General features: G+C 40.1%; 4 protein-coding genes across 5 annotated transcripts; all 4 read left to right on the forward strand.

Annotated features, from left to right (window-relative positions):
* The first annotated feature begins 15,492 nt into the window (after window positions 1-15,492).
* LOC126597296 (glycine-rich cell wall structural protein 1) lies at window positions 15,493-16,851 on the forward strand. Its single transcript, XM_050264077.1, has one exon. The coding sequence runs from the start codon at window positions 15,625-15,627 to the stop codon at window positions 16,684-16,686; it is 1,062 nt and encodes a 353-aa protein (XP_050120034.1). The 5' UTR covers window positions 15,493-15,624; the 3' UTR covers window positions 16,687-16,851.
* Window positions 16,852-24,004: 7,153 nt separating this feature from the next.
* On the forward strand, window positions 24,005-28,883 carry LOC126596834 (protein NPGR2-like). The gene is made up of 6 exons (XM_050263490.1): window positions 24,005-24,293; window positions 24,795-25,078; window positions 25,801-26,053; window positions 26,410-27,626; window positions 27,952-28,105; window positions 28,376-28,883. Exons 2-6 carry the CDS (start codon window positions 24,815-24,817, stop codon window positions 28,690-28,692), a joined length of 2,205 nt encoding a protein of 734 aa, XP_050119447.1. The 5' UTR covers window positions 24,005-24,293; window positions 24,795-24,814; the 3' UTR covers window positions 28,693-28,883.
* Window positions 28,884-44,453: 15,570 nt separating this feature from the next.
* On the forward strand, window positions 44,454-48,120 carry LOC126597063 (uncharacterized). Of its 2 annotated transcripts, none has more exons than XM_050263823.1 (5): window positions 44,454-44,825; window positions 45,602-46,834; window positions 47,048-47,197; window positions 47,292-47,472; window positions 47,803-48,120. In XM_050263823.1, the coding sequence occupies exons 1-5, from the start codon at window positions 44,583-44,585 to the stop codon at window positions 47,979-47,981; spliced, it is 1,986 nt and encodes a 661-aa protein (XP_050119780.1). In that variant the 5' UTR covers window positions 44,454-44,582; the 3' UTR covers window positions 47,982-48,120. The 2 variants fall into 2 exon arrangements, with proteins under 2 accessions (XP_050119780.1, XP_050119782.1); XM_050263825.1 differs by having other exon boundaries at window positions 44,685-44,825; window positions 45,588-46,834.
* A 5,248-nt stretch (window positions 48,121-53,368) lies between these two features.
* Window positions 53,369-55,439, forward strand: LOC126597060 (60S ribosomal protein L14-1-like). The gene is made up of 5 exons (XM_050263821.1): window positions 53,369-53,542; window positions 53,677-53,778; window positions 54,723-54,852; window positions 54,958-55,070; window positions 55,244-55,439. Exons 1-5 carry the CDS (start codon window positions 53,540-53,542, stop codon window positions 55,298-55,300), a joined length of 405 nt encoding a protein of 134 aa, XP_050119778.1. The 5' UTR covers window positions 53,369-53,539; the 3' UTR covers window positions 55,301-55,439.
* The last annotated feature ends 16,650 nt before the right edge of the window (window positions 55,440-72,089 follow it).

Below are 72,089 nucleotides of genomic sequence, written 5' to 3' on the forward strand. Positions count from 1 at the left end.
GAATCTTGGTAGACACTGAGGCTTCGGTGAATATCATGTTTACCGAAGCTTTCAGGGCACTTAATGTAGCTGAACACTTGCTCGATCGCTCGATTTCCCTTCTGATAAGCTTCTCCGGTGATATCGTGCAACCTTTGGGGAGCATACATTTACCTTTCACCATTGGTACAGGCCCTTACATAGCTATCATTACCACTAACTTCCTGGCAGTTGATTGCCCAACGACATACAATGTCATTTTGGGACGCACATGCATCAATGATCTCAAGGCCATGGTATCCCCACATATGTTGTTGATGAAATTTCCAACCTCCTATGGCAATGGTTACATCAGAGGAGATCAACTTAGTGCACGATCATGTTACAACACTTTGGTCAAGCAACATCACCTGCTTGTGCCCAAGGAAACCTTTTCTATACATGACCAAGTCATAAAGATCAGCTCAGACGAAGCCAACTTGGATCTTTACAGTGGCAACAGTCAACCTGACGATCCTCGAGATGACTATTTCACCTAGCAAGCACAACCTGCTAAAGAGTTGAAGAATGTCTCTATCTCAAAAGATTATCTGGATCGCATGGTGAAGATTGGCACCACCTATTCGGTTGACATTGATCTCTTTTTTGCAAGAGAACACTAAGGTCTTCGCCTGGTCATACGAGGACATGCCAGGCATCTCTCCCGATATCATCTGTCATCGCTTAAGTATTGACCCCAAGACCAAGCCAGTGAGACAGAAGTGAAGATCCTATGACGATGAACAGTACGAGGCAATGAAGGCAGAAGTTGAAAAACTCAAAGGCATAGGCTTCGTCCGCGAAGTCAATTATCCAACGTAGGTAGCAAATGTTGTCCTTGTTAAAAAGAATCCGACCAAGGAAAGTCTCCTGCTCCAAAAGGTCTTATGGAGAATATGTGTCGATTACACTAACCTAAACAAATGATGCCCGAAGGATAGTTTTCCTCTTCCTTTCATAGACAGACTTATAGACTATACAGCAGGGTGTAAACTCCTGAGCTTCATGGATGCTTACTCAGGATACAACCAAATCCTCATGAACCCTCCAGACCAAGAACACACAACCTTCATTACTGATAGGGGACTATATTGCTATAAAGTCATGCCCTTCGGCCTGAAGAATGCAAGAGTGACTTATCAGAGACTGGTCAATTTAATGTTCGCCGAACAGATTGGGAAGAGTATGGAAGTTTACGTTGATGATATGCTAGTTAAGAGCAAACATGCTGACCAACACATCACCAACCTATCTAAAACTTTCACCATTCTGAAGAGGTATTGAATGAGGTTGAACCTCAACAAATGTGCCTTCGACGTAGGCTATGGCAAATTCTTAGGCTTCATGATAAGCCAATGAAGCATTGAGGCTAATCTCGAGAAGATCAAAGCAATCCTCGACATGAAAGAACTGGTAACTTTAAAAGACATCCAAAGCCTTACTAGCAAGGTGGCAGCCTTAACTAGGTTCATCTCTAAGGCCACAGACAGATGTGCTATTTTCTTTAAAGCACTTAAGGGAAGTAAGAAGTACATTACATGGACTGATGAATATGCTGAGGCATTCAAGAACCTCAAAGACTACATGAGTAAAGCCCCTCTGCTCTCCAAACTTGAGGTTGGTGACACTCTCATTATCTATATGTCAGTATCGGCTTCAGCAGTAAGTTCCGTTCTCATTCGAAATGATGGTAATGTCGAATGGCCTGTCTACTACACTAGTAAGGCCTTACAAGATGCGGAGATACGAAACTCCAACATTGAGAAATTGGCTCTAGCATTGTTCATGTCTGCTCGAAAACTTCGCCCTTACTTCCAAGCACACTCCATCATCGTGCTTACCAATCATCATCTTCGACAGATACTTCAAAGTCCTGACACTTCCGAGCGAATGATCAAATGGGCGATAACATTGGGTGAGTTTGACATCTCCTACCAACCAAAGCCAGCTGAGAAGGGCCAAGCAGTGGTAAACTTTATCGCCGACTTCACATATCCTGTTGACATTGTTTCTACGCCTAAAGAAGTGGTTTCATTACCCTCGGAAGCTCGGAAAACAGAATCAACAGCCCCAGCATGGAGCCTATATGTTGATGGCTCGTCCAACCAACAGGGTTGTGGAGTAGGGCTAGTCCTTACGACCCTTGACAAAGTGGCAATGGAGTATGCTCTTAGTTTCAAATTTAAAGCGTCGAACAATAAGGCCGAATATGAAGCCCTCCTAGCAGGCTTACGTTTGGCCAAACACCTTGAGGTTAAACGAATTAATATCTTCAATGACTCCCAATTGGTGGTTAACCAGGTCACCAACAACTTTGACGCTAAGGATAGCTTCATGGCAACATATCTGGCACAAACACAATTGTTGCTCAAGCACTTCCACTACTAGATCACCCAAATTCCTCGAGCAGCAAACAGTCATGCAGATGTTTTGGCTCGCCTCGCCTCAGCAGTGGAAGACAAGATTGGGAGAAAATTCAGGTCGAATTGTTGGCAGCACCAAACACCATGGCAGCAGAAGTGTGCAACTTACAACAGGGGATAGTTGGATTACCCCGATTTATAGATTCCTTACTTATGGCACCCTTCCAAATGACAAAGTCCAAGCTAAGCAAATTCGATACAAGGCTACCTGTTACTTGATCATTAATGACCAACTCTACAAGTGGGGTTTTAACCTACCATACCTAGGATGCCTCATGTCACCTTTCCAAATGACAAAGTCCAAGCTAAGCAAATTCGATACAAGGCTACCTGTTACTTGATCATTAATGACCAACTCTACAAGCGGGGTTTTAACCTACCATACCTAGGATGCCTTACGCCCGCAGAGGCGGAAACTATCATTCGGGAAATACATGAAAGAGTTTGCGAAGATTATGCTGGATCTCGATCCCTAGCACACAAGGCTTTTCACCAAGGATATTACTGGCCAACATTCCACCAAGATGCCATTAGAATATCCTGCTCATGTGATAAGTGTCAACGCTACGCAACTATTCCTCACTCCCCTTCCAAGCCGCTCATTCCTATGATCAGCCCTTGGCCCTTGGCCCAATGGGGACTTGATTTGATTGGCCCAATGCCTGCAGGGAAGGGTAAAGTTTGCTATGCAATCGTTGCAGTTGACTACTTCACAAAGTGGACCGAAGTAAAACCCTTGGCAACCATTACTGAGGCACAAATAGAAGACTTCGTATGGAAGAACATCATTTGCAGATTTGGCATTCCCAATGCGATAGTCACTGACAACGGGCGACAGTTTGACACCAATAAGTTCAGGATGTTCTGCTCTAAGTTCAACATCAACTTATATTTTGCTTCCCCAGCTCATCCCCAGTCTAATGAACAAGTTGAAGCTATCAACAAAATAATCAAGCGAACTTTGAAAACCAGCTTGGATAAGGCTAAAGGTTGTTGGCCAGAATTTGTACCCCAAGTTATTTGGTTATACCGCACTTCGTATTGGACATCAACAAGAGAAACCCCATTCTCACTTGCCTTTGGTACAGAGGCAATTGTCCTAGTTGAGCTTAAGCAAGCAACGTTCCAAGTCCAGAACTACGTGTAAAGTGAAAATGACAAACAACTTACCCTCAACTTAGATCTAGTCAAAGAACACAGAAACCAGGCTCACTTGAGGAATGTCGCTTACAAGCAGCGCATCTCCAACTACTATGACTCAAGGGTCAAACCTCGTTCTTTCAAAGTAGGGAATTGGGTATTGAAGAAAAGATTACTCTGCGACAGAGTCCCGAGTGAAGGAACACTTATTCCAAACTGGGATGGACCGTTTGAAGTTGTTGGCATCAGTCGCCTTGGCTTCTATAAGCTTAGAAGCTCTGATGGCAAGACCCTTGGCCATCCATGGAACGCTGATCACTTGAAGTACTATTACAAGTAAACTCACATTGTACAAGTGTTAAGCTTCAGCCGTTCGGCATCCTATGTAATGAAGACTATTTGGCATGAATTCAATAAAGAGGTGATTTAGACAACTCGGTCTTAATCTTCTTACATTCCTAGCAATGAACCACTCGGGTTCAAAGCTTCAACATGAATGCTTCCAACATGAAACAAAGTCTAAGTATATGTCAACAAGACTATACAAATAAACGAACAGCTTCACAGTATATTCGTTCAATCATACATTCCAACACATTCATACATAAGCCAACTGTGCTTTGAAAGGGTTCAACATACTTTGTGTCATTCGACACTTGCTATAATGTGCTTAGACACTTTGCTCTTATTCTCACCAACCAGGTGATGAAATGTACAACCCGTACTCTCTTTCATGCCACCAACCAGGTAATGAAATGTATAACCCATACTCTAATATTATTTGGCAACTTGCCACTCATGCCACCAACCAGGTGAAGAAGGAACTCATCTTCATGCCACTAACCAGGTGATGAAATGTACAACCCGTACTCTTCTTCATGCCACCAACTAGGTGATGAAATGTACAACCCGTACTCTAATATCATTTGGCAACTTTCCACTCATGCCACCAACCAGGTGAAGAAGGAACTCATCTTTGTGCCACCAACCAGGTGATGAAATGTACAACCCGTACTCTCTTTCATATCACCAACCAAGTGATGAAATGTACAACCTGTACTCTAATATCATTTGGCAACTTGCCATTCATGCCACCAACTAGGTGATGAAATGTACAATCCATACTCTTCTTCATGCCACCAACCAGGTGATGAAATGTACAACCCGTACTCTAATATCATTTGGCAACTTGCCACTTATGCCACCAACCAGGTGAAGAAGGAACTCATCTTCATGCCACCAACCAGGTGATGAAATGTACAACCCGTACTCTAATATCATTTGGCAACTTGCCATTCATGCCACGCACCAGGGGAAGAAGGAACTCATCCTTGTGCCACCAACCAAGTGATGAAATGTGATGAAAGGTGATGAAGGAACTCATATTCGTACCACCAACCAAGTGATGAAAGTAACTCACCATTCATTCCACCTATCAGAAGATGAGTGATACAACTTGTACATATGAACTCCTAGCATTCACAAATAATAAAAAACCCTCAAGCTTAACAACTCAACGAGGGGAGCACTTATGCCCAACAAGAGTTATAGTCACCAACAAAGTCTTATTGCAAGCCAACAATAACTTCAGTGCATGGCATACGAAGATCAAGCTATTCATCCCTCTTGTATATGATTCAAACATTTCCCCTCTGTAACAATGCAAACACTACAACTCGTAGAAAGCTTCACACACTCTTGATCAAGACAGTGTGAAGCAAAACCAATTTATGGTGCCAACAAGATCTTCATCAAAAGAGTTCAACCACAATTCTCAAAAGTTTCACACACTATTGATCAAGACAGTGTGAAGCAAAACCAATTTATGGTGCCAACAAGAGCTTTATCAATGGAGGGCAACCACAATTCTCAAAAGCTTCACACACTCTTGATCAAGACAGTGTGAAGCAAAACCAATTTATGGTGCCAACAAGAGCTTCATCAATGGAGGGCAACCACAATTCTCAAAAGCTTCACACACTCTTGATCAAGACAATGTGAAGCAAAACCAATTTATGATGCCAATAAGAGCTTCATCAAAAGAGTTCAACCACAATTCTCAAAAGCTTCACACACTCTTGATCAAGAGAGTGTGAAGCAAAATCAATTTATGGTGCCAACAAGAGCTTCATCAATGGAGGGCAACCACAATTCTCAAAAGCTTCACACTATCTTGATCAAGATAGTGTGAAGCAAAATCAATTCATGGTACCCAACAAAAGCTTCAACTCCAAAGCTTCACCAACAAAAGCTTCATCAATGGAGGACAACTACAAATTCTCAAAAGCTTCAAACTATCTTGATCAAGATAGTGTGAAGCAAAATCAATTCATGGTACCCAACAAAAGCTTCAACTCCAAAGCTTCAACTCTAAAGGTTCACCTACAAAAGCTTCAATACAAAAGCTTCAACACAAAAGCTTCACCAACAAAAGCTTCATCAATGGAGGACAACTAAAAATTCTAAAAAGCTTCACACTATCTTGATCAAGATAGTGTGAAGCAAAATCAATTCATGGTACCCAACAAAAGTTTCAACTCCAAAGCTTCACCTACAAAGCTTCAACTCCAAAACTTCATCTACAAAAGCTTCAACACAAAAGCTTCACCCACAAAAGCTACAACACAAAAGCTTGACCCACAAAAGCTTGACCCACAAAAGCTTGACCCACAAAAGCTTCATCCACAAAAGCTTGACCCATAAAAGCTTCACCTACAAAAGCTTGACCCACAAAAACTTGACCCACAAAAGCTTGACCCACAAAAGCTTCACCTACAAAAGCTTCACCCACAAAAGCTTGACCCATAAAAGCTTCACCCATAAAAGCTTCACCCACAAAAGCTTCACCTACAAAGCTTCAACACAAAAGCTTCACCTACAAAAGCTTCACACTATCTTGATCAAGATAGTGTGAAGCAAAATCAATTCATGGTGCCCAACAAAGCTTCACCTACAAAGCTTAAAAAAAATATATATATATTTTTTTTTTCGGAAATTCGAAAATTCAAAAATTCGAAAATTCTAAAAAAAAAAATCTAAAATTCGAAAATTGAAAAAAAAAATTGCCTAGGCCTCATCTTCTTTGGGTCTAACAACTTTTATAATAAATATATATATGAAAGAGGAGTTTTGGGCTACTACTTAGAAAGGAAATGCCTCATTCGTCAACTCCCTCGACCGGAGACTTGGGGGACACCTACCATATGTTACTGCACCTTGATACTCAGAAGTCTCACGACCACTCAGTGACTTGGATTTTTCAAGTCTCCAACCGAGAAGTTTTCCTCACTTGGGAAATTAAGGGAACACTACCTCAACATACATGCTTCACTCTCAAAGCTTCAACATACAAGCTTCAACAAAAGAAAAAATTCAAAGAACTTCGTGAAGAAGGCCTTGGTGTATTTAACACAATACGTTGAAATGAAGCAAAGCTTGTTTATTGATATCTCCGATAAGTTACAAATATGTACATATACATGAATCAAAATAAACAAACAAGAGGGAGCCTTCACAAAGGTTGCTCATGAGAAGTCTCAGCAGTCGGCAGAGCCCCAGAAAGAGTAAGCACCGGAGGGTGATCATTCGGAGCCCCAGTACTAGGCAGAAACCCAGAAGGAGGAGGCACCGAAGGTTGATCATTCAGAGCTTCATTATTCGGTACAGCCCTAGAAGACGAAGGCAATAAATGCCTTTGGAACGAACCCACAAACTTCTGACGATCAAGCAAAATCTGACCATCAGATTCTTACAGCTGGTCAAGCTTTCTCTTCATGTTTGTAGTATAGTCATATGTGAGCCTGTGCAACTGTTTATTCTTATGCTTGAGCCCTCTGATCTCCTGTTTGAAACTTATTACTTCAGCCACCAATGATTCAACTTGACGGGTTCGAGCAAATAGGCGTTAAGCCATATTAGACACAAAACCTGCACACTGAACACTAAGAGCCAGAGAATCCTTAACAGCCAACTCATCAGACCGTTTGGAAAGTAGTTTGTTATCTTTGGAAGTGAGAAGGTTCCTGGCCACCACCGCAGCGGTCATATCATTCTTCATCACAGAGTCCCAAACGGTAAGAGGACCAGTAGGGGATAAGAAGGATGGGCGCCATATGTTGTCTTGAGAAGGCATGGCTGCCCCTTCACCAAAGTTCAAGTCAAAACGAAGGTCGGATGGGCCAGACATTCTCAGAAATGATGAAGGAGAAATGAGGTGCAATAAATCTCTGAAGTAAGGGGAAAATTCCTACAAGCAATAACTCTCTGAATGTACTTCTTGCACACAACTGGTGCCCTTATAAAAGAAAAGGCAACATGGTCGTTGGTTCAAAAATCGAAAAGGCAACACTTTCCAGATTACGAAGAGGCACCACTTTCCATACGCAACATCAACTCCTCGAGTACCACAGATAACTTTGTCAAAGATCTCTGACAAAGTTTAGACACATAAATTTTGTAGGTCCAGCTACCCTACTATTAACCACAAAGGTAAGGGAACAACACCATTGCTTGATAACTAGAAAGTCCTAATGTATGTCAACCTCCTTGCTCTGTGGCAAGGTAGACTGGCAAAAATGCCCAACCTTTACTCATATTCGAGAGCCAGACTCCCAACAGGATTACTTTCTCAAAAATCGAAGAGACACTGCTATCCAAATCTCGAGAGTTAGACTCCAAACAGGACTGTTTTCTCAAACATTGAAGAGGCATCGCTCTCCCCATCTCGAGAGCCAGACTCCTAACAGGATTACGTGCTAAAAATTTGAAAAGGCACCGCCCTCCGAATCTCTAGAGCCAAACTCCCAACAGGATTACTTTCTAAAAAATCGAAGAGACACTGCTCTCAGAATCTCAAGAGTCAGACTCCCAACATGATTACTTTCTCAAAAATTGAAGAGACACTACTTTCTGAATCTCGAGAGTCAGACTCCAAACATGATTGCTTTCTCAAAAATAAAAAAGGCACCGCCCTCTCCATCTCGAGAGCCAGACTTCCAACAGGATTACGTGCTCAAAAATCGAAGAGGCACCGCCCTCCGAATCTCGAGAGCCAGACTCCCAACATGATTACTTTCTCACAAATCAAAGAGACATTGCTCTCCGAATCTCAAGAGTCAGACTCCTAACAGGATTGCTTTCTCAAAAATCGAAGAGGCACCGTTCTCTAAATCTCGAGAGCCAGATCCCCGACAGGATTGCTTGTTCGAAAACCGAAGAGGCACCGCTCTCTGAACTTTGAGAGCTAGATTTCCTTGGATAAAGCTTGTCTGCAATCTTCACACGCAACATCAGCTTTCCAGATAACACAGACCACTTTTTCAAAGTGCTCTGACAAAGTTAAAACACGTGAAGCTTGCCGTTCCCACTACATTGCTATGACCAAGAAGGGTAAAGGAATAGCACTACTACTTGTTGTTAGGGAGACTCCTATTTATGTCGACCTCCATCCTCCATAGCCAGGCAGACCTGCAAATAAAAAAAAAATGCTCAACTTTTCTTCACATCCGAAAGGTCATTCTCAGCAGAGTCTCTCGAAATACTCAGCTTCTTTTCCTCCCGATAATACCTCTGCAAACAAGCCACACCAGAGTAAGAGTATCTCATATCATCAGGGTTAAAAGCAAAAGTATCTCATATCATGCTTTTTCCCTGTCTTTTCCTTTGGCTTTGTTCTTACTTGCAAGACAAGGAGAAAGAGAGCAATCAGTCAGCACTTGGAATCAAGCTTCTAGTCAGGAACTGACTGCCTGGAACCCCTTTCCTGATTACTTACCTGGGATTGCTCTCGAGTACTCATTTTCAACATCTTATGCTTCCAGAAAAGATACCACATATGCCTGAGGAACAGATAGGGCAAGTGAGAAGAATACAAGAAAGCATGTGGAGACAAGCGCAACAGAACACGTGCCGATTCATATATTACTTCGTCAACGGAAAAAGTATCCCATATCATCAAGGTCAAATGCACTCTTGATTTGATGGACTTGTTTTGACCATCAAATTCTTGAGTCGGCTTTATACTCTAGAGGAAACCAGAAAACCCTCCAGCCAGTTCAAGAATAAGCCTGTGGAAAGTTACTTCTTCAAAAGCAAAAGTATCTTTTATCATCTCTTCTCCATTTGCTTCTCTATATCCTTGTTGCTGTTTACGACACAAGGAGAACGAGAACAATCAACTGGAAGCCGAAGTTGAACCTCCGATCCAGGTTGCTTGCTTGGAAGTCTGATTGCTTACCTTGTTTGTTACCTCTTTCGGCAAATCTCCTAGCTCGGTGACTTGGGGGACTCCTACTATAGGGTTTTGTATCGCACTTGACCAAGCCCGAAACTACAAGTCAGCTTCAAGTGAAATTGATACATTACCTTGTGCATCTTCATCAGTTAAAGATACCACCCTTGGATGAAGGAAAAGTACTTCTAGAGAAGATGCTACATCTACGTATGAGACTGATAAGGCAAGTGAAGACGAAACCACACTTCGGTACTTAGAAGTATCGTGATTACTCAGCGGCTTGGATCTTGCAAGTCCCCAACCGAGGAGCTTCCCTTACTCGGGAACTTAAGGGAGCACTGTTTGTACCAGACTTGACCAATCCCGAAACTACTGAGTACCGGTCAACGTTATACCATCAAGGACCCAGAAGAGTTTCCCTCAAACCAGGAGGCCAATCACAGTGCAACACATGTCGACATCAGAAGTCAATCATAGCGCGACACGTGTCAACATCAGAAGCCAATCACAACACGACACATGTCAATGTTAGAATGAAACTAGAAACTCTCTTCTATAAATAGAGATTCATTCTCGCATAATATTTCCTAATGTCATTTGTACTAAATCATTCATTTGTACTCACTAAAGGAGAGCTTGAACCTATATACTTGTGTAAACCCTTCATAATTAATAAGAACTCATCTACTCCGTGGATGTAGCCAATCTGGGTGAACCACGTACATCTTGTGTTTGCTTCCCTATCTCTATCCATTTACATACTTATCCATACTAATGACCAGAGCAATTTAGCGAAGGTCATAAACTTAATACTTTCTGTTGTACCAAAGTCCTCACTGATTTTATGCATCAACATATATAATATTTAAAAGTAAAGACTCACTCACATATAATGTCGTCAAGTCAAACCCGTTCGAACTAGAATAGCCGAAGTCACCAATAATAATTGCACCTAGCATAATATTAGGGCCCATTAGTAAAACTGCACTAAAACAATTAAATTTGGGAAAACGGAGTGCGGATTTAGAATCAGGGCGTCGAAATGTGCTAAGAGGGGTCCCGGACCAATTTTATAAAAAGTCAACGGTCAACACTAAAAGTCAACCGAGACACGTCGGCGGTCAACTACGTTAAAACTTTAGAATTTCACTAAATAGATGTCAAAAACAGATCGGGGTGTCGAAATTAGCCTATGAGGGTTTCCAATTTTTTTTTTGAAAATGCCTACATAAGGAATATTCCAAACCCAACTCAGAAATAGGTCTGGGCAGGATCTGGCCCACGAATCTAGGCTTGGGTCATGGGCCAACAACCTAAAGGTTTGGGCCGGGTTTTAGGCTTAAGGCCTTTTTTTTTTTATTCTTTTCTTATCTTCTTCTTCTCCGGTAGGTCACCAGTTTCTGGGAAGAAATTCCTGAGCTCCATACAAGCTCAAAACTCAACCATTTTTCACCATTTTCCTACCAAAATGAAGATAAACGAGTGTAGTTTAGGATTATACATTCCCCCCGAGTCACCCGTGGGCGGAGTTGGCCTGAAAATGTTTGCAACTCACGGCATATATCATCGGAAAACTGGGAAGACTCCCCGAGGTAGCTCTGCATTCAAATGTCACCGAAAATCCTTAAAAACACTAGAAATGTAAAGTAAAACACGATCCATGAAGATTTGGGTGTTTTTTTGGAACTTACCATTGTCGGAAGTCGAGATCTCGTCGGAGAAAGTATAAACAATGATGGTGTAACTGTACAAAATGAGGAAGAAGGAGAAAAAGGTTTCTACCGGTAGGAGATCGCAGCTATGGGAGTCTGGGGGTTGCGATGCTTGCCAGAGACGACATCAAAAGATGGTGGTCCGGTGTCGACATTGTTGCAGAGATGGAACACATAACAGAAACGAGGGGGAGATATGTAGGACGAGAGACAGAGATGGGTGGTCTGGTAAAGAAATGATGGTTCCATGGCCTAAGGGCTCACGGGAGTTGGGTGTGGTTCTCGGCATAGCTACTGCAGAGGGAGGAGAGAGTTAGAGAGAGACACGGAGAAGACTGAGAAAAGATGGAGCGAGTTCGAGAGTGTGAGGTAGGGGAGAAGGGACACGTGGCTAGAAAATGGTGGAAAGCTTGCGTGGGTGTGAGGCCCACGGCCAAAAAAATTACAAAATATTCAAAATATCCACTCAGAAAATATTAAAATAAGAAAATACTCAATATTCAAATTTCATAAAACACCCTTAAGTTTCGTAGTTCGTAAAATCTTCATCGTAGCTCCAAATTCATTTCCACTTGTGCCTATGTGTTCGTAGTGACGAGCACTACGAGGATATGCTAAAATAATGTTTCATACATCTCCTAATACGTTGGTCAATGAAAGTCAACACCCTTGCATCTAGGGACATTTTCGTCAATTCACTCATTTAAAATTTATAAAATTGTACAATTAGAGACGGGTTGTCACATAAGAGGCATGTGGTGCTAATTATAAAAAAGGTCTTTCGCACGCACATAATAATGTGATTCAATTAGTTGTCAAATGATTATTTTTTTCTTCAAACAAATGATGTTTTCTACACTGAAGAAGAGTGGGTGGGCTTAGCCACATGCGCTTAATGTGATTCAATTAGTTGTCAAATGATCATTTTTTTTCTGAACAAACAATGTTTTCTAAAGAGGAGGTGGGTGGGCTTAGCCTTACAATGGGCTAGCAATAATATAATTCAATCAGTTGTTTATTAAATATTATTTTCTCTATTCTTGATGTAAATTCAATAGAGGTAGATGGAGATTAAAAGACCGATTTTATTATGTGGATTCAACTGCTTTGATTGGTTTATGAGGGGTTTCTTCTAGCATGATCAAATATTATTCATTTACTTCAGATATTTGACTTTCTTTTTGTCATAAAAAGAAAATGTTGAAGCAATTCACGCATATAAATATATTTAAAATGTCTTCTGCATGCACGCAAGCCCATACATGAAGGCTAATATTAATTATATTAGGTGGTGTAGGTAGAAAAACTAAAAAAATCTAGCGTATACAGATATGTAGAGGTTCCAAAATATTTCTAACTTTTTGTTCATTAAAATAACAAATTCTAATTGAAAACAAAAACAAATATAAAATTATCAAAATTTATTGAAAACTCTAAAAACCTGGATGTGTGTATACAACTGAGATTGTACCAAAATGGTTCGCCCTGTTTTTTTTTTTTTTTTTTTTTTACTAGAGGCCCAGAATTGGCACACAAATTAAATAACTAAAGTTACGTTAATCTGAATACTCGAATGTCTAACTTTACATTTACTTTTGAGATATTGCATAAACAAATAACCTATTAACCTGTAAAGTACCAATTCTCCTTAGTCACTTTTCTTGATTGAACGTCACGTAATTGTTTTATTTTATTTCATCTCAAATAACTCAATTTCTACCTATTTCTTCTATCTCAAACTCTAGTGCGCCGCTCCAGCTCTCCCAAATCCAGAACCTCCAAATCAATCTCACCTTTAGCTACCGGCCCTTCCTCTTGGGTGGGGTCGGTAGCAACCCCATCTCCTCCTTCGTTTTTCCCTTCTCCTTCTTCCCTAAACCCCATCTTTTTCCTTTGCTTTTTCTTTGGCCCTTGTTTCTGGTTGTTTTGCTTTGAGCTTGTCCCATTTTCCTTGAGCTTGTCTCAAAGTGTAGCAATCTTGTTGCATATTTGAGTTTCGTGCTTTTTCCTTCCTAAATTGCTATTCCTAGCCACAAGCTTATGCCCACTTGGTTCAGCTATTTGGCTCATTGAGTTCTTCCTCCTTGGACTTCAGTTGGAGGTGTGCTCTGGGTTTCGGTGGCTGCTAAAATGCAATTCGCCCTATTTGGTAGGATTATGGGAGCGTTTTTTACGCGGGAGGCTTGCCCACCCCCATTTTCCATTCATCCTTTTAGTTCGGTGGTTCTTCTTACTGGTGGCGGCGGTTGGCAATGGTGGTGCAGCTATTTTGGCAGAAGCAATTGATTCTGGTTTTCAGATCTAGGGTTTTCGGTTTAAGCTTTATTTTTGGGGTCTTGTTTCCTTTAGTTTTGTAATGGGTAGGGCTGCACTTTTATTGTGTTGTGGATTGTCTTCATACTAGCCTCACTTTGTATTAGTGTGTTTTATCTTGTAAGAAATTAGTTGTGTGGCAAAAAAATAAAAAATAAAAAATAAAAAAATAAAAACTCAATTTTTACCTATATCAAAATTTGTATAACATTATGTCGATGAATCTGTGTATTTGAATAATAAAATATGTTGAATATCTGGTGACGATTAGCTAACCGGTCGTTGGTTTGATGAGAATTTAAGTGCGAGCACAGTACATGAAGAGTAATTTTTCAACAGGCAATAACTTCTTCATCTACCAAGAGCACATGGTATAATTAACCTAGTGTCGTTTACAACCATGCATCTCTTCAGAAGTTGATCAACCAAAACGAAAAAAAATATCCAAGTGCATGGATCTATAACTGCGATGCAAAATGCGCAAGGCTTCAATCAAACAATATGCTATTTTTGCTTCAAAGAAGAAACACGGTATTCAAACTTTGAACCTCTTTCAACATTCATAAATGAAACTAAAATTTTAAGGTTTCGAACTTATCTACACATACATTTGAGTTCTTTTTACGTATTTAAAATTGTTATATTGTCAAAATTCTCGAAAGCATACGAGTGCTTCATACTATTATGGCTAGTCTCTCAATGGTTAAAAAGAGTTGTGGATTTGGAGCTTATTAATTTACTATATAAGCCTCTAAATAGATTAAATTCTGGATAATACTAGAGAGACCAAACTTTTAACCAAATAATGTGTTACCAATAGGAAATAAGCATGTTAATCAACACTTAAGTAATAATCCAATCATCTGCCATCACATGATTTTGTTTACAAATTTAGTTTAAAAATTTAATCTCCCTAACATTAATACCCTTAAATTCTATCATACTCAAAAACTTGGTGACCCAACTAACTTAATTAATTTTGTTACTTAATATTGCATGTGAAGGTGCAAATTCTTTCACGTTGGTTTACTGGTAACAATCTGGTGCCCTTTTTGTATATTTAAATAGAAAGGCTAGCTAGCTAGCTCGTTTACAGTTTGATATGCATAAATTTTTCAATGTGACCGGTATACGAGGTAGTACACAACGTATTACTATACAAATGGTAGGATATGTGTATTAAAAAATAAAATTTTCCACCACTTACATAAAAATACGTGATGTACCATCCGTATTCCCATCACAATGAAAATTTTCTCTTTGATATGATGCATGACCAAATTAAAATCCAAGTTTCATGGGAAAGAAGAAGATCATGTGAAGCAAAACTTATCCATGTGGGTGCAATAACTGATTTGTGGGTGCATTTAGAGCTGCCCTACTACTTATCTATCTATCTGCCTAATTAGGGTTTTGTTTGTTCGAAACCACAAGTAGTCTTACGCGTACCGACAATTGAATTGAGGGTTTGCATTAATAATTAAATGTGGCGATCAGTTAGCTGTTGAGGCTGATTTATTAGGAAAGAGATCCTCATCAAGGTCACCATCCGGATCTTCTAAATTTCATCTAATGGTTAAAAATTATCATAACTTTTAAGAGGTTAAAACAGGTGGACCGTTAGATAAAATTTAGAAGGCCTGATCACTGGTTTTGATGAAAGAGATCCGGAGAGGATCTCTTTCCGATTATTTATTGCTCAAGCAAAGCTCAAGTATAAATAAGAAGCCAATGATCTCTTTAGCTCTTAGCAAGCAGCTCAGAGTTGTAAGAGAATATTTTGAGAATGGGACGCGGTAGTAGGAGATCGCAGCGGCTTGCTTTGTTTTCTTTGTTTTGTATTCAAATTCTTGCAGTGAGTGTGGTTGCAAGGAACGTAGTGAGTGTGAGGCGTGATGAGGAGGGGAAGAACTTAGCTGGTGGTGGAGGATTTGGCGCTGGAGGTGGAGTAGGCGGAGGTGGTGGTGGGGCTGGAGGCGGTGCTGGTGGTGGTTTTGGAGGTGGTGGTGGGGGTGGAGCTGGAGGCGGTGGAGGATTTGGAGCTGGAGTTGGTGGAGGAGTAGGTGGTGGGCATGGGGTTGGAGGTGGCGTTGGTGGTGGGTTTGGTAAAGGTGGTGGCATTGGTGGTGGGATTGGTAAGGGTGGAGGAGTAGGTGGTGGTGCTGGTGGTGGATTTGGCAAGGGTGGTGGTGTCGGTGGTGGAATTGGAAAGGGTGGAGGAATAGGAAAAGGTGGTGGAGCAGGTGGTGGTTTTGGAAAAGGAGGAGGCATTGGCAAGGGTGGTGGAGTTGGAGGAGGAGCCGGTGGTGGGTTTGGAAAAGGTGGTGGTGGTGGTGGCGGAGCCGGTGGTGGCTTTGGAAAAGGTGGTGGAGCAGGTGGTGGATTTGGTAAAGGTGGCGGTGTTGGTGGGGGAATAGGAAAAGGGGGAGGTGTTGGTGGTGGAGCTGGTGGTGGCCTTGGAAAAGGTGGAGGTGTCGGTGGCAGTGGTGGCTTTGGAAAAGGTGGCGGTATTGGCGGGGGAGCAGGAGGAGGGTTTGGTAAAGGTGGTGGAGTAGGTGGAGGCATTGGAAAGGGTGGTGGAATTGGTGGTGGTGGTGGTTTTGGTAAAGGTGGTGGTATTGGAGGAGGAATTGGCAAAGGTGGGGGAGTTGGCGGTGGCGTTGGAGGCGGCTCTGGCGGTGGGATTGGGGGCGGATTTGGCAACGGTGGTGGTGTCGGAGGAGGAATAGGGGGAGGTTCTGGTGGTGGATTTGGAGGCGGTGGCGGATTTGGTGGAGGAGCAGGCAATGGTGGTGGATTTGGTGGGGGTGGTGGTGCTGGTCGAGGTGGTGGTATTGGACACCACTGAGCTTCATGTTATGCATGCACACACACACTTGCATGTTTATGAACGATGGTGGTATTAGACACCACTGAGCTTCATGTTATGCATGCACACACGCATGTATATGAACGAAGGATCTATCAACTAGTACTTTGTCTAATAATTAATGAACAATTTTTATTACTACTACTTTTTGATTAATTTTGTCAAATAGATTATATCCCATCAGAAGTCTACTTCTGGGATGACAAAAGACCCCCTACTCTGCTTCTCAGTTCATTATTTTTATAACCGAAAGAGTACGTTAAAGGTACTAGGATAATACGTGTATTCTCAATGAGAATAATGTATATTTATGTATAAATTTTATAATTAAAATGATTGAAAACTTAATTTTTATTTGAAGATTATTTGTATAAAAAAAAATTATATTCATATATGGAGATCATCTAGTCATCCAAATATATGGAATAAATAGAAATAAATAGACTATTAATCATGAATATATTATTTTGTACTCTCACTATTGATGTGTTTCATACATTTGAATGAAGAAACAATTTCTAATTGGAGTGATTTTTTTTTTGTAGGATTGATTAGTGGGCGGATTACATAATTGTGTCCATTTATATGGGAACTTACATGTTCAACATATTAATGTTGTACAAACATCATAACCGGAACTGTTTGTCTTCTTTACTTTTATCTAAAGTTTTTCCTAAAAAGATAAAAAAATCATATAATTTAAATATCGTATAGTTATCTATACTTCTCAAATAAATTAACAGTTTAATCAACAAGTAGCATCGATAAACCTTCTCTCCGATTACTTTAGCCAAATACCAAAAACACCAGGAACTAAACTTTTTAAAAAAATGTTGAAAAGGACTGAACTTAAATTTTGGTAGATTGCTGACAGCAGAATTTAAGATGGCACCAACCAATTACTTATGGCCGTCCACGTTTTTATTTTCTTTATTTTTGTTAACCAATTACTTATGGAATTTGGTCCCTGCATGTTCAATTCTAGCATTTTCTTTTATATTTTGGGTTCATGCCCTTGGGTATATTAGCCTTTACTCACTGCTATCGGAAATGATTTTTTTTTCGATTGTACTGAAAACGGTTATACTATATGTTTGTTTCTTAAGTTTTTTTTCTTCATAAAAAAAATACCCCAACCAGAAGTTCTGTAATGGCCGGCTATTTGAGAAGAAGCAACATAGTATTGTTGAAATGAAATGATTACAAGTCATGGCGTCAAATTGAGAGAAAAAATTACAGTGACTAATTCCAACTAATATGATCGGAAGAGAATATCGCACAACCAATCATATATAAAACTTTCAATTTTGTGAGAAACCTGATAGATAATATCTTATAATGACGAGCTTAAATTGTAAATATTATCGATGCATGATCTGTTTACCTATGTTGACACAACACAACACACCAGTGCCAAGGTTCCTCCGGCTGGTTTTGCAGGTTATTGGAAGAGAATAACGCAGAATCAATCATATATAAAACTCTCAATTTTATGAGAAACATGAGAGACATTATTTTATATTGGCGAGCTTAAATTGTCAAATATTATCCATGCATGATCTATTTACCTATGTTGTCACAACACAACACACGGTGCCAAGGTTCCTCCATGATGGTTTTGCAGGTTCTTCGGTGGTTATACCGAACCGGTCAACATTTACCCTCTAGTTGCACCAAATTTTCACATCAACAAATAATTTTTGCTGATAATTTGCTAGAAACAACACCGCAAAATTGATCTTTGATAAGTAAATTACCTAACATTATCACTGTTAATATTTCAGATTCATCTAAAGTTAGGTTCGTTTGGTACACATAATTATATTGGAATTGATAACCTAGTAAATAAAAATTATATTGAAGGAAGAAATTATTAAATTATGACAACCTTAAAGATAGAAGATGGATTACTCGTGAATAAAAACTTATGCATTCCAATTTTACTTAAAATAGTAGGATTAGCAAGAGAGAATTTCGTTCATAGCTAACAAGAAAAATCATTCTCTTTCACCTTCAATATATCTTGAAATTATGGATTGTGGTGCTTAAAAAAAACAGCTTATTAAAAAATTTAGAGCATTAAATATGTCACAGCCTGTCCCGAATTATTTTATCGACAGTGTGTGAAATGTCTATTTTGCCCTTGGACGTTAAGACGTATTATGTGTGACATGTTTTTGGAAGTGGACCAATATGTTAAGTTCCTAAGTTTTTGGACTCAATTAGAAGTTAGACTTTTGTTGGTTTTGTTGTTGTTAGTAACCCAAAGCTGGACCACACATCCTCCCACATGCTCTCTCGTGTACTCTCTCTCCTCCCTCTCTCAGATTTTCTTGCCATTTCCGTACAACTTGTACGGACAACCCTCAAAACCTTACAAACATCACGGATCGAGGTCGTGAATGGTTTTTTTGGACTCCTTGCAAGCTTAGGAGTGAAATGGTGGTGGTGGTTGGACATGAAAACCTTGAAAACCTTCAAAACCAGAATTCTCGATTTGAGTTACTGTTCATGCAATCGTAATTGTTGACTTTTCAACGAGTTATAAGGTCATGGGAAGCCTTAAAACATCTTCATGAAGCTTGGGGAGTAACTTTGGAGTGATTTGGACATTGGGAAGTTCGGGTTCGACGAGTTGCAGAGGTGGCCGGATTATTGTACCTTTTTCTGGTGAGATCCTATGGATTTTAGGGCTTAAAATTGGTAAGGTTTTGTTCTACTCGTTGTAAGCTTTATAGTGGTATAAAATTCATGAATTTTGGTTGAGAATTGAAGAAGATACGAAGGTTTAAACTTTTTCCCAGTTTCCGGCGAGCGGAGGTAGACGAAAGTGAATATTCTGTCAAAGTTGACATAATATTCCTAACGGAGACTAACGGCATCATATATCTTTAACAGAATATGTTTGTGTTTAACGAAATATTCCCTAACGGCGTTAACTATTATTTCCCCTGTGCCAGGCACGTGCCTGTGGGTGGCTGCGCGTCTGGCCGTGCCTTGGCCGGTGCGTGAGGACGCGTGGATGGTCATAATTTTTTTATAAAAATATGGGGATGTTCCTGAGGTTGAGTAGGTCTTGGTGGTATATTCAAATACCCCATTTGAGCAATGTATGAAAACTTATTAGCTAATTGTGGTTGTGTGCTTTAATTAACGTTTATTTAGTTATTTTGCATATAGGTGAGACCTATCCAGAGGATGAGCGCCATCAATCGAGGCTCGGGGGCTACGACCCTTTGACATACCAGTGAGTGGGCTTTTGATTTTCCATATATACCTATATACTTGAGATTTTTCCTAGAAAATGAATTTGAATGATTATACGTTTTGAAATGCCATGCAAAGTATTTGCCTATTTTATTTATGCATTAGTAGTTGCATATATTTATGATTGGTGCTGCGGACGCACAGGTAAGTGACAGGTAATTCGTAAATTAAAGCTATGAGATTGCTTTAGTTATGCGAGATATGATGTGATGCATTGAGAGCTCATAAACCTGCACCCAAGTGTTAGTGCTCCCGCCCAAAGTTAGGGCACAGTCCTTTACGTGATGTTCACCTCCCGCACCATATGCTCACCTTGGATCCAAGTTAGGTGAACATGCTTGTCGTACATACCATTTTAAGTGGTTCCGACTCGTAGGTGACCCGCGATCATTCGCACAGTCTTCACATGATCGTAGCACTAGAGCATATTTATTTTACACCTAGTCTTGTCGTACAGACTACCTTAGGTGGTTTCGACTCGTGTGCAGAATTTGATATGATTGAGATTGGTTATAAGTTGTAGACTCAGCCGGGCAGGTCACGTTAGGTGGATCCAGCTGATATGATATCTGGCATTGATATATTTTAACTAGATTACTTATAGCATTTCATTAAGATACTTTGGCATAATATATTTCTATGGATTTTCATCCTAAGCATGATTTATGATATAGTATATATTATTTTTTTGGGAAATTATACAAGTTTTACGGCGATGGGTTAGCGCTTTTGATAAATGAAATGATTTTGAAAAACTTTGTTTTTGCCCACTCACACTCTCTATTTTGCGCCCTTCCAGGTTTTAGGTATAAGTGTTTTGCTGGCTCACGGGGATTTCAACGATGGTTCTAACAGAACATCACAAATGTAGGATCACATTTGGGTGTTGTATAATTAGTACTTGTCTAGTCAGACTGCACTTAGGTTATTTATGCTCTGATTGTGTATTTCACATTTAATCTCGCACTAGCACCTTACTTTAGCTAGTACATTTAGTAGTTTGGTTTTTATTCACTTGTATTTCTCCAAATCATTATTGCTTTCGCATTGTGCATATGGTTACGTCACTCTCTCGTGACGGCCAGCACGCTTTGATTTAGGTTGGGGTGTGTCAAAATACGTTTGGTAAAACAAAAAAAAAAGTGTTTTTTTTTTTAAATTGCTAAGTGGAAAAGCAGAAACAAGGTCTACTATGCTTCTATTTTTTTTCTTCAAAATATAGTAATCAATGCTCATTTAATGAAATTTTATAAGGTTAATCTCTGTTTACTATCCTGAAGTTTCGTGGTTTTTAACATTTGGTACGTGAAGTTTTTTTCATCCCAGAGTCATACCTTAAGTCTTAATTTTGGGACAGTTTCATACAACCGTTGAGTTTTTCGTTAGAACTTCCGTTAAGTGATGACGTGGTGCCCACATGGACAATAACTGAGCACCGTATGTCCATATGGGCCCACTTCAATATTAAAAAAGAAAAAAAAAGAAAAAAAAGAAAAAAAAAAGAACCCGTCTTCTACCTCCCCCAACCCTCTCCCTTCCGTTTTCCCTCTGCAACCGGCACCCTCTCCCCCAACCTTCCTTCACCACCCAAACCAGTCTCACTCCCGCACTTTAATTTTCCAGTTTGATTTATTTGATCAGTAGTATTCAATTTTCTAGAGGTTTGACCAGTTGTACTTTTTACAGACTCGGACACACCGCACCCTACCCCCCTAAATTTTCTCTCTCTTCTGTTACCTCCCTCGCTCCTTCATCTGGTACGCTTCCCTTCCCGTCCCATTCTCTGACGCCGTTTCGTCCCTTCTCCTTTCTCTTTCACTCCCTAAATTCCTCTTTGAACCCCTCTTCATTTTTAAACCCACCGTCGGTCTCTCCACAACCAGCTTCCCAATAGCCCACGACTTTGAGCTTAGTTTCTTCTTTGCTTGGAGTCAAAGATCAGAACTAGAAGTCTTAGGGTTTCGGCATATCTGCGTTGCGTAGTGTAGATGGGGATGAGAGAGAGGGAGGGTGAGATCTGGGTTGGGGATGGTCGACAGTTTCAGAGGGGATCCTTCTGGCGAGCTTGCAACGCCGGTGTCTCAACAGTAACCCAACAACGGTAGCAATAAATCAAAGAACCCAGAATGTTGAAGCCATGACTTCAAAACATGGCTGTCTCTCCTTTGAGGTTCTGCAGTCCCCCTAAAGGTCACAACATTATTAAGAAATTTGAGGAACCCAGTCCTCGGGAACCTTCATTCTGCAAAGTCAAATAAACAAACCCTCAAGCAACTCACCAACTTTGTCACAATCTCAACACTTGCAGCTACCAACCCTCAACCTTCAGCATCTCGTCTCTCTCGCCACTTTAAAATCAAACAACAACTGCACCTCTTTTGCTGACCTGCAACTCCTAGATCCACACTTGCAACCACTACAAATTCTAGCCTCAACCCACAACCTTTAGTGTGCGGATGGGGATGAGAGAGAGAGAGGGTGGGATTTGGGTTGGGGGAAGACGGAAGTGAGGAAGAAAGGTGAGGGAGATAAGGGGTGGGTCCCTCATGCAAAAAAAATATATTAAATGATTTTATATTTTTAGTTTTTAATATTTAATTAAATAATTTTAATTTCCATGTGGACCTCTTAATGACATATGGTGGCCAATCATTATCCACATAGGCGCCACGTCATCAGTTAACGAAAGATTTAACAGCCAGACTAACGGATGTACAAGACTGTCCCAAAATTAACACTTCAGGTACGACTCTGGGATGAAAAAAAACTTAATATACTGAATGTTGAAAACCACGAAACTTGAGGGTAGTAAATTGAGATTTATCCTAGTTTCTATGTTACTAAAAAAATGCATAGAAAGTTAAAGGCTAATTTTTTTTTTTGTTGGCCTATGTGATGATTCGACATTTTCAGTGTGACCCTCATGATGAAAAAATTGTTAATTGAACCTCTGTGATGAGCCTTGTAAGTAATTGTAGTAATTGTGCCTATATATATATATATATTCAATTTGCTGCCCCATATATCTCTCTGCTCTAGATTTAGACTTAGTTTGGGCAAAAAGTTCAACTATGATCAAAAGACGTTGTAGGCAATACAAACAATAATGGTTTATTAAAGAGAACTTTAACGAAAAGCTTCCGGTACTATTTACTTTAACGAAAAATTATATTTTTACACTAAAAAGTCAATCATGGTATTGTTCACTTTACCCTTTATTTTATTCTTATCGTTAAAACTCAAAATTTTCAAACCATTTTTATTATTTTTCCTTTTATTAAAAGCATCCTGATTTTCAAACAATACTATACCTAAGAAATTAGGTGCGACTTCACCTTCACTTTTTTATCCTAGCCATTGACGTGGATTTACAGGTTTAGCTTCACCTTTTTATCTTAGCCATTATCGTGAAATCCAATTCCAATTAAATCAAGTCATATTGGACACATGGTCTTCTTAATTTGGATTGAAATGACAAATTTAACTCCTCCACGTGATAGTCATGCGAATTTACTAACAACAAAATTTTAGGTTTGGACTTCAATTGTTAACGAACTCACCATGAGAATTTAATTAACAATTTTTTTACTATAAGAATCACATTTTTATAAATATCGTGTCATCACATACACCGAGTTCTTTTTTGGCAAAGTACAAGTAGAAAATTATGGTCACAATGACAAAGAAGCAAAGAAAATCAGATAAAAAGTTTAGAATATATGAAAAATAATAAAAAAATAATAATTTGGCAGCCATCCTTGCCCAATATTATATAATGCAAATGGGCAAAATGCGATTAACGGACAGTGAAATTCGTGATTACGGTTTACCTTTATCTTGTCGCTGGGGCCGGCAGTTGACCAAAAGGTGAAGTGAAAAATACGGGGATTAATTTTTCAAAGTGGGCCCAGGACATTCCTTTCGAATTGCCTGGCATTAAAAAAAAAAATTAATTAAGTATTTTTTTAATGTAATAAAATTAATTATATAATTTTCAAGGAATTAAACAGGTGCGCAAAATCTTCCCTCTGTTCACATCTTTGAATTGAAGGGGTTAGCTTTCATAATTTAATGCGTCAAACTCTGAGCAGCTCCAGAACCCCGACTGTTGGCAATTTCTCAAGCAACCCACAAAAAAAGAGATTAAAAAAAAAAAAGAAAGAAAAAGGGCCAATTTATTTTATTTTGTTGCTTTGGATTCTTGGGGAGGAGAAGTCCAGGCGATCCCTTTCCTTGGATGAATTGGAGAGGTGGGGAAGCATGGGGAAAATGTTGATGGCTTGTGGGCTCAGTCAATGCTTTTTGCTGCCAGCCAAAAGGTGCTTTTCTTGGAAGCTGTATTTGATCTCAGCTCTTCTTTTCTCATGCTTTGATGAGTTTTTCTCACTCTTCCCACTTTTTTGTTCCAGCAATCATTGTGTTTTCTCATGCTGTGGTGTTTTTTTTTGTGCTGAATTGAAACTTGGGTTGCGAATATTTCTGGGGTTTCCTTTTAATCTTCATTGCGTTTTCATGATTTATGAGCTAGTTGGATGATTAGTGTTTGCAATTTCATGGATTTTGGTGATTCTGTGAAGTGGGATAATTGCTGAATTTTCCATATGTAGGGAAAGTTTTGGAATTTTGAATTCTGGGAATTTGGATTTTTGGGGAAAAAGAAGTGTTTATTATAGAGTCAATGGGTGTGTTCCTGCTCATGATCTAAGAGTGTATGACCCTAGGGAGAGCTCTGTCATGTATGTTCATTGAAGACCTCTGATTCTGTTTTTTTCTTCTAATTTGTTTATGTTTATTTTCGGTTAATGTTAATGCGGAAACAGTTCGATTGGTTTGATCCGGTATGAGAACTAAGAAGTGGATGAGTAGGAGAAGATTCAGCATTAAAGGGAGGTTGGATAAAATGCTCAAGTGTATGCGTTCCGGTGAGCAATTAAGGGTAGATGAAGTCCCTCATTCGTCTGACTCCCTGGCTACTCGGGACTACTCAGCTAGTGGTGGCACTGGCCACTCGTCGCGAACGGGAGAGATAGAAACAAAGGTGGATAACAGCAATATTGAAGAAGCTGAATCGTCTCTGCGAGAGAGTGGTTATCTGAACTACGAGGTTGGTTGCATATAAATTTTGCATAGCTATTACTTCCTTGTATGGCTTTTGTTTTAACTTGTTTGTAAGCCGTTATCTTTTAAGTTCAACAACTTGAACAATTTGAACTTTCTCGCTGTATGCTCGAATGGAATTAAGTTGCACATTTTGTGCAACTGCAAATGCTATGAATGACTATGTTTTGTGGTTATTTCTGCCTATATAGTCCTGCAAATATATACCGGATCGTGTAGAAACTTATGTTGTGGGACTGTTTCTTTGGGTTTCTCCTTCTAATTGTTAATTTATTTCTGTTAGCTGTTGTTATATGGTATACATTGGTATATAGTATATAACCTAAATTAATTCATTATTTAGCACTGAACATGGATACCTATAAACGCATTTAGTATTTCAAGTACGTAACGCCAATTTTGACAAAATCCTGAGTGCCAATGTTTGACGTTTGTAAAAATTGGAAGCTTGTTTGACAAATTAGTTTTGGATGATCATTGTCATGGGACACTGAAGTCAAACCAGGCTTAATTTCTTGGAGTGGAATTTGGTCAATTGTTCTATTGATAGTAGCCAACCTTTCTTTAATAGGAGATCTTTCGGATTTCCCAAAATGACTTCATATCAAATCATCTGCATGGTTACATTTGTATGATGATGCGGTTTTCTTTGAATCTTCAGTCGTCTTCAAATAATTCCAAAAGCTAAGAGACCTGTGCATTTTGTAGGAAGCAAGAGCTCTATTAGGAAGGCTTGAGTATCAAAAAGGTAACACAGAAGCTGCACTTCATGTATTTGAAGGAATTGACATTGCTGGTGTGATTCCCAAGATGAAAGTCTCCATTTCTCGAAGATGTGAGACCAACAGACGTCGTTCTCAAAGCGATGCGGTCCCACCCATGTCTATGCATGCTGTTAGTTTACTCCTTGAAGCTATTTTTCTCAAAGCGAAATCGTTGCAGGGTCTAGGACGGTTTGGAGGTATCCTTCCGTCTTGTTCACTTTCCTGCCCCTGTTTCTCTTATATATGTTCAGACTTTTGCAACTTTCTTGTGTCTTATCTGTGATATGTTTTCATATCATGAGCTTTGAATGCTCCCTGGATCATTTAGTTTTCTTCTACAATAATAGAACTTTATAAAGAATATAACTATAGTCAACCACACAATTACAGACAGAAATTCATGATTGTGTGTTTGATACATTAAGCTGCATATTTGGCTACTTCTGGTGCGCTTTCTACCCGTAAAATTATAAACATGTAAGATTTTGGATAGTACATTTTACTATTTATAATTTCTGCAGGGCTGATTTTGCTTGCTGACCTAATTTTGCAGAAGCTGCTCAATCTTGCAAGCTTATTTTGGACACTGTAGAATCTGCATTACCAGATGGCTTGCCCGAAAACTTTGCTTCAGATTGTAAATTACAAGAGACTGTAGGTAAAGCTGTTGAATTACTTCCAGAATTGTGGATACTTGCTGGGGCTGCCCAAGAAGCTATCTTATCATACCGGCAGGCTCTCCTCTATCATTGGAATCTTGACATTGAACTTGCTTCAAAGATGGAAAAAGAATTTGCAGTTTTTCTCCTGTACAGTGGTTGTGATGCAAACCCTCCAAATCTCCGTTCGCAGATGGAAAGCTCCTTTGTGCCAAGAAACAATATAGAAGAGGCTATTCTGCTGTTGTTGGTTCTACTAAGGAAATTTGTTGCCGGAAGGATAGGATGGGACCCATCAATCCTCGATCATCTTTCTTTTGCCTTGTCCATTTCAGGGAAAGTGAGGGCTCTAGCCCATCAGGTTGAAGAATTGATTCCTGGAATTATGGGAAGACAAGAAAGATATTGCACTCTAGCGCTTTGTTACTATGGGGAAGGTGAGGACTTGGTGGCTTTGAATCTCTTAAAAAATGTTTTCAATAATCGAGAGAACACGGACTGCATTCTGGAGTTATTACTGGCTTCAAAGATTTGCAGTGAAAATTCGGTTTGCATTGAGGATGGGACCAAATACGCGTACAAAGCACTGTCAGAGTTGGATGGAAAATGCTGCCAAATGTTGAGTATCGCAAATTGCTTACTAGGTGTTTCCCTGTCAGCTAAATCCAGATCAGTCGCTTCTGATTCTGAAAGGATTTTGAAGCAGTCTGAAGCATTACAAGCACTACAAACTGCTGATAAAATTACGAAAGAGAGATCTCCATACGTTGTATATCATCTTTGTCTAGAACACGCTGAGCAAAGGAAGTTGGATATTGCACTTTATTATGCAAAGCAGCTATTAAAACTTGAGGCTGGTTCCAATATAAAATCATATGCTCTTTTGGCACGAATATTGTCAGCTCAAAAACGGTTCATTGATGCTGAGACTGTAATCAATGCTGCTCTAGATCAGACAGGGAAGTGGGATCAAGGAGAACTGTTGCGAACTAAAGCAAAACTGCATATTGCACAAGGCCAGCTGAAGAATGCCATAGAAACATACACCCATCTTCTGGCTGTTCTTCAAGTTCGGACTAAAAACTTTGGTGTTGAGAAGAGGCTTTTAAAGGTAAATGGTGGTAATTCGTTGTGTTCCATTTCCTTGAAGAGTACATGTTTAATGTATTTGAAAAGTGTCTTGCCGGCAAATCTTTTCTTACTTTTAGCCAAAATTTGCATTATTTCATTACACTAGTGGATCGTAAACTTCATGTATTTTCAAATATAATTTGAGAATATTTTAGCATCATAATGAGTAACCATTATTTGTTATTTGAGATGCTCAAGAAATATGGTATTAAAGTTTATCTTGAGTACCCAATTAATATTTATAGAAAGCTGTTTTTTGGTAGCAAATTGTAGGATGTATTATGTTTCTTTTTATACATTTACAGAGTAGGAGAAACCATAATAGAAGCTTGGAAATGGAGACGTGGCATGATTTAGCTAATTTATATACAAGCTTGTCCCAATGGCGGGATGCTGAGGTCTGCCTTTCAAAATCCCAGAGCATCAATCCTCATTCTGCTTCCAGATGGCACTCTACAGGTATATTGCCGTAGCTATATTCGTTTATATAAAAAACACTGGCATTATTTTGAGTCCTTGGGTCTTGGATTCTTAAATGGATGACTTTATTACTTCCCGCTACTCATTTGTCTCCGGTAGCACAGAGTCACAATTCTAAAAGTATAATTTTGAGTCCAAAGAGAAAAAAGCCAGGGCTTGTTAATTTTGGCACTAAACTACTCAAATTTGTTGCGAAATCTTTCATCAGCCTTCACTGTGGACCTTGTAAAACTTTGATTATTTTGCTAGGTTTACTCTACGAAGCCAAGGGTCTCCAGCAAGAAGCTTTGGAATCATTCAGGAAGGCATTAGATGTCGAACCTACCCACGTCCCAAGCTTGATATCCACTGCCTGTATACTCAGACAGTTCGGTGGCCAATCTCTACCAGTCGTTAGAAGCTTTCTCATGGATGCACTACGACTTGACAGAGGAAACCCCTCTGCTTGGTACAATCTGGGGCTGCTGTACAAAGCTGATGCGAGGGCATCAACGCTAGAAACAGCCGAGTGCTTTGAGGCAGCAGCTTTTCTTGAAGAACATGCGCCGATCGAACCCTTTCGATGACCACCTCGACTTGTTGCACCTTCTAAACCATGTATGATAGAATCAGAAAGTGGTTTGTAAGTTATATATATGTATTTTGAAATGATACAAAGAGGTGAATACATTAGAATACGAAAAATGTTGAAGTATCCTTCCTTCTCTTGAAAATATATTGAGTTATAATCTATTAATATGTGAAATTTGTTCGTTTATTTATTTACTTACCTAAACAGGATGGTAAACTTTTGGCATAATCTAAGCGTTTGTATGTGATGACATTTCTTTGAGTTGACAGTGAAGAAAAATACTATTAGGTAGTAATACTAAGCATTGGTATGATGTGAAGGCTAGCGGCGAATCGATTGTAACATCAAACGTTAGTTATTAACAATTTTTAATAATAAACTTGGTTCTCTAAATCATGTGTGGTAGTTTCTTCGTCCATCTAATTTCATCTTCACCTCCCCCAAAACTGCTTCCGCTTTGCTTGCACGTTCAGGCTCGAGTTTGTTATCCTCAACCCAACCCCATACATTCGCCTTTTTTTCTCCTTCCATAAAACATCTTCCCATTTACGAGAGTCAACTTTGTATGAAACAAGTGTCCTTTCAATTCAATACTACAATATATAAACAAAAACTTAATGATATTGTTTCCAGAAAATGCCAGGCTAATTGTGAACCAATTATATTTTTAAGTTTTTTCTATAAACACGCGTAGCAGTTCCAAATCTCTTCATCACGTGGCTTATTAATTTCTGTTCCAATTTTACTTAATTTTTTTCTAATTTCTTTTTACTAATTTGTCTCCATCATAAGTAGTTTTTGAAATTTTAATTACTGGAAATATAAGGGAAATTTTGAGTTATTCAAAAATTAACCATATGTTATAAGCATAATTTACTGAACAATTATAGAGCCATAGAGAGAGAGAGAGAGTGCGGCATAGAGTGAGAAGAAGAGAGATGTGTAATTGTGGGTGTGTGTTATTCTATCCCATTGTGCCTTTATTTATAGTAGCAAGGAAGGTTGATTCCTTACCTTTTAGGATTACAACATTTAATAGGTAATCTACTCCTAATAGGAATATAAGACTCATTCTTATATCTACTACGATTTACACAATCACATTCTTAATCTAATAAGACTGCAACACTCCCCATTGAGTGTGTAAATACTTAAGTAAATGGCGCATCAAGTCTTCAGTGATGAAGTAAGTATAGTTGATGACAACGGAAGAATGCATAAAAAAAAGTAAAACTCACAAAACATTGCTATGGTAAAACCCAAGGTGGGGGAAAACCCCATAATCTAAGGATAAAAGTGAGAAGTTGCATTAAGTCAAAACTATACGTCTTTTGGATGCAAGTAGAAGAGCTCACAAGGGTATAATCAGCTGAGGATGGGTACCTTAGCAAAAACCCAGAGGGAAAAATGCGTAGGGAAAAATAGTACATTAAGATCAAGTGAGTATACTCCAGGATACTCCCCCTGAGTTTGACATAACTTCCAAATGAGAACTTCAAGCATTGAATATGATAGTTAGGCATACCAATTCCTCGGACAAGTTTATGGAAGGTTGACTTCGGTAGTGATGTCGTGTAGAGGTCGACAATGTTATCTAGGATCGGCTTGCATGACTTCAATCTCCTGATGTTTTGCTGATGTAGATGTAGACACAGTAAGTCTTGGCATTGACTTCGTTGATGTATCATGGCTCGGTCGGGTTGATACATGCGGCATAATCTTCATAGATCGTCGTCGGGACTCAATGATGGATGAAAAACAGCAAGTACTTCGTAATGCTCAACAAGAACTTCTAACCATGTCTCACTTGTGGTGTAGTGAAGTGAGGTGAGTCTTGGAACAATTTGAAGATTTTTCAACTAAGGTCATATCGTGGACCTCTAAGATATTGCAATATCCCTAACGGTAAAGACATAACCATTTGAGGATTTGGCCTTATGCAGGTTTGATAAGTAAACTGCATCAGCATAACAAACAAGGCAAGCATCATTTCGAGGATCAAGGGGGTTGGATCCGCTGAGATGCGTTGGGATTTACCCATGTAGTACCTTTATGGTACGTCTTTAATACCAATTCAGTGGTTGCATGTAGGCACGGTGCTGCATCTTGACTAAGATTAACAGTGAAAGAGATGTCCTGTCAATGAGCTAAGTACAACGAAGCGCAAAGTTGAACTTTAGATATGGAATTTCGGATTCCATTACCTTTTCAAGGGTCTCATTTGCATATAATGTATGGACGATCAAAGGTATACTCAAAGGTGACACATTCATGGTGTAGTTCGATTGGTAGACCAAAATACCGTCATAACAATGCTTCAACTTCAGGTCAAGGCATAAACGAGTTTTCCTAAGATCCTTCATCTCAAATTCCATCTTCAGGTGCGAGGCAGTTTTCTCAAGTTCTTCCAGAGTCTTAGTGAGATTCGTATTAACGACATAAATTGTAACTCTAGCAATTTAGAATAAGACTTCATAGTTTAACACGCAAGGGCATAATTCATCCCTGACTGATCAAATAATCACTTAGACGGGTATACCACATCCGTCGGATTGTAAATGAACGCTTTAAACAAGTTAAAAGGGGTTTTCGTGGTTTGGAACTATTTGAATTAGTCCATGTAATTCTTCGGGAACTTACATGTAAATCTCTGTATCTATATCCCCATGGAGAAAACACTAATCACATTTCATAATGCTACTATCAATCACATGACGTTTGAGAGAAACCTTGTGTCGTAAGGCATGCATCATATTGCACTATTTCATTCATCTCATAACGCTTCATTTCCCATTTGTAACATAACAGGGTTACCTTGGGCAGTGTAGGAATGACAGGTCCAATACACACTTTGGTAAGGAATTTGACCTGGATTGTAATTTTAGTTGTCCAATTAGTTCTACGTTGTCACTTAATCAACGGAACACAGTTCAATATCGTCGCTTTTCATTTATGTCGGTAGCTACCATATAAGTGAAAACTTCATCGATGGTAATCTCATTTCAATTCCATTTAACTTATCCAAACTAGTATACTGGACCAAGAACTTCAAGTCTTGGGAGTAATCCGAATTAATCTCATTAGATGGAAATGATTTGAGACAGGGATCAAGTATGGATTCATTGTTGTGACGCGTCTTCCTCTTCTAGGTAAGTGAATCTTACGAACCGAGTGATATGTCATGCTCCAGGCCAAGACAAATTGATTGGTTATCCGCCGATGTACTAGACCGTCCAACAGGGGCGGCACACCCTCCAAGGATGTTGGCTCGACGTCTATCCTTACAGGCATGTTTGCAGCTGGCATAAGATCTATTTACTTTAGCTAGATCAGAGGAATGCATTTGGAGCAACATTCTGAAAGCTTGAATTCATCGCACTTGCTTATCATACTTATGCGGTATGAGGATCAAGAGACATAGTGGGCAACATCCACGCAAATTCACGTCGTTCTCCAGGAACGTTGACGTTCTTATCTCCCCCTAACGGCGGGAAGACTGTCTCAATAAAGCGTCAACCCGTAAATGAGTGGTAAAGAGATTGCATGCAAGGGCTCGAAGAGAGCTAGTGTGAAGGAGAATCATAAGAATCATAATTGACAAAGATTCACATCTTTCATTGAGGACCCAAGTTGGTATGTTATGGTGGCCCAACTTGGCACGTGAAATGCACACCCAAATGCATAAATATGAAAATAGTCAGGTTCGTACCTAGTAACCAACTGTAACGTCATATGGGTTAGGTGGCAATGAGTTTCAAGGTGACCAACATAACTGCGTAAAAGATTGCATAGCCCTAGGCAGAAACCAAAAACTTTGTACGTTTACCATAATTCGGACGATCATTTAAATTGCGCTTTATGATCGCTAGGCAAGGCTATTTGGGGTGAACATGAGAATTCGATATTCAATAATAAACCTAAAATACATGCAATACCTTATCGAAATCGTCGATATAAATTCTCCGGCATTATCCAATCTCCCAGACCTTAAGGGATAAGTAGGGTGGTGAACCCTTAATCGGCATGAGGTTTAGCAGCAATATGTGTGGACAAAAATGTGACCAGTTTGTCAATTCATCAACCAAAACCATAACTTTTTATATGGTCCACATTTTGGTTGGATTAGTTCACATATATTCCCTTGAATCCACTATGAAAAAGGAGTTGTTTCGTATCTTTGCTAGGGATGATTTAGAAATCAAATTTCCCAAAATGAGCGAGTTTTGGCAAAGTGTGCTTGTAGGCACAAGATCCTTACTTTGGGTAAGGAGATGCGTCGTATTATCATTGTTCGACCTAAGTGTCCCAAAAAGGTCTTGCCAAAACAAGTAAACTGCTCGAATCAATCGGCTCCAGGTTGATGCGAAATATATAAGCACACAAAATTTAACCCTCTTTTTGACAATTGTAGTATAGATGTAAGTAGGGTATCGTTCTAGGCCGGGGATTAGGAGGGATTGCTAATCTATTCTAAATTAATTTAAAAATATTAAACAAGACTCAAGGACACAAAATTAGGCTAAAAACTCTAATAACTCGAAACACACTTAGAATGACTCAAAATAATGAAAACAATCAAATTAGACACTAGGAACTGAAATGGACGGAAATTGAATTAAAAGACTAACAACAATGAAAACTAACTAAATAATATAATTTAATAATGGGGGGGTTTGGTTTTGACGAGAAATAAATTAAACTTAAATAAATTACAGAATTGACAAAAGCATGAAATTAAGGTGAAAGGATAGGTGATGGACTAGCTAGAGGGTTCTTCTCCACACATGACACATATGCAACCTAAATTGATTTTCAGTTGTTCTTTCAATAAATTGTAAATCTCAACGCCCCAAATTAACCGTGAATTGCACTAATTAACCCTCAGTTTTTCCACAAGTTATTGGGTTGGATGATTGCATACGACAACCCAAAACATTCCCTACAAGTTCCCTACATGAATTGCATAATAGAGATACAAGCAAGAATCATTAAGTTCTATGAAAAACATAAGCATTGACGAAGCACTCGTTACTATGATTTGCATGAAACTTATGCCAAGAATTTACTTAACGTGATTATGACTAGCAACCTTCACTACTTGTGAATATAAGTTCATAACGATTAGGTGAAACTCCCTTATATTCTAGCGTCAAATTCATGCATGTAAATTAAGTATGCATTCTTAATCGACATACAAAAATAAGCTATCAATCAAGCAGTTAAGCAAATTAAATCACAACTCAGAAATCACAACTGAAGGTAATCAATTCATATTACAAATATATTCATGGCTTTGAATTAACCTCTAGCCAAAATAAATTTAGTTACACATTATTAAAACAGAAATAAAATATAAGTTTGGAAAGATTTAACCGAGAGAGAAGGCAGCTTTTGCTTCTCTCACTGGCGTCCTCTTTCTCGCTGCAAAGGCAGCTTTTTTTCTCCCCCGCCAGGCAGCTTCGCTGCTTCCCTCCTAGCCCTCTTATCTTTTTCCGCTGGTTTTTCTCTCTGTCCCCGTGCCTCTGTGCTTCTGTCCGTTCCCTATTTGCCGCGCCAGTCTCTCCTCTCTCTCCCCGTTCTATCTATTTTTCTGCTCCCCCTGAGGCTCACGCTCAAGGCAGCTTTCTACTTCTGTTTTTCTCGCTACCTAAGGCAGCTTGCTGCTCGTGCTCTTCTCCTTTTTTTTTTCCTCCATCATTCCCTTCTGCCATTTCTTTTATTTCTTTTATTCTTCCACTAGTCCATGTCTTCCCATCAAATTCTTTCTTTTCTTTCCATTAGTCCTCCACTTCTTCCACTTCACAACATGAATCATGATGATGTTTCAAACATCATCATGACTTATCATTATTATTTTTTTTTTAATTTAATTTAAAAGCTGATCTACACAGACAGTTTTGACGAAATTATTACATAAAATTTCACTTGTTCTATTTTTATTTTCTTTGCATAACAAATCCTATAAACACAAAAATAACGTAAATAGCTCAAAAATATAAGGAACTAACTAAGAAAAGATGAGTGAATTCGAAGTAAAAATATATATAAATATGATCCGATCACAGGTCGGCCATATGTGGCATGTTTTCAGTTGGGAGACAACCCATTAGCCCCAAATCAAAGCTGCAAACTCATTTTTAAAGGTAGTGCAAAGATATTTCACTATATTTTCTTCAGTGGTTTCATTTATGATCATTGTCATCTCGAATATCCTTAAAAACTCAACAACAATGGGAATTTAAGGTCCCTTAAATGATAATTCAGTACCATTCTTACAACGAGGAGCGTGCCAAATGCTCTTAATCAAGTTGGATATACCTGAAGTCGTTGTTAGAGATGTGATTTAGGTGTAAAGTTAGTGTGCCTAGTACGCATTCATCCAGACAACTAACTTTCCCACATTCATGCTTAATCACGTGTTTAATTGAATCAGTCACATATATTAAGAAACATGATTCAATTAACTCATATTCGAGGACAATATCAATAAGATTATCCATAACTAAAACATACACCAAACTTGAATCCAATAACATAGAAAAATGTTCACAAAATAAATGGTTTACTAAGGGGATTTGGCCAACAAGGCCATCCATGTCAAAATGCTGCTTTTCCAACGATGTTTGGTGGAGCAAAATTAGTCTCACATATGGACTATTAAAATGGTAATCCTTAACAACATTGGTAGGGGCACGAACATGTGTATAACCAATGATTTATTCCACCATGATGGAAGTAAATTATGCAGGTTAAGGTTTGGGAATATTATCCCTTATTCTTGAAGTTTTAGGTCTTAGGTGCTAAGGATCATGTTTCGGGCATGATGCCACACCTTGGCAGGCCTTGATTCTACCATATGTTGTGGTAGTAATCAGATATGAGAATTTGGTAAACTTCCGCTTTCTACATTACTACTTCAAGGGTAAGTTAGAAACATGGAAGGTCGAGAAAAGTATTCTCTAGTCAAAATTTGATCGGATTTATAAACTTTAGAATCGTACTCATTCATAGACATAATCATGATGTGCTTCAGGCAATGTCTTTCAGGATTAGACATTTCGTAGGAGCGAGCCAAAGAGCCATAAAATCCTTGTTCGGGAGGTATTTCCATTTGTAAGGCTTTGGGTATAAGTCTTCAAATGAAGATTAGGGCAGAGGCTTATTCAGCTCTTCTATGCCATTGTTGGCTACAATGGTTTCTCAAATTTTTGATAGTCAAGTGGAGATTCACGTCTTGTACCCCATATAGAGTGGTTTACGTTAGAAACGTCCAAATAAGGGAAATCGAACTTGTGACAATTCGACAATCCATTGAATTTGGAGGGAACAAGATTGTGATTGGTGCTATGGGAATGAATCATCCATAAGCATCAAAGTTAGAACATTCAAGTTCTAATACATGGTTTTCATGAAAAATGTCAGGTTTTCATGGGTGTATTGTTTTATGAAAACTTCGGGTTTCAAAGACACTAAATTTGAAACTACAGGTTCAATTTAGTTTATGAACGTTTAGTTCATAAAAGAGAGATTCCTGCAAGAACACAGAATACAATATACTACCAAGTGTAGTGGATTTGAGTTTGTTCAGGAACTCAAGTGTGAGAGCTTCGTTACTATGAAAGTATGTCAACGATTCAAAGTATTAAAATAAATTATTGAATCGTTAATGTCCAAAAGTGATATTCAGGTCAATAATTTTGGATTCATAATCAGATTAATGAACTGCAAGTCACTTTTAATTAATTCAATAGATTGGGACCATTCGGGATCGATCGTAGAAGCAAAAATAATTATAACCTTCGGGTTAAAATTATTTAAAATTCCAAAAAAATAGCATTGGGTCGAAAAAGAATGCTAAATAATAGCATTGGGTCAAAAACCATAGCCCAAAAATTTTGGGTTGGGTGTCTTAAGTAGGCAAAGGCCTTATAGGCCTTGGGAGTGGGCTACAGGGCACGGGCCTGGGTGTGAAACAAAAAAGGGCAACCCAAGTTGTTGGCTTTGGCGAGGGGAGCCCAGCCAAGAGGTTGGCGTGATTTTGGGCCAAGGAAATGTGCGGGAACAAGCCCAAAGGCTTACGGGTTGCGAGTGAAACCTCAACCATAACTGGGTTTTGGTTTTGGGCATAGAAACTAAGCCCAGCCCCATGGGCTGGCTTATGGAAACGTGGGTCGTGGCAAGGCTAAGCCCAGCAGCATAGCTGCTAGTGTGGGCTGAGACGAGAGGTGTCACATCCCAAATCAATTTCACCGTAGCACGATAATGTCTGCTTTGGGCCCCGACCACGCCCTCAAGGTTTTGTTTATAGGAACTCACGAGCAACTTCCCAGTGGGTCACCCATCCTAGGATTGCTCTCACCTGAACTCGCTTAACTTCGGAGTTCCGATGGAATTCGAAGCCAGCGAGTTCCCAAAAGGCCTTATCCTATAGGGAGGGAAGCACGATATTGTCTGCTTTAGGCCCCGACCACGCCCTCAAGGTTTTGTTTCTGGGAATTCACGCAAGCAGAACTTCCCAGTGGGTCATCCATCTTGGGAATGTTTTGGCCTCTTTCTCGCTTAACTTTAGAGTTTCTACGGAACTTGAAGCCAGTGAGCTCCCAAAATGCCTTGTGCTAAAGGAGGTGAACATATACATATAAGGCGTAGATGATCGTCACCCCTGGGCAATGTGGGATTTAACAATTCACCCCCTTAGGGGCCCGACGTCTTCGTCGGCACACTTCCGGCTAGGGAATGACTCTGATACCAAATTGTCACACCCCGACCCCGCATCCGCTGTAGCACAATATTGTCCGCTTTGAGCCCCGACCACGCCCTTACAATTTTATTTTTGGGAACTCACATGAGAACTTCTCAGTGGGTCACCCATCTTGGGATTGCTTTTGCGCGATCTCGCTAGGGTTGGGTTCGGTTCTTAATGGTTCGATTTTATTTCGGTTCGGTTCATTTTTTCTCGGTTTGGTTTCGGTTTTTTTTTTCTTTTTCCTTTCTTTCTTTCTTTCCTCTAAAAAATAAAAAACAACAATCATAACATAAGATATAAAATACGACTCAGGATTTTGTCATTTAGATACATATGTCAATGTGTCTATGCATGCTTCGTTATCTGCAATGAAAAGATACATGATCTTTTTCTGTTTGGGGGACCAAAGATTAGATTACATGTTTCCATCTCTCCAGGGATGGGCTCACGGTTTTTCAATAGTCATGAGGGAAGTTACTAATTAATCTAAAAACATAAAGTCTCATAAAAGTCTCAAAAAATGAAAATTTTTGAGTCTTCAAAAAGTCCAAATTTAAACATTACACAATGAAAATAAACATTTAAAGTCCAACTAGAATCATGAATCAAGTTTAAGTCTTCAAAAGTCCAAATTTAAACATCACACAAGTCAAATAAACCTTCAAGGTTTCATCACGTCATGTCATGCACAAATAAAATCTTCAAGTCCTCAAGCTCAAGCTCAACGCTTAGGCGGCCTAGGAGGCAACATAACACATTTCTTGAGCTTCCTCTTGCCATTTCTACATACCAATAAAAAAAGAAAAAACATGATGTAAAGCAAGCATGCAACATAACATCTAATTAAAATAGTCTAACAAAATCAAATGCAATAAGTAAAATTACCTTTCACAACTTCTTCACAAAACTCAATCTCCTCAATGGTTGGCTCATGATGTAATGCTACATGAATTGACCTAAGCCAATTTTGTGTACATATTAAAGCCTCCACAATTTTTGGACTCAAAGAACTATGATATGAATCAATTATTCGTCCACATGTGCTAAATGAGGATTCCGAAGCAATGGTTGATATGGGAATAGCTAAAATCTCTTTTGCAACTCGTGCCAAAATAGGATACTTAGAAAGCCCATTCACCCTCCACTAATTCAAGATATCAAAGTTTGCCTCTTCTTCCCCTTCATTAGGATCCGAAAGATACCTATCCAAATCATTGTACACAACACGGGCTCTTTTTGCTTTTCTCATTTTACTTTTCTCTTTCAACTTTCTTTCAATCTCTGTCATGCTTGATAAAGGATCTCCACTTGTAGTTGCCGATTGAGAACCACCACCACTACTTGTGCTTTGTTGTGTATCAAAAGATAACTCTTCATGAATCTTGTAAAGATCAAACAACAAATCTTTCACCGCATTGGTTGCAATTTCAACTTTTTCCTCGTCCTCGCCATATAGTATCTCATAATAATCAACCACATTCTCCAATTTATGGTGAGGATCAAACACAAGTGCAACAAAAACATATTGATTCATATCCTTAATTGAACCCCAATATTGGTCATATTTTTCTTGCATCAACATGGAGATTATAGACAAGAATTCATTATCTTTGTTTTCAAGGAAGAGACTTTTGATCTTAAACAAATCACCAAAAGTAGCATGAATTGTTGGAGTATTAGAACAACACACTTTTAAAGTGACTTCATAGAAAGGTCTCAAAAAGGATGCAAATAGTCTTGCCTCACTCCAATCATAAGTTGAAGGTGGCCCCTCCCTTATATTATCATGATTTTCTTTAGTAAAGTAAGGAAGATAATGACCATCATCTATTTTCAACCTATCAAAAGCCATCTTGAACTTCAAAGCTGATTCCAACATTAAAAATGTAGAATTGCACCTAGTAGGGACATCTAAAATCACAAGCCCTTTGCTTTCTATTCTCACTTTCTCAACACACATTTTAAAGCTCTCCAACCTTTGAGGGAAAGATCTTACATTCCTAACCGCATTATGAATGCTTTGTATGACGGTATTCAACATCTTTATCTCATTCACCACCAAATTAAGAATATGAGCAATACACCTCATGTGCAAATATTTTTCATCATGCAAAAGTGCATTAGGAATCCCCCACCCATTTATTCGGTGCATCAAATCCCTTAAGCTGGAATCATTTGTCGAAGCATTGTCAACCGTAATAGTTAACACCTTCTCTATGCCTCACTCTACCAAACACTCCTCCAAAAGTTAAGCAATGAATTTTCCTTTATGATTTGGAATGACACAAAAGTTCAAAATCTTTTTATGTAACATCCAATCATCATCAATAAAATAAGCGATGAGAACCATGTAATTTGTTTGTTGAATATAAGTCCATGTATCCGTTGTTAAACACACCCTAAATGTCTTCAACTGACTTTTCAATTTCTCATTTTCAAAGTAAAACAAGCCAAGTACATCTTTAGCTATTGTCTTACGACTAGGTACTCTCCACAAAGGACACGCATGCATGCAAAAATGACGAAAACCCTCTCCCTCAATGAAAGAAAAAGGTAACTCGTCTATAATTATCATCTCTACGCAAGCCTTAGTAACTTCCACTTGAGAAAAACCTATAGCTTCCAACTTATCTTTTGTGCCCGCAAAAGTTAAGATCTTTTGCCTATTTGTAGAAAATATTTCTTTATTAAGACCGTAGCTCCTACATCTAGCTAAGTGATTTCTTATACTAGTTGTAACATTTTTATCCGTGTCGGCCATATACGATTTGCTACAATACTTGCACACCCCTTTAACTCTACCTCACTCAATTGTCCTATCAAAGTGCTCCTAAATTGTAGACCTTTCATGACTTTTTAGTGAATCCAAGAGCATGTCTTCTTTACTTACTTGATCATTTGAGCAACCTTCTTTTGGAGTTGCATCAGAGAATTTTTTGGATCCACCATGAGTAAGAGGAAATTGTTGAGTCGCCACCATGGGGAGTTGAGGTGGAGTTGATTCACCAACAATGTCCTTCAAAAATAATAGAAAGAATCATTACAATTAATTATTAAATAAATTTAGACATAAGAACCATAGAGAAGTTTGTTTTTTCATGGGAGCTATTTGATGATCTCATTGAGTTTGAGCTTGAGCTTGAGGCTTTTGATGCACTTGACTTCATCTGATTAAGATGCAAAACATATAATAAGCAAAGGTAGGATGCACATGGAAAAGCTACGGATGCACATAATAAGCAAGGTCTATGACTATAATCCTTCTATATAAAAGCAAGGTCTATGACTTTAATCATCAAAAGATACAAAACATATAAGATAGATGACACTAGTTATTTATAAGGAAAACTAATGAAAAGGGCTTGAAAACTTTGAGTTTTAATGATAAGGACAAAATAAAGGGTAAAGTGAATAGTACCAGGATTGATTTTTTAGTGTAAAAATGTGGTTTTTCGTTAAAGTGAACAGTACCAGGTGCTTTTCGTTAAAGTTCCCATATTTATACTCTTAGACACAACAAACTTTAATCTTTTTGATGTGGAGTGACAAATAATTAAAAATCAAAATCAAACATATTTTGGTTCTCTTTGAAATTTAGCCGTTGAGCTCGTATTCCTCGTCATATTACTCGAAAGTATTGACACCTAAATACTAATTAATTTGACATTTGGAAAGTAATCTGCAACTCATAAGTCATAAAGATGCAATCAGCAATCCTCCGATAAAACTTGATTATTTATAATTATGTCTTTTTTTTTTGGACAAACAGATATGAATGAAGACTAAAGTGGAGGCCACGAGCAAGAACATAAAAATTCCATAACTTATTATTTACTGGTTAATTACAGGCTGCTTAACTGAGAACGAGGAGAACCTTAATATAATCGAGGAAGCTACCCCTTAAGCTACTCCAACAACCTACATCGACACTCCCCACTCTCCATGGACTCGAAAAGGCTCACATTATCCCAGAAAACCCTAGAGTGAAAGCTGCAGAACCAAATCTAGCAGCATACCCAAAATAAGTTAATCAAACCCTATGTACTCTCACAAATTAATCAAACCTCAACTAATAGTCCAATAGTGTTCAGAAATGAAGTTACCTAACCAAATCCAGCATACCCAAAACAATTGCAAAACCATGAAATTGAAAAGCTATAGATTAGATTCATCAGAACCAACTAAATTGAAAAAAAAAAAAATCTGCAAAACGCATCAGGGGATGAGAGACTAACCTTGCAAATGAGGGAATTTGTGGGTCAAGACTCGAGACTCGAAATGGCGAGAGGAAATCGTGCCTCGTGGGTCGCGGGTCACTGGTCGCGGGGTTGAGAGACTGAAAGTGAGACGGCGACGTTGAGATGTAAGACAGGTCGCAAGTCGTTGGGAAAGAAGAAGACGAAGTGGAAGAACGACAAAGCTGGGAATGAGATAGTCTAGAGGTAGAGTGAGAGTACGTACAGAGGAGAGGGATAAAAGAAAAGGAATGGGTTCGGTTCTGTTTAGGGTTTCAGACTGAAGAATGCGCCTCTACAAATTGGACTAAACAACGTTGTTCAAGGGAAAAAAATATTTATTTATAATTAAATATGAAACGACGTCGTTTTGCCTATACTTCGGTTCGGTCCGGTTTTCGAACCCTAGAAACCAAACCGAATTGAACTAGATTCAGTTCGATCCAGTTTTACACTTTCAGTTTGGTTTTTTCGACCTCGGTTCTGTATTCGGTTCCCTTTTTTTTCAGTTTTTCGAACCCACCCCTAACCACAATAGTGGTGCCGCAAAATCCCATATTCCTATCATTTTTTTTTCTTTTAAATTGTTAGGGTTTTACAAACCCTAAATTTGCTTCTAATTTATGAATATACTTTGACTCACAAATTCCACATAGCATAATTGCATAATGCATGAAACAAATATATATATATATATATATATATATATATATATATTGACAAATATATGAACATACACAATATGTATATTAGAAGGAAAATATAAACAGGAAAATATAAACATAGGGGGGTTCATGCATCATGGGGAATGTTTTCATACTTCAAGGTCGTTTCAAATATCTTCCTTTATTTTAAGCGTACCTGATTGGCAGAAAACTACAAAAGCCTTTGAATTTGTAGAAGACCATTCTCATAAAGTCATAATTGCATCTCCAATGCATTGTATCACGTTCAACATAGAAAAAAATTAAGTTGAATCAATAGCATGTAGATCAATTCAATAAAATAATTAATCATAAAAAGAATGATTAAAACGTAATACTCTCTTGATTGAAGAATAAATTCTTTTGTTAGTGCAGCGTCAAGAGCGTGCTGATAACGTGTTGTAGGCATAATTTACTGAACAATTATGGAGGCCATAGAGAGAGAGTGCGGCATAGAGAGAAGAAGAGAGATGTGTAATTGTGAGTGTGTGTTATTCTATCCCATTGTGCCTTTATTTATCGTAGTTCCTTACCCTTTAGGATTACAACATTTAATAAGTAATCTACTCTTAATAGGAATATAAGATATATTCTCATATCTACTAAGATTTATTCAATTATATTCCTAATTTAATAGGACTGCAACATCATAAACCTTTTGGCTGAAAAAATAAAAAAATTGGGGATACTCATGGATGATTTTCACTTCAACCCCTCTTTCTAGTTTCTATCATGGAAGAAAATATCCAAAATATCGTCGATATATCGGCGATATTTTCGTTTTTTTGAGTTACCGATATTTTAATGAGTATCCAATGAGTTTTCGTCAAAATATCGCGATATTAGTCAAAAAATTCCTACCTTTTGGCTGAAAAAATAAAAAAATTGGGGATACTCATGGATGATTTTCACTTCAACCCCTCTTTCTAGTTTCTATCATGGAAGAAAATATCCAAAATATCGTCGATATATCGGCGATATTTTCGTTTTTTTGAGTTACCGATATTTTAATGAGTATCCAATGAGTTTTCGTCAAAATATCGCGATATTAGTCAAAAAATTCCTGAAAATTTTGAAAAGTTTCAATTTTGAGCATAAAGGGGTTCGAACCCCTCCCACTTAACTCCTTAACGCCTTAACCACTATACCACTTATGTTGTTGTGATAATATGCTACAATATTTATATATATTCTTTTGTTTTGAATTCTTTTTACAAGAAACAAATTTGCACATTTTCCAAATTTTTTGTGGTATTATATTTTAAATTGTGTCAATTAATTACTTAGTCAATGGCATGTGGTTTTTAATTTTTCTATTTTTTATTTGGTCACTTACATGGTAGGGCTGGAAAAAAATTCCGGAAAATCCCAAACCAAACCGAAAAAGTCTCAAACCCAAACCGAAAAATCCCAAACCAAAACCATCCTGAAGTTCGGGAATCCCATCTCGAAAAATACCGAAATTTTCGATATGGGATTGGTTTCCAAATCCCATTTGTTTGGTAATCCCGAAAAATACCGAAGTATTTGGTTTCCTATTGACTTTTGGGTTTTGGTTCTTGAAAATCATTGTCATGGTTGCTAACTACTCTTCAAAATACACTCACTCTACACATAGAGATGACGAAGATAGTGAAAATTTTGAACCTCATAGGAACTCTATGTGGTACTAAGTCACTCATGTATCTTACCATACAATGTATAAAGTGTAAAATATTGTACTAATTCATTATATATAAATGATTATGGTGTGTTTAGATTTCTTTCATTAATTTCTACATATTTTCTACACTCACAATGTTTGTCAGCTCGCTATATAATCAACTTGATAATGTTAAATCCATCATGCAATGCATTTCCTTCCAATTTTTTGTGATAAACTAATAGATAATTGACTAAATAAACATCCTGCAAAGTTTCAATAAAAATTTCAAAGTTTTTCTTACAATTTCCGTGGTTTCCATGTAATTTTTATCGATATCGATATTATCCCGATATTTCCATCGATATTTCCGTGTTTTCGAACTACCGATATTTCCGATATTACCGATATTTTCTTCCTTGACTTCTATGCCTACTACCCCAATTTCCGACATATCGCTGGAAATATCGGCCGATTTAGCCGATATTTTAAACACTATTTGTCGTAGCCAATCTCAACGCCGCCCACACTCCGTTTCTAGTTCGCTCGCTCCTCCTCATGGCCCTTCTCCTTCTTCTCAGACCGGTCCTCTTACTCTCTCTCTTACTATCCGCCCCAATTCTCCATTCCGAAGCTGCCTCGGGATCGGTGGTCCAAGAAGAAGATTTCTCGGAGGAGTTGCTTCTGAGGCCATTGCCGGATCGAAAGGTGCTGGCTCACTTCCACTTCCGGAGTAGGGCCCCACATATTAGCTCCAGTGGTCGCCACCACCATCTCTTCCCCAAAGCCATATCTCAGCTGGTAGGTCCCTTTTATTTTGTTCAAAATCGCTAATTTGGGATAGGGTGAGCCAGTAAACAGATAAAGTTTGGATCTTGTATCTGGGTTTTGTTTAATAGAGTGCTTAAGGTAGTTGATAGCTGATTAGGTGTTGTAAGTGTTGAAATTTACGTGTTTGAGCTTTTAGGATTGAGATTCAGTTTTAGTTTTAGGGTTTATTAGAATTGGCACTCTGGAGGCATCTGCTGGTGTTTTTTTTTTTTTTTTTTTTTGTGTGTGTGTGTGTGTTAGGTAGTGTATCTTCATGTAGTTTACAAATTAACAACAATTTTGCAAGGGTGGATTGTATATGGTGTTTGGAAATTAGAAACAACAAGTGTGTAACAATGACTCATGGAGGAACTGTTAGTTTTTTTGCTATCAATGTTCTGTAGTGGAATTCGCAACCCAAATGTGGATGGTACAAGACTTGACTTTGTTTGCATGCCAGTTAATCGTCACTCGGCATTTGGGAAGGTTTTGGGTACTTGATTCTCTTAGGTTAAACCAGATTGCAGCCGACATTTTTAATGTTCGCTATCATGCATTCTTCTGCTTCTGCTTGTCCAGTATATAATGCATCCGAGATCCTGACAAGTGACAACCCCTCGACCCCTTTTTTTTAACATTCTTCTAAGTGTTACTGCTTGCACAACCCAACTGTCCACTTGCCTCCAATATTTTTCTATGAATTTATGAAAATTTTCTGTAGTATCTTGAACTACTAAATAACTTGTGGGATAGTGTTGGTTGGACAGGTTAAGAAGTTTCATGTTAAGGAAATGGAATTATCCTTCACACAAGGCCGATGGAATTATGATCGCTGGGGTGGGTTTGATCCCGTAGCAAGCAACAATGCCAAGCCTCCTGGAGTTGAGTTGTGGGCTGTTTTTGATGTCCCTCATGACCAGGTGGATGATTCTTGGAAGAATTTAACGCATGCTCTCTCAGGTCTCTTTTGTGCATCAATCAACTTCCTGGAATCGTCTACAACATATTCCGCTCCTGAATGGGGATATCGCCCAGCGGCAGGCAGTCTGAGGTATGGTACATTGCCTCGTGAGGCTGTTTGTACTGAGAACCTAACTCCCTGGCTCAAACTCCTTCCTTGTAGAGATAAAGCTGGGCTTTCTGCATTAATGGATAGACCATCTATCTACAAGGGATTTTATCATTCACAGCGGTTGTGGTTGGCCTCAAGTGAAATCGAATCAGAGGGGGTAGTTTCAGGAATTTTTCTTCAGCAAACACTCACAGTTGTTGTAGAACCCAATAGTCAGATAACTGCTATGACTTATTCCCATGAAACAAAATTGCAACCAAGCTGGTCCTTGACTTCAATTTTTGGGAGGAAGGTCATTGGAAGCTGTGTGCTTGCTAAATCTTCCACCATATACGTTCAGCTTGATAGGGGACTGGTTGCTCAACTGGATTATTTGCAGAAAGAAAATGAGATATCTAGTCCTGATGAATCTGTCTTTGAGTTGTCTGTCGAGCCAGACAATGTCTTAAAAGAACTGAATGGCTTTGAAAAGAAGAGTCCATCTGTTTTATATGAATTTTCTATCGAGAATTACACTGAATCTAGGCCATTTGATCTAGGCCTAACTTGGAAGCGTCCTGTAGTTTGGTCATGTCAGAAAGCACCATTACACGCTAGTAGGTTCTTGATGGGAAGTGGGAATGAAAGGGGTGCTATCGCAATATCCTTGAGATCTACGGAAGTGAGTGATTGGCTGCTGGGTACTGATATGGGTGAAGGCAGCTGCAAATTGGAAGTCAAAGTTTTTCAGGTTGTGCCGTGGTATATTAAGGTTTACTATCATACACTGCAAGTGTTTGTTGATGAACAACTTCAAGCAGTTTCAGATATCGTTGAAAAGATGCGCGTTTCACCTTCTGTAGACAAGGTGTCACCTGGGTTGATGGAGATGGTCCTGAAATTCCCTTGTGGAATGAAATCAGCTGCTATAACCTTGGATTTTGATAAGGTAATTTCTTTTTCTTTGTTCTATAGCTATGTGAAAATTCCTCTATTTGCTAAACTCTGCGTAAGCTCGTGCAAAACAATGGCTGACTAAAGCGTTGGTGATAGGAACTTCAGTATCATATTTTTTGCTCGGAACACACACTGAAGTTTGAATGTACACTTAATTTCATCTGTAATTGTTGATTTTCTTATGACTGTTATAATATCTATGTAGGGCTTTTTGCATATTGATGAATATCCGCCAGATGCCAATCAAGGATTTGATATTCCATCAGCCATAATAAGCTTTCCCAACTTCCACACAAGCATGCAATTTTTTAAAGATGAATCTGTGGATAAGTCCTCCATCTTATCCAGATTCCAGGTATTCTATCTGACATATTGTTCTTTGGTACATATTTCAATTCATGGATTTTTATACCTATTTTTTACTCTATAATTATTATTTTTTTCTTCAGGAAAACAGCACTGTTCTGGCATACACAGAAGTATTGCTTGTACCCCTGACAACACCCGATTTTAGCATGCCATACAATGTTATCACAATTACGTGCACTGTCTGTGCCTTGTATTTTGGTGCTTTGCTCAATGTGCTTCGAAGGCGTGTTGGCGAGGAGGAAAGACTTGCGAAGGGCAAAGGTTAGATTGTTTGTAGCGTAATATTGATTGACAATTTCGTGGAGATACAACACGAGTATTAATTTAGAACACCGCATAAGTTGCATATGTTGAAACATATCGATTATCTTTTACAAAATGCCTTAGGTTATACGTTCCCAAATGTAATTTGGTTTTTATTTGGATTTTCATAATGCATCTATTTGGGTTTATTTACGGTCAGGAACAGAGTTTCGTGTGGCTGGTAGTCTGCTTTTAGTTCAGTCTGGATTCCATACGCCCTCTAGGATTGAAGTATTTCTCTATGTACTTGTTACTCTTTCATGAACAGCTTCTGATGTTTGCTTGCAGATGCCAATAAACCTGGTCGGCTCCTTCAGCTGCGATCTAGGTTGTTTGCCAAGCTTAGAGGAAAACAGTACGAGCCACCTCAGCCATCCACCACTTCATCGTCCTTCATTAGTCGGAAACTGATACTTTTTACCCTTGTGGCTGGGATTGGTGTCTATTGGCAAGTTTATGTTGAATGATGATTATGTCCGCTTGTTCTTCATTACAATTATATTTTAAATATTTTTGTATTTTTAGGATTTACGGTTTAGAGAAGAGCTCGAATTGAGATTGAAAAATTGACAATTTGCAAGAAATTGAGTTATAATTTGGAAACAATGGGAAACAATTTATGTACACGCACATAACTGTAGTCTGTAAGAATCAAGCATTTGTGTATATAGAACAAAATGGAAACAAAAGAGTCCGAGTTAAATATGGACTGCTAGGCTTGGGCTGCTGGTCGGGCTGCATATGGCCCACCAACTGACTTGGCAATGTTGCATGGGGTGGAGTGGTTTCGGCCCCAAGAGGGGATTATAGCCTTTCGGCTTGGCAATTGGTGCACGGGTGGAGATGTCCTTTGAAGTGGAGATTTCAGTTAAATCACATTTCAAGTCGGTTATAATAATTTGATATTAAGCATGTTGTCTTAGATACCTCCTTTCTATAAGTTGAACTACCTAAGGCATCTAACTAAAGTGAAGAAAATAAGCGAACACGCATGCGGTCTAACATCTTAGTAGATAGGTGTTGACCCTAAAAACTACTAAGCTTACGTGATGCGCAGGCCGAATAATTAATAAGCTAATTACGTCATTCGGTTGTGTGCGGGGCGTGCCAACTCGTCGGCCGAGCTTGGCCGAGGAGTAAAATATGTTGATGTTGCGTTGGGTGCGCTATTGACTTCTAAATCTCGCGACTGCAGCCAAGGAAGGAACACTCTCGGCCTTCGGGTTTTAGAGCCTGAAGACAAGGCTGCTAGTTCTGCGAAGTTCAATATCAAATTCGGCTTTCAATGTACCGAATGTAGTAACTTGTAACACCTCACTTCGCCGAGAAGACTAATGAGATGACTTCTGCCAATAAGGATTCGAAAATCCTTCTCGATCGAGACTTGGATAGATAACCAGTCGGCCACGTCGCAGTGCTGTTTATCCAAATTGAAGATGATTCACAGCCGGCTGATTCTACGGCAACAGTGCTGTTTATCCAAACTGAAGATGTTCGCCAGTTGCCTTCACAGTGCTGTTTATCCAAACTGAAGATGTGTTGGCGAAAAAGGAAAATAAAAACCTCAAGGTTGTTGAGAGGTTTCACGTAGAGGGAGGGTTTGCACAGGGCAGTTTGTGTGTTGAGTTGGAGGTCATTTTCCGTTGTCATTGCATCTGTATTTATAGTGACTATATGCTTGCTTGGCACAGCCTGATCCTCGAGTAGAATTTGATTTCAATCCCAACTAGACAAGCGAGAGCTTATCATTTAGAAAATAACAGAAAAATAGACAACCTGACTTTGCTTCAGTATTATCACCATTATCCAAAATACCTATTTTTCCTTTCTTATCTTTTGGATGCATTCCACGTGGTCATTTCCCTATATCATGATAGGCTATAACCTATCACCTACTTAATTATCTTAAAAATTTGTTTGACCAAATGGAAAAATAAAAGAATATTCTTTCATTATCCCTTCAAGGCCCATCTGATCATGCCATCCCATTCTTCAAGACTTATCTGATCACACCAAGTGCTGATCTCTGTATGTTCTGTCAGCAAACCCCAATTAATTCGAACTATGTTATTGCTTCTAAATTGGAGATAATTTGAAACTCATTTATCCCGTATTAGAAAATGTCAAAATAATTCACCATTAAAAGATAACATCATGATTAAAACCACAATACATCCTTCAATAATAATTATCTTAACTACTCTGTCATCCAACGGTTGAGAGCTATGTTCATCAACGGCCTCGATCGCTTGGGCTGATGGTGTAAAATCGGGTCCAAACATTGCCTCCCAATTTCCTTGAGCTTCGGCTCGTGAACTGAATGGTTAAGGAAATTAATTGTTCGTAACCAATAAAAACCTGTCGCAGCTCTTGACTGTTGAGGTCGAGAAAATTTGGAGAGTCAAGAAAAAATAGGGGCCGAGACAAACCACTCCTGGTAGCTTGGCCTGTCATCCATCAAAGATGTTGCAATCACTTTTCTGAAACAATCACACTCTGCCAAGTTTGGCCTGTCATTCAACCATCCACTACCATCATTCGACTATTATTATCATCAGTCAAATAATTAATAGGGCCAAGAAAAACCTGATTCTTGGTAGCTGGGCCTGCCATAAATCATGAATGCTCTGATCACTTCTCGGTAATGGCATCCTAAAGAGCTATATATATATATATATATATATATATATATAACCCCACGATCGACTGGTGTATATATCTATGGCATCTTGACGTGACAAGACATACACATATATATACATACATATATATATATATATATATATATATACATACATATATATATATATATATGTATATTAATCCCATGAAATGATGTCGGCCATGACTATAAAATTTCAAACAAATGCCCACAAATGGCTTTGTTAAAACCAAGGCTTGAAATGATGTTGTCAGCCATTCATGTCTTTATCACACTCCTTTCTGACTTGATGACTAAAGCTATGGTCGAAGAAACATGTGGTTGATGATAGCTATGGCCAAAGACAGGAACTGATGACTTAGTAATTAGGGCTAGTTGAAAAATTAGGAAGCTGAGTCATCAGCGGACCGAGGATTTTATCCTTAGTTGTTGCATCTCGACCAACTCGTCGACTTTGGTCCAATCTCAATTTTTTATCTTGGCTTGGCATGATAATCAAACTTCGGGCGAGCTCGGCATGGCCGAAATGTTGGTAAGGAAGAATGGCCAAGGATGGGTAGGTGTAGAGCATGTTGCAAATATTCTTTTTAGCTGCCGAGGTTACCCAATTTTATCAGTCATTCATGTTGTGGATTTCGACCGAAATAGTCTACCAAAAACTTTAATTTTTTAAACCGAGCACACCATCTTTTAGATTGCCGCACCACCTTGTTGCCCCCTTTATTTTCTTATACATTGGCCTGAAAGGCCGAATGGTTAAGAAAATAATTTATTTATTATATATATATTTTAGCAAACAAAAATAAAAGTGGTTGAACCATAATCAGGAGGAGGCCAACGATGTTTTGTTCCGAGCCGAGACCGTTTAATACCAATATAGCCAATCAAACTGTGCACTAGGCCGAAAAAATGATCTCCAAATATTTGTGACTTGGTGAAATATTTTTTATCAGCCGCCGAATGTGTTGAACAATTGTCATGCCCCCCAAGCATAATAATTTCGTCAATTTCAGCTTTTAACTCAAACAACTGAGCCGAATGGGATATCTCTATATCGGCTTTATCGCCAATAATCATATCGATGGGCGTGGTTTTTTCAGCTAGGCCCATGTCTCGGCCTTGTTCGTCATTGGAGCACTGTTCTGACGAATCATTTTCTAAGTTGATTTGTGGCTTAGAAACTTTAACTTTTGCTTCTAGGCCTACCACAATTTCTGTCTCAACTGAAAAAACAATTGCCCCCCGACCTCTAGCCCTTTTTCAAGAATTCTACAGTACTCCTCAAGTAGTTTTGTTTGCTTCTTGACACTTTCCTTTAATAGGCACCAAATCTCATTCTGATTGTGATCTTGATATATCATGTGAACTTCGTAGTTTTAGCACTTAGTCCCATTGGCCGTGCTAAAATGTTGACCCTAAAAACTACTAAGCCTACTTGGGGTGCAGGCCGAGTAATTAATAAGCTAACTACGTCATTCGGTTATGTGTGGGGCATGCCAACTTGTCGGTTGAGCTCGACCGAGGAGTAAAATATGTTGATGTTGCATTAGGTACGCTGCTGACTTCTGAATCTTGCGACTGCGGCCGAGGAATGAACACTCTCGGCCTTCGGGTTCTAGAGCCTGAAGACAAGGTTGCTAGTTCTGTGAAGTTCAATATCAAATTCGGATTTCAATGTGCCGAATGTAGTAACTTGTAACACCTCACTTCGCCGAGAAGGCTAATGAGATGACCTCTGCCAATAAGGATTCGAAAATCCTTCTCGACCAAGACTTGGATAGATAACCAGTCGGCCACATCGTAGTGCTGTTTATCCAAACTGAAGGTGCTTCATGGCCGGCTGATTTTACGGCAACAATGCTATTTATCCAAACTGAAGATGTTCGCCGGTTGCCTTCACAGTGATGTTTATCCAAACTGAAGATGTGTTGGCGAAAAAGGAAAATAAAAATCTCAAGGTTGTTGAAAGGTTTCACATAGAGGGAGGGTTTACGCAGGGCAGTTTGTGTGTTGAGTTGGAGGTCATTTTCCGTTGTCATTGCATCTGTATTTATAGTGACTGTATGCTTGCTTGGCACGACCTGATCCTTGAGTAGAATTTGACTTCAATCCCAACTAGACAAGCGAGAGCCTATCATTTAGCAAATAACAAAAAAATAGACAACCTGACTTTGCTTCAGTATTATCACCATTATCCAAAAAAACCTATTTTTCCTTTCTTATCTTTTGGATGCATTCCACGTGGTCATTTCCCTATATCATGATACCTATCACCTACTTACTTATCTGACAAATTTGTTTGACCAAATAGGAAAATAAAAGAATATTCTTTCATTATCCCTTCAAGGCCCATCTGATCATGCCATCCCATTCTTCAAGACTTATCTAATCATGCCAAGTGCTGATCTCTGCATGTTCTGTCATCAAACCCCAATTAATTCGAACTATGCTATTGCTTCTAAATTGGAGATAATTTGAAACTCATTTATCCCGTATTAGAAAATGTCAAAATAATTCACCATTAAAAGATAACATCATGATTAAAACCAACAATATATCCTTCAATAATAATTATTTTAACTACTCAGTCATCCAACGGTTGAGAGCTATGTTCATCAACGGCCTCGATCGCTTGGGCCGATAGTGTAAAATCGGGTCCAAACAATAGGGTATTGAGTGTTTACTAATGCGTTCCGAGTTTGAAACTCACTTTTTTTTGTTTTAAATTAATGTAATAGTTTCAAATTCTCTCAATTTCTCCTACTAGTAATAATATTAAGAAAAAGAGAATTTGATGCTTCAAATATAGATTAACATATTAACTTAATGGTTATATTTTTGACCAATTTTTTAATTTTTTTTAAAGATGATATTTTGAGAAAATAATAAACTGTTTAAATTGGTTAAAACTTGAAATACAATGTGACGTATGCTACAAAAATTATCTAAAGCTTATTTAAGGTAACTCGACTCAGCCTCACTCAAATTTGATAATTCTAATTCACCTTTTATTAAAAGGAAAACTAATGAAAATGATTTGAAAACTTTGAGTTTTAACGATAATGACAAAATAAAGAGTAAAATGAATAGTACTAGATTTGACTTTTTCGTGTAAAAATGTGGTTTTTCGTTAAAGTGAACAGTATCGCGGGTTTTTCGTTAAAACTCCCTTTATTAAACAACCAAAATAAAAAAAATAAAAAATGAAATAAAAACATCCAAGTTCACCCTAAATAACAATAACAAAACCCTAAATCCCCGACCTTGGCTACATTTGTTCGTCTCCGCTCCGCCTCCTCTACCGCTACCGCTACCGCTACCGCTACCACTACACTACGAGAGCTCTCACACCAGAACCAGAAAATGGTGAGCTATCTCTTCTCCTCCACTCTAATCTACACACCCATTGGATTTCCTTCTCTGTATACTCTTTTAATACGACTTCGTTTCGTTCTTCTTGTTTGATCTCACCCTGTTTTGTTTTGTTGTTGTTTGGACAGCCTTTCAAGAGGTACGTCGAGATCGGAAGGGTGGCTCTCGTCAACTACGGAGAGGACTACGGGAAGCTCGTCGTCATCGTCGATGTCCTTGACCAGAACAGGGTACCCTTCTCCTTCATTTTTCCATTTTTTATTTTTTATTGTTTAACTTTATTGAATTTTATTCTTTGGTTGTAAAGTTCAAATTTTCTGCTGCATTCTGTTTTTAGCGTAGAAAATTTGAGGGGAAATAGAAGGACATTTTTTGGGACTTCATTTGGGTAGAGTTGGAAGCTTCAGTGCTACATATTTATGCTTTTTCCTCAAGTATTTTGGAGCTAGTAAGCAGATTTTGAGCTCTATGAACTGCGTTGTTATTATTGTTTTCGGAATCTTGGACTGGAGATTTACGACCAACGCAACCATTCCCTAAACAATAAGGTCACCTACTGTGTTGTTTGAGTTGTATTTAGATATATAAATGAGAACAAATCAACTAATATATTAAAGAAAGGGTTTTGGATTGAAATAACGAAAATTTATAATTTGTGCTTCGCCATTGTGTTTTTATGTGTATCCCTTGGATGCATGTTGGGATGTCTCTTGATTTTTAGAAGAGTCTAATAACTATTTTGCTGAATGGGACTAGGTACGATGGGAATGTTAAATAATTATAATTTGAATATACTGAAATCTGTTTCATCTATTGGAAGGGCTAAGGTCTAGCATCTCATGCAACTTCTCCTCTGGCCCATGGATTTTGTTAGTTTCCTACTTGCTAATGAGAAAATTTTAAGATCTAAACTTTTCATTTGAGTGCAGATTATAACGTGATTACCAATCCAATCTGACCCGAATTTTGTTTGGTTGTATAACTTGTATTTATTTGGTGTGATAAATCACAACGGTAGAATTTTGAATTGGTGTTGATTGGGCTCCAATCAGAACCAAATCGATCTCTGCCCATCTGTAATTGTATGATGGTGGTCTTGTCATATCTTCAATGTATTTGTGATGTTTTTTCTGCATTGACGTCAGCGTTTTGATCCTCTGGTAATTCTCTGTAGGCTCTGGTTGATGCCCCTGATATGGTGAGGTCCCAAATGAATTTCAAGAGACTTTCTCTCACTGACATCAAAATCGACATCAAGAGGGTCCCCAAGAAGAAGGAACTGGTTGCTGCCATGGAGGCCGCTGGTAAGCTCAACTCCTCATAAAAAGTAAGTCTTTTTTTTTTTAAATTTTTATTTTTTATTTTTTATGTCATAGTTTTATTCTAAATAGTTGTATACGTGTTGGCAGATATGAAGAAGAAGTGGGAGAACAGTTCGTGGGGTAGAAAACTGATTGTTCAGAAGAGAAGGGCGGCTCTTGATGACTTTGATCGGTTCAAGCTCATGCTGGCTAAGATTAAGGTTGGTTGTTTTGCCATAAACAAATCCAAAGTTTCAAACCATGTACTTCTTTCTTTAAAAGCGCCTGTTTCCTTACGAGGCTTAGTTTCGAATGTTTGTAGACGGTCACTATGATTTTGTTCATCTTTGTCATGTTGAACTCTGTCGAGCTAATCCCTTTTCCTCATTTGCAGAAAGTTGGGCTTGTCAGGAATGAGCTTGCGAAACTGAAGAAGCAGAGTGCAGCTTAGGCAATATTTTTAGTTCACAATTTTATCTTGGATTTTGTTTTCGAAACTGTATCTGATTAATTTTAGATTTTCAGATATTTTTTCCATTTCTAATATCATTGACACTATGTTTTGATATATAGATCTTCAGTTTCTTGTATGGATGGCTTGTGCTTTAATATGGTGATTCTGCACCTATAAGTACCCCAACCAAAAGTTAGTATCAGTTGTGACCCCAGCTAGAATTGAGTTCATCACAAATGTATTTATTACTCGCTAAACATGTGAGTTGAACTTGAGAATTGCAGTAACTTTGATTGGGAAATGAAATGATAACTGCACATCACTTTTGATCTCCTACACGCTCTTGTTTAACCCTATTTGTTGGTTTTGTTTGATTTATGCAATCCGATGGTTAAAAAGAAAAAGGGGTGTGTGCGAGGCTAAAATTGATGTGAAATCAATTTTCTTTTGGTTTTTGAGTTTTTCACATTTGCTAAATTTTGGGTATTAGAATCAATTGACTTTCTGCCTATCCTGAGTTTACTAATACATGTGGACATCAAAAGAGTGGGTTTCCTCGTAAAATCCGCAGTTCAATGTATGAAAATCTAGTTGATTTTGTTCTCCAATAGGAATATTTAGCATTAATCATAGAGAGAAAATAAGGAGTCTCCACTAGGAGTTCCGTAGATGAATCCTTATCTTAGCAGGTGGATAGGGAGCATAATTAGAATTGATTTTTTATTTTTATTTTTATTTTTTAAAATCCTCTTTGAATTCTAGTTAGGAGTTCATTTAGAGAGCTCATTAGAGATTATCTTACTTCCTATACGCTCAAGTTACCCCAATTCTTTTTTTATTACAGAAGATTAGAGCATTTCAATCATGCCCTCTATGTTTTAGTTAGCTAAAAAGACTTTAGAGTTACTTTAGAAGCTCCCTTAAAAAGGAAAGAGATCCTCTCTGGATCTCTTCCACCAAATCCACCGGATCAAGTGATTCGAACCCTTGAGATTTCATCAAACGGCCAAAAATTATTATAGCTTTTAAAAGATCAAAACAGGTGGGCTGTTAGATGAAATTTCAAAAGTCCGGATCACTGAGGTTCTCTTTTCACTAAAAAATTGTACTCCAATCATATTCTCTAGTTTTTTTTTTTGGTCAAATCATATTTTCTAGTTTAGAGAGTCATAATATTTTTATTTAAAATATTGGTAGTTAATGACAGGACCTTCTTTCTCACCTCAGATTTAGGAGCGTGTGTAGATAGAGTGATGAGAGATGGATTTTTTCAAATTCTCCTTAAAATTTAGCTAGGAGCTAGCTCATTTTGAAAGCCCATTAGAGATGCTCTACTCTAATTTATATTAAGGAGAGGGAAAAAGTTTGCACTCCAAGTTGCAGTTGGTTAACTAAAACAAGCCGTGGAGACAGAAAACTATTAGACCAAAAGCGTTGGTGAAGGTTGGGGGAATGGATAGGATTAGAGGACTCGTTAGACAAGGATTAGATCGGATAGATTGGGTTTTTTAATCTATTGTTTGGTGTAGACTACGTCCATAGGATTGGATTGGATTGAAACAGACGGAGGCACAACCCACCAACGACCCTCTCGCTCACGACCCACCCACTACATCGATTGCGACGACCCGACGATCTACCAACTTGACCACGGCGCGCGCGATGACAGCCCACTAAACGGGCCCTTAAGCTTTCGATGAAGTTCTTTATTGACCGAAAAGAAAAGCCCGTCGAAACTTCTACTCTTTCCCCCTTAGTTTATTTTTTTTTCTTCTGAATCACCAGGTGAGAGGTAGATACGATTTCCTACTTCAAAGAGAAAAGCACAACTAGATCAAAAACTCGTTCGCGTTTATTTAGTTTGATATTACATATCCTTCTCCTCATAAACCCTAAAATTATTAGCTTATTCTATTAACATCCCACATATTGTTGATTAAACTTCACATACTTAATACACACCACATTTGCTTTTTTCAATTAAAAATTATCTTAATACACCCTATATACTTTCTCAAAATACCCTTACACCCTACATTCTCATACACCTAATATTTTCCACATAAACCGCACATTTTCTATACACCCCCACATTCTTCAAATCTTATAATACTCATTTTCAATTTTTATAAATTAAATTGAGAACAACATTCTTTAAAAAGAGAAGTCTACAATCCGGTCTGTTGAGCTTGAGTTTCATTAGGTCATCACAACGAATCTCCTTTTCTCTGTCTCTGTTTGGGCCCAAAATATCGGTTTGGGCTGAGATGTATTCTCGGCCCAGAAGGCCATACAAAAAAGGTTACTGTGGATCATTTAGTTCATGGGCTTCCTAACCTAGGTCGGTCAAGTCATGCTGCGAGACGAGTAATTGAATCCTGGCGCAATAAGGAGTCTCGGCAAGATATGGATAAAAGTGAATCCGGTTTGATAAAGGACTGGGTTCAAAGTCATAGTGAAAATAGGACTGGTCGAGATGGTGTTTGATGAGAAGAAGAAATCCTAATCTGAGTAGGGTTGTAACTCGGTCTAGAAAGTGCCCGGTGCTATAAATAGAAGAGGCTGTGCATCGTTCAAGATCCCCTCCAATTCAACACACAACTGCCCTGCGCAAATTCTCTCAACAACCTTGAGATGTTTTCCTTTTCTTTTTTCGCCAACACACCTTCAGTTTGGATAAACAGCACTGTGAAGGCAACCGGTGATATCTTCAGTCGGCATAGATAACACTGTCACCGTAGAACCAGCCAGTCTCGCAGCATCTTCAGTTGGCATAGATAGCACTACGTCGAGGGTGACTGGTTATCTATCCAAGTCTCGGTCGAGAAGGATTTCCGAAAATCCTTGTTGGTCAAGGTCATCTCATTAGCCTTCTCGGCGAAGTGAGGTGTTACAATTTATTAGGCTCGGCACATTGCATGCTGAGTTAGTTTATGATTGGATACTCTCAAGTAGGATTTAGAGTTCGGCATTCCGACGGCCGAACCACGTTTATTATTAAGATATATATCCGCTTTGAGTATTTGTGCCCTTACACTTTGGTGTCGATTCGGCGTGAGTTTACTCTGACGAATACCATCACTGTGACCGAATTCGACAGTGACGATTTGTGAACTTCGTAAGAATAGTAGCCTTGTCTTTAGGTTTGAGAACCCAAGAGGCCGAGACGTGTTTCTTCCTCAGTCGCAATCGCGAGACGCAGAAGTCAGCCGCGCACCCAACGCAACATCAACAAATTTTACTCCTCGGTCGAGCTCGGCCGACGAGTTGGCACGCCCCGCATTCAATCGAAGGACGTAGTTAGCTTATAGATTACTCGACCTATGCGCCATGTAGGCTTGGTAGTTTTTAGGGTCAACATTTTGGCACACCCAGTGGGACCCAGTGCTAAACTACGAAGTTCATGCCAATTGAAACACGATCGGTAAAAAAGAAAACAGCTATGGGAAAATCAACAACCGATTTGCCAATTCAGAACATAGGACAAAGTGTATCACAAGCACAAAATCCCCTTAGTGCCATGACATCTGAGTCCACAAGCGCGACTCGTCGAGAAAATGAAGTTGATCTCGGCGGTTAGCGTTGCAGTCTAGAAATCCCTAACAAAAACACCTGCGTTCACAATGAAGGGATAGTGGAGGACTGTGATGAGGATGGTGGTGAAGGCTCTGATCCACCAACAAGATCGTTTCTTCAAAGACGGCTTGACGAACAGTCTAGGGCGGTTGAACAGACGTTTAGTCGAGGAATCGATAAACTGCACGACGTGATACATAGTAACAGTGAGGTACAAAACAGATTGCTTGAAATACTGGTTAGCAAGGTCTGCGACGACAGGTCATTCGATCTTTCTCGGCAATTGCCACCAAGGAATAATCTGTTGTCAATAGTACAGGCCGAGCCAATTCCTACTTGGCTCAAGCCAATTGACTTAGAAAAAAAGGAGGATCGAGTAGCAGGACAGATGAACTTAACCAGAGAGTGGAAGTAACGTCCGTCGATATAACCGAGGTCCAGCGGATGATTGATTCGGCCATGAAAAAGGGGCCGAAGTTCCCTAAATTCATCCATCCATACCCAGCTTACATGGAACGGTTCTGTTGACCCTAAAAACTACCAAGCCTACGTGGCGCGCAGGCCGAATAATCTATAAGCTAACTACGTCATTCGGTGAATACGGGGCGTGCCAACTCGTCGGCCGAGCTCGACTGAGGAATAAATTTGTTGATGTTGCGTTGGGCGAGCGGCTGACTTCTGCGTCTTGCGATTGCTACCGAGGAAGGAACATGTCTCGGCCTCTTGGGTTCTCGAAACTGAAGACAAGGCTACTATTCTTACGAAGTTCACGAATCGTAATCGTTGGATTCGGTCATAGTGATGTTATTCGTCAGAGTAAACTCACGCCGAATCAACACCAAAGTGTAAGGGCACAAATACTCAAAGCAAATATAAGTCTTAGTAGAGAACGTGGTTCGGCCGTTTGAATGCCGAACTCTAAATCCCACTTGAGAGTATCCAATTATAAAATAACTCGGCGTGCAATGCGCCGAGCTCAGTAAATTGTAACACCTCACTTCACCGAGAAGGCTAATGAGATGACCTCAATCAATAAGGATTCGGAAATCGTTCTCGACCGAGACTTGGATAGGTAACCAACCGTCCTCACCGCAGTGCTATTGATGCCAACGAAAGATACTGTGAGATTGGCTGATTCTACGACGACAGAGCTATCTATGCCGACTTAAGATATCACCGGTTGCTTTCACAGTGCTGTTGATGCCAACAGAAGATGTGTCAGCGACAAGAGAAAATAAAAATCTCAAAGTTGTTGAGAGAGTTTGCGCAGGGCAGTTGTGTGTTGAATTAGAGGAGCCTTGAATGATGCACAACCTCCTCTATTTATAGCACATGATACCTTTAAGGTCGAGTTAAAACCCTACTCGGACTAGGTCTTCTTCTTCTGATCAAACACCAACTCGACCAGTCCTATTTTCACTATAATTGTGAACCTAGTCCTTTATCAAGCCGGATTCACTTCCAGGTTATTAATCCTGCCGAGACTCTTTATTGCGCCAGGATTCGACTTATCTTGCAGCATGACCTAACCGACCTAGGTTTGGAGGCCCACGCACTAAATGATCCATGATACCCTTGTCCTAAGGCCTTCCGGGCCGAGAATGATTCTATACTCGGCCCAAACTAATATTTTAGGCCCAAACATTACCCCCTCGCTTCTGAGGTCCTCGGCCTGAATTCTTTGGTTGAGTTCCGACCTTGAAAAAGCGAATCTAACACTCAGGACCCAAATACTCTATTTCCAAGGTGCGTTTATTGAGCACGATTGCACGGTCTTGATCCTGTTGACCAATACACCACGTGGCACCCTTTAACATGGCCAATCCCTAATAATGACGTCTAAGGCGTTTGACTTCCTGAACCGTCATACCATCATGACCTTGTTGCTGAACATAACCATGCCACCTCAATCCGTGAGCCATTCGTCATCGTGCGGACGCCAAAATGTCTTTCGCCATAAATCTCGCCGCCACACGCAATCGTGCAGCCCCAAAACAAGAAACCCTCGGTCTTCTCAACTGGATTCTCTGAATGTTCATAATGATCAACGAATTCTTTGGTCAATTTTACCATTCATTTTGAATTTCGAACGATTGCCCTTCCTTTCACAATTCTATAAATATCGAAATTCTCTCATTTGTACTTTACGCTTTCAAATTTTCTGAAATTTTTTGCCATCGCTCTCCAGTGCATTTCTTCATTCCAGGTCTTCGTCTTCAAACCTTAACCTAGAAAGTTCTTTTCTTGTCATCCCTTCAAATCATTGACCATGGCCTCCTTTATCTCCAAGCTTTCTAAGGAGTGTGACCAATGCCAGCAAATCATCGATCGAAGTTCAATCACGACCATCCGATTTGGGAGTGACATGAGTACCCCTCATCAAATCTTGGGTCCTCTCTTTAAGGCGGCAGTACCATCCACCGTCACTGGGCTTCTTCAGAAGCACTGCCTGTCACCTTTGCTACAAGGGTTAGAATGGCCGAAGTGGGATGTGGCAAGGCCCCAAGGCTCTTGGCCCTCGACCACTACAACCTGGGCGGCCTGGGTTGTACGAATGGAAAAGCTCTTCGGCGAGCAATGGAAAGTCCTCGGCATTTACGACGCCATTCATCTCTCGTCCATGGAGGTCATTCTAGACAAGGAGCTCCTCCTAGCGGCCTTATGCTTCTGGTGTTCGGCCACCAACACCATGGTCCTCCCTCTCGGCCCCATTGGCCCCACCATCCTTGATCTTATTGCCATCTTGGGGACTTCCCTTACTGGAATCCCAATCGACGCTGCCCTTTCTGGGTACTCGTTGAACCTCAACTTGAAGGCGCTCTTCGACAAGCGTGCTCTTGAGATGCTACGCGGTGAGGGCCAAATACCTTCGAAGGAAGAGGTTCACAAGCTTCACAAGAACTTCTTCAACTATAACACCCTCTATCTCCATTTTGTTGGCCAAGGAGAAGAGGCTCTGCGAGAAGGAGAACACGAGGCTTTCCTCTTTTATTGGTACAACAAATTTATCTGTTGTACCAAATCTAATAAGTGTCTGGTCGAGAATATGCCAGTGGCCGAAGCCCTAGCTAGCGGTCACATTCTAGCACTCAGCCAGGCCATTCTCGCCCATCTCCTACGCTGTTTGGCCGAAACGACCCTAGATAAGGTCGATTCGCAGCAGAATGGTTCATTATGGGTCTTCTAACTCTGGCTGCAGGTCTACTTTGCTCCTCTTCGGCCAACAATTGCCGATTTCTCGCCTAAGGAAGCGCTCGGCCCTCAGCTGGCTTTTCGGCCTATCCCCCTTCACCATGTCGAAGAAGTGTTCAGATACTTTTTCACTCTTGACGACCTTTCTGATGACGAGTTCTTGATCTGCCGCCGTCGAGAATACCCTTCGTCGAACAGACTCCCTACATCAGCTTGGCGCGCTGACGAAGATGCCGACCTTCGTCAATCCTGGGGGTTTTCGTGCTTGCTCGCGACTTGCCTCTTGGCTATGAGGGTCGCCGAGCGAGTTGGGAAGTGTATCACCCCAACTTCCTCGCTCGGCAGCTTGGCTACCTTCAAGGTTGCCCCGTCCCTCTTCTCTCCTCACGGTCCGTCCTAAGCCGCGGACGCGAACCTAGCTCTTTAGAGAAGGAATGTAACGATGCCAAAAGAGAGTTCCAGGAGCGGTGCAAAAAATTTCATCTTCGACCGGTCACTCCAGAACCTCTTTGCACTGACACTTTCGGCAATTGGTGGGAAGAGTATACCCAACAGTTTTTTGGTGTTCCGGTCGAAACCGTCTTGAACAAAATCTTCGGTGATCGACCTAAGAAGGCTCATGGCCCCCAACCCCAAGGTAACAGTTTATTTCTACCTTTTCCCTTTAATTTTGAACTATTGATCGGCTCTGTTGATTTGCTTTTACTTTTCCAGGCAATCGGCCATTGAAAAAGGTGGAAGTGGTCGCTACGGCTGCGGCCGAGAAAAAATCGACCGTTTCCAAGAGGGCTAAGACCGCTGTGCAGGCCGTGCTGAGCAAACAGCCTCGTCAAGAGGTCAAGCCGGCCATCGAAGCTCCTCGGCCCACCAAACGGGTCAAAAAGATGGCGAAGAAAGGGGAACGGGAGATTCACGTTATCTCTAGTCAAACTACGGGGGCGACGACTCCCAGTGTTTCCCCTTCTCCCCCCATCACCCAAGCTTTGGTTGAGAAACGGTCCGTTCCGATCGAAGAAACAGTCCAAGTAAGGCCTGTTTCTAAAGTCGGTAAACCAGTTGTTGTTCCACCGGTCGAGGCTGCACCCGTCCCGGAAGAGGCAGTCCCTGTGACTGAGGGAACTTATCCTAAAAATCCAATACCCTTGGCCTTCGTTCTGGAAGAGAGCGACGGGAGTGACGAGGTTCCACTGGCGAGTCGCTTTCGACCCCACCGTCAACCTCCTCCTGTGTTCGAGGTGGCTGTCCAAGTCGGCCTTTCTACGGCCGACCGTGGCAAACGACCTGTCGGAGAGCTAGAAGCGGCGACGGAAATGCCCATTCATCTGCAGGATCAAGACCTCAATATTTCTCTGTAGGAAGCCACTTCGGCCTTCGTAAGTACCCCCTACTGCTTTTCCTTGGTTATTTCTCTGCCATAGAACTCTAAACCAGGAAAATACTAAATGTCAGGTGCCTCCTTCTGTGTCCCAGACGGCTATCCAAGTCGGCCCCTCTACAGCCAATCATGGCAAATGACCTGTAGGAGAGCCAGAAACGACGGTGGAAACGTCCGTTCATTTGTAGGACCAGGACCTCAATATCCCTCCGCAGGAAGCCACTTCGGCCTTTGTAAGTACCCTCTACCGCCTTTCCTTGGTTATTTCTCTGCCATAGAACTCTAAACCAGAAAATACTAAATGTCAGGTGCCTGTACACTATTTTTATCAAAAATTTTATGCGCCGAAGGGCGTTATCTATATTTCTTGGCCGCCTTCGTGGCCCTCGAACGTAGATAACCTCCATCGGCCGCGTGAACTGAGAAGCAATCTAAGATACTGGGCTCAGCCATTAAGTTCTTTAGGTTCGAGCAACGATCCTGAAGACATGGCCGAAGTCTCCTCCCAGCAGGTTTAAAAACAAAACCTTCTTGCTACCTTTTTCGTGATTTCCTTGAGCTTAAACTGATTTTTGTGTGCAGGCTTCATGGGAAGTCGAGTTCAAAGCCCTCCTGTCAAGTACCGCTGTAGCGGCTGGTCCTTCGACCCCTACAACTGACCCCGCCGATTCAACGGCTCTGGTTCGGGTGTAAGAAGTTTTGTCTCTCTCTGTGTCGCAAGTCCTTGAATGCAAATACCTCGATTTATTGGGTGCCTGCCTAAACGACCTCGGCGTGGACGGTCAAATGAGCGCCGAAGCCATCGTTCAGGCGTCGTCTGCCTTAGAGCGAGTTCGGGAGACCTTTAGTGTCATTGAGAACGCTCTTCGGGTTGAGCAAGATCTGAAAGCTGCCATGGCCGTCCAAGACACTCTTTGTCCGAAGATTGATGCTTTAAAGGTGAAAGGGGAAGCTTTGGCCGACCTCGATCGTCAAATAGCCGAACTGGTAGAACGAAGGTCGGCTATTGCTTCCGAGATTACAAAAGACTTCGAGTCGGGCGGCAGAGATTGTTTGACTGAGTATGTGGCGAGCGCAAAAGGAATCGAGCAGTTGAAGATGGAAAAAAAGAACCGGCAGGCCGAGGTCATAATGGGCGAGGTGCGGTGGCTGGAGCTTAAGGCTCTTCTCGGCACTCTTCTTCTTTCTTCGCCCTGAATTTATTTTAAATGTAAACTGCTCGACCAACTCAATTTGTGTATTCTTTTACCGATCGCAATGAAATGAATTTCTATTCCCGCATTTCCCATGTGACCGGATAATACTTCTTTAAAAACTTCCCATTGATTGACAATTTGTGAACTAAACCAGTCCGGTCTTTAAGATGATATGCGCCTTTACCGAGAACCTTATGTATGACGAAAGGCCCTTCCCAAGTTAACGACCATTTGCCGAACCTAGGGTTTTTAATTCCTACAGGCAACACCGTTTGCCAAACTAATTCTCCTTCGCCAAATGTTTTCTGTCGGACCTTTTGATTGTATGCTCGCTCGGCAATCTGTTTTTGTGCCACCAGCAAGTTATAAGCGTCGAGTCGCGCTTCTTCTAAGTCTTCTAACTCCTGCCTCATCGACTGATTATATTCGGCGCTGAACAGACTACTCTGTTCAATTGTTTGTAACAAATTTATGCTTAGCTCGACTGGTAACATTGCGTCGTGTCCGTAGGTTAGTGCATACGGGGTTGTCCCAGTCGCCGATCGGAGCGATGTTCGATATGCCCATAAAGCCTCATTTAACTTTAAATGCCACATGCCAGGCCTCTCTTTTATTATTTTCTCAAGAATGCCGATCAACACTTTGTTACTTGCCTCGGCCTGCCCATTTGCTTGCAGATAATATGGTGTAGACTGTTCAAGCTGAATTTTCAAACTTGCCGTGTATTCTTTAAACCTCTCGGCTGTAAAGATTGTGCCATTATCAGTTATAATCGTTTCTAGTACGCCGAATCTGGTCACAATGTGTTCTTCCACAAAGTCGCAAACTTCTTTAAACGTTAGCTCGACATACGATTTTGCTTCGACCCACTTAGTGAAGTAATCGGTTGCTACCAGTATCCATGCGTGCTTGGCAGCCCCGGAAGATGGTATGATTTTACTGATTACGTCCATGGCCCATCCTCTAAACGGCCATGGTTTAGTGACCGAATGTAATGACTCGGCCGGGACCCATTGTATAGGACCATGAATCTGACACTGTACGCACCCTCGTGCGAACTCGATACAATCCTTTAATATTATTGGCAAAAAATAACCGTGTCGTCGAAGCAACCACCGCATTTTACGTCCGGACTGATGAGCTCCGCAAACCCCTTCATGGACTTCTGTGATTGCTTGAGCACCTTCTTGGGGGCCGAGGCATAACAGTAATAGACCATCCTCACCCTTTCGGTATAACTCGTTTTGGTACGTGACATATTTTGTGGCGTGAACTCTTATCTTGCGACTGTGTTTGCCATTGGGATTGTCAAGATACTGTATAATGGGCTTTCTCCAATCATCTGGTATTGCCTCGACGGCGTAAACTTCTATAAGGTCTTGTCGGTCCAACAACGACGGTAAAGACATGACTCTGGTGCGTATCACGTTGTCGCGTCGGAGGACTTGCTGGTTAACCAAGGCCGGGTATAGTTGTCGTAACACGGGTATTTCTCGGCCTAGCTTGCCTCCCAGGAGTTGTGCACCGGAGGCGATTTGAGCCAATTCGTCTGCGTCGGTATTATGGATCCAAGAAATATGTTCAAATGTGATACCGTCGAAGGATTCAGCCAAATAGCTGGCGGCCATGTGGTAGGGTGCCAGGGTACAACTCATGCATTGAAAAGACCCATTAAGTTGGTTAATCACAAGTTCAGAGTCGCCGAGGATGAAGGCACGAGTTGCCCGTAAGTCATGAAGGATCTCAAGGCCGATGATGAGGGCTTCGTATTCGGCCTGATTATTTGTGCATTCAAAATCCAGCTTGAGCGAAAAATACCAACGATCGTGGTTTGGGGATTGAATGACAATGCCGACGCCAGCCGAGGATGAAGTACTTGAGCTGTCAAAGTACATCGTTCAGTAGTTATCGCGCGTGTCAACCATGCTGATTTCGACGTTGGTGCCCCCAAAACCATAAGGGGAAGGGTGTTGAGTGAGGAAATCAGCCATTGCCTGGCCTTTGACCGCTTTCTAGGGCATGTATTACAAGCTAAACTCGGACAACGCCATTGTCCATTTCCCAATTCGACCTTTTACGATTGGTCGGGTGAGCATGTAGCGGATGACGTTGGTCTGGGCAATGACTTGTGTGATCGATAAGAGCATGTAATGCCGAAGCTTGGAGGTGGCGAAAAATACGTCGAGACAGAGTTTCTCGACGGCGGAATAATTGATCTCCGGTTGATTAAAATTTCGACTGAGGTAGAAAATAGCCTGCTCTCGTCCGGCATCGTTGTCTTGCGCGAGGAGGCAGCCGATGGACTTTTTGGCCGCCGAGATATATAGTTTTAGAGGCTTACAGTGCCGGGGTGGGACAAGGACAGGTGGTGTCATGAGGGAGACTTTGATTTGCGTAAACGCCGCCTGATGCTCGTCTTTCCACTCAAATTTATCTGAGTTCTTAAGTTTCAAAAGCGTAGAGAACGCTTTCATTTTACCCGTCGAGTTAGCTATAAATCGGCGAAGAAAATTTATCTTACTGAGTAAGGACTGTAGTTGTTTCTTCGTCGTCAGGGGTGGAGCATTGATGATTGCGCGTGCTTTATTTTCATCCACTTCTATCCCGCGGTGATGCACGAGGAAGCCGAAGGCACATTTGGCAGGATTCATTTTGGGGTTGTGTTGACGCATACGGAGGAAAGCCTGTCGGAGATCATCCAGATGTGTCTGCCGGTGTTTAGATTTAATTACAACATCGTCGATGTAGACTTCGACGATGGTTCCGATTAAATCATGAAATATGGTGTTTATTGCTCGTTGGTATGTGGCGCCGATGTTCTTGAGGTCGAATGGCATGACAATGAAAATTTGGTTGTACCCGGCATGGCCATCCATAAAAGATAAGATCGTATGATTGGCCGTGGCGGCATTGTATACTCATCTTTGGGAGTTGCCAGATTCAGATTTCTGAAGTCGATGCAAATGCGCAATGCACCACTTTTCTTTAAAACAGGAACGATATTGGCCAACCATTCAACGTACCGAGCTGTCCGAATGAACCTAGCTTTCAAAAGCCGAACCAGTTCATCCTTGATACCGAGTTGCACTTCGGTCGAGAATCGTTGAGGTGGTTGACGAAAAGGTTTACATCCAGGTTTAATACGTAACTCATGCTCGACGAGAGTGCGATCTAAGCCAGGCATTTCATGGTAGCTCCAAGCAAAACAATATTTGAATTCCTCAAGCAAGGCACGAAGTTCGGCTTTCATAGGTTGGGGAAGTAAAACACTAATAAATAAAGGTCGTGGGTCATCAGCCATCCCAACATTAATTTCTTCCAATGGGTCTTTGACTTGGGGCCGATTGTCTTCGAGCTCGGCCGGGGCAGCTTGAATTTTGTCAAGAGATAAGACAGGACCTTTATCTCATTCGACGACAAACTCGACGAGATTAACGCCCGAATTTGGTTGCTTGGATATAGTATACCAATGAGCCAGCAGTCGTTCCATAATATATGAAACCGTGGCCCGATGTTGTTCCCAATCAGTGTCAAACATCGGGGTCAGGGATGAAGTTAGCTAAACCGAGTCTCGCCGAATCCTGGTGGATAGTTTCGGCACCAACCTCGATAGCTTTTTGAACAGAAATCCAAGTCGGCCGTCCTTCATCATTGAAACCTTGTAGGGTGATGTAGCCGACGTGGTCATCATAATATCGTGCTTGGATCATGTTAGCTTCGAAGGGCTGACTATCGGCCGGGTGAACAATGACCGATTTGCCGTCCAAAAAAACGAGCACTTGATACAATGATGAAGGAATACAGCTGGTTTGATGAATCCAGTCGTGACTGAGCAGTGCATTATACTCGGTCTTGGATTTGACGATAAAAAAAGCGGTCATGTGATAACGGCCGGTAATGTTTACCGCTAAAGGAAGCACCCTTTTGGTGTATGATTTGTCTCCGACGAAACTGCTCATTGTGATCCCGAAGAGAATAAGTTCATCATTGGAGCGACGTAATGCCTTTATGACGTTTACAGGCATGATATTGGCAGTGGCTCTATAGTCGACAAAAACTTTGGAGACTGGATACCCTTCGATATGGGCCGTTACGTACAACGGCTTCAAATGATGAAGTTTGGCCGATGAGGAGCGAGGAAACAATTCAGCCAAAGCTGCATTGAGATTGTCATCTTTTGTTGTCAACTCGACTTCAGCAATGGTTACAAAATCAATGTGACCGGCTTCCTCGGCAACTACATCGCCATTGAGGAAATTAGGTTGAGCTGTGCTCGACTGAAAATCAGCGGGCAAAACATGGACCATACTGATTTCCATGTTATCCAAGACTGACGAGCCTATCGGGTTGCGATCATCTTCTTCAGCCTCTTCTCTTTCCGGGTCACCGACTGCGGCATCCGCTTCCGTCAGAGTTGTACCAAGAGACTCCTCTGCTTCTTCAATAGTTTGTGCCCTTGATGTCTCTTCGGCAACCTGTTGGTTCTACGTAGGTGCCTCAGGTGAGTCTGAGATCAGAAGTGTGCCTGGGATTGGTGCTAGGATACGAGCTTGCTCTTGGTACATTATACGGGCATCCCTGGTGTCGAGATAGTCATCCAACCGTGCAACTCGTGTTATTTCATCGGCTGTAAGGCCGAAGAGAGAAACAGTCGAAAAGACTTCGAAATGGTATCGTAAATACTGAAGGTCCTCTATTAAGAAATGAAGGTCGACTGCATCGATATCAGTGTATGGGTCGACTTCAAAACCAAGGACACGAGCTTCTCGTATGTGCTGGAACCTAACTTTCAATCCTGGATCTGAGGTCTTCTGAATAATTCGCTCGGCATCTGGGCAAGTTAGGACGAGATTGATTGTGTCTTGACATGCTTTCGGCAAACCATACAGATCGTTGGCCGAATGTTTCTTATGAAACTCTCGCATATATTCCAAGGCCTCCCCGAGGAATGGTGGATGTAAATTCCGTCAAATTTTGATCAAGGGTTCTCGTGTGGCTGGCGGGGGTAATTTGCTTTCAGCTTCTTGCCTAAAATGCTCGAAGCGTGCCTTCATCTCCCCGGGCCGAAGAAGAAGTTTGATCCATTTATCAGCCTCTTCAAACGTGGTTTCGATATCTTGATTAACCAGCTGTTTCCTTTGAACCAACTCTGTCATAATCATTGAAGATGGTCGTTCATCGTCGTTGGCAATTGTTTCCTTCGGTCGCCATTTAGGGACCGAAGTTTCTTGGGCTGCCTGTCGGTGGGCCATGCAGTCTATTCTTTGGTGCCGACGTTTCTGGGATTTGGACAGTGCAGTGCAGACGCCTTTTGAAGAGTGATATGTATACCAACATTCGTCTCGAGGTTCGGGAGGTTTGAAAGTTTTTGGGCTCTGCGATGATTCCGAGCTGCTAGAGTTACGTATATAATAATCCTCGTCATAAAACAGAGCATCAAAATCGAGGCGCCGTCTGACTGAAGGTGTCTCTTCCACCCTCACTTTATGACCGAGCCTATAAAAAACCCCTTGATGTTGGCCTGCGTTGATCACCTTTTGCTGTGTTGCGGCTGTAGGTTGTTCCATTATAGCGGATATGACTTTTCCTTTGGCTTGATGTTGACATTTGCTTTACATTTATTGCATAAAACCGCCGTCCCATTGTCTTCATCAGTGCTGTAATCTGTCATGGGCTTGACAATAGCGGGTCCCGTTAGAGTTGTAGGTGGTTTGTTTGAACGAAAGTCAGCAATGAAACGTGGTCGAGAATTCTGATTCAGAAAGCGTTGCGTTGTAACAGCTTTGGCCTTCCCTTTTCCTTTGTCCTTAGGTAGGCACACATTTACCATATTTACTGTTGCCGTGGGAAATGGGTCAGTATCAACACTCATCTTCTTCTCCGGAAATCTAAGTTTGCCATTATCAATCCAGCTTTGGACGTTGTCTCGAAACACGATGCAATTATTTGTCGTATGTTTGCTTGAATTATGGTATTTTCAATATATCTTTCCTTTAAGCTCTTCGGCCTTGGGAATGTTATGCCCAGGCCGAAGTTTGATGATCTTCGTTGATATCAATTGATCAAAAATTGCATCGGCCATTGTAATATCAAAAGTATAGACTTTTGATGTTTTCATTGTTTCTTCAAGGGCCGATCGGGTTTTGACTTCCTTAGAGTCAATTTGAGTCAGTGCCTTGCAAACGTATGGCTTATCTATGACTATCTTGGCTGCATCCATGCTAACACATTCACCTTCAGTCGATGCATAACTGACAGTGGGATTTTTGTAAATCGTCCCTCTGGACGGAGCTTTCGAGATCTTCTCTTCACGGAGTAAATAATCATATTGCTCGACATGCTGGGCTAGTTCATACATATCCCGAAAGTTTACCCCCAGGAATTTCTTTTTGTATTCTACGTCAAGACCATTCAGAGAAAGTCTGACGAACTCGACTTCAAGGAGAGGTACTCGGCACCAATTCCTGGCTGATTTAAATATGGTAAGATAATCCATTGGTGACTCGTCGGATGCTTGAGCCATCCTTGCTAATGAGGATATTGACACTTCCATCCCTGGTTGATAAAATTGCTCATGAAATTTCTCGACCAACTCCTCCCAACTCTGGACAGAATTCGGTGGGAGGTTGATATACCAAGCAAATGCTGAACTGGTCAGCGAAAAGTTGAATAGTTGCAGCTTGTGAAAGTCGCTATTGACATCTCCGCATTGCGCGGTGAAACGAGCCACATGTTCCAACGAGGATAAGGATGATTCTCTGGCGAAAAAGGCTAAAATCCAAGATTTTGAAACCTCTAGTATATTCGAATTGTTCCACATAAGCCGGATACAGATGTATAAATTTAAGGAACTTCGACCTTTTCTTCATGGCCGAATCGATCATCCTTTGGACCTCAGTCATATCGACGGATGTTGCCTCCGCCCGCTGGTTGGATCCGTCCGACCTACTATTTGATCCTCCTCCTTTTTCCAAGTTAATTGGTTTGAGCCGAATAGGGGTTGACTCGGCCAGTGCAATTGGTAATAGATTATTTTTTGGTGGCAAGTGCTGGGCAAGATTGAAAGACCTACCGTCGCTGACCTCAATAACCAGTATTTCGAGTAATCTGGTTTGTGCCTCACTAGTATTGCGTATCACGTCATGAAGTTTATCGATTCCTCGACTAAACGTCTGGTCAACCGTCCGAGATTGCTCGTCAAGTCGTTTGCGAAGAAACGATCTTGTTGGTGGATCAGTTCCCTCGCCACCATCCTCGTCACAATCCTCCACTATCCCTTCAGTGAGAATGCAGGTGTTCCTGTTAGGGACTTCAAGACTACGCAACTGACCGCCGAGATTAACTTCCCTTTCTCGACGAATCGCGCTTATGGACTCAGGTATCACGGCGCTAACGGGATTCTGCGCCTGCGGCATACTTTATCCTATGTTCTGAATTGGCAAATCAG

Source organism: Malus sylvestris, chromosome 13, assembly GCF_916048215.2.
Source record: "Malus sylvestris chromosome 13, drMalSylv7.2, whole genome shotgun sequence".
NCBI classification, from domain to species: domain Eukaryota; kingdom Viridiplantae; phylum Streptophyta; class Magnoliopsida; order Rosales; family Rosaceae; genus Malus; species Malus sylvestris.

Bases quoted from the DNA above. Each gene is read 5' to 3' on its own strand.
- LOC126597063 (XM_050263823.1), top strand. From the start codon at position 44,583: ATGGCCCTTCTCCTTCTTCTCAGACCGGTCCTCTTACTCTCTCTCTTA. The intron at 46,835-47,047 runs GTAATTTCTTTT...ATATCTATGTAG, and splicing joins TAACCTTGGATTTTGATAAG to GGCTTTTTGCATATTGATGA. The intron at 47,198-47,291 runs GTATTCTATCTG...TTTTTTCTTCAG, and splicing joins CCATCTTATCCAGATTCCAG to GAAAACAGCACTGTTCTGGC.
- LOC126597296 (XM_050264077.1), top strand. From the start codon at position 15,625: ATGGGACGCGGTAGTAGGAGATCGCAGCGGCTTGCTTTGTTTTCTTTG.
- LOC126597060 (XM_050263821.1), top strand. The intron at 53,779-54,722 runs GTACCCTTCTCC...AATTCTCTGTAG, and splicing joins ATGTCCTTGACCAGAACAGG to GCTCTGGTTGATGCCCCTGA. The intron at 54,853-54,957 runs GTAAGCTCAACT...ACGTGTTGGCAG, and splicing joins TGCTGCCATGGAGGCCGCTG to ATATGAAGAAGAAGTGGGAG.
- LOC126596834 (XM_050263490.1), top strand. From the start codon at position 24,815: ATGAGAACTAAGAAGTGGATGAGTAGGAGAAGATTCAGCATTAAAGGG. The intron at 26,054-26,409 runs GTATCCTTCCGT...CTAATTTTGCAG, and splicing joins GGGTCTAGGACGGTTTGGAG to AAGCTGCTCAATCTTGCAAG. The intron at 28,106-28,375 runs GTATATTGCCGT...TTATTTTGCTAG, and splicing joins TTCCAGATGGCACTCTACAG to GTTTACTCTACGAAGCCAAG.